This window comes from Neltuma alba, unplaced genomic scaffold (genome assembly GCF_004799145.2).
Source record: "Neltuma alba isolate B1F8T4 unplaced genomic scaffold, ASM479914v2 tig00005195_pilon, whole genome shotgun sequence".
Lineage (NCBI taxonomy): Eukaryota > Viridiplantae > Streptophyta > Magnoliopsida > Fabales > Fabaceae > Neltuma > Neltuma alba.
In genome coordinates this window covers 156-70,131 of record NW_021634014.1, presented here as the reverse complement: position 1 = coordinate 70,131, position 69,976 = coordinate 156, and the positions used below count along the sequence as shown (strand labels likewise).

The following is a 69,976-nucleotide window of genomic DNA, read 5'->3' as shown; positions in this document are numbered from 1 at the left end:
TGCTAGCTAGCTAGCTAGCTAGCGTACGAATGATGCCGACCAGAAGTTTAGACCAGAAGAGCACGAGTGGCACGAAAATTAGAGCTGTTCAAATCAGAATGGAACGTAACATAGGCTAGCAGCTTTATTTCCCTAACATAGTACCATGGGAAATGCCGACACGGCTCCCTGCTTTTTCACAAGTCGCATGAAAGGTCCCCACTTGGGGCACTAATTACTCAAATTTGTTCTGGAGATTGTTGGAAAGCATGCGTGTCTTCCGAAACGGTGTTGTTTCCTAGTCTAATTAACTGCTTGAAAGGCTAAAACCCGGCTTTAACTCTGCAGCTTTATCATATATAAATAAAAACTAATAGTATGGTATGAGGTGGATGCCAAAGAAGTGCGAGTTTGAAATTGAAATAATACGACAAGGAGTAACAGATAAAAGGGGGGGGGGGGAGAGTAGCGCTTGGTACAACTGGACGCCTTTGACAAATTCTACGGCCTAACACCCCTTCACTGAGAATGACCTATGGTCTGACACATTAAAAAGGAGCAAATAAAGGGGACAATGGAAAGGGATAGTCATTTAGAAGCAAAAGTGATTCCATGTTCACAGCGCAGAAATGTTAGGGGGGGAAGGATGAGCTGCATCTCAATAATTAGTGATGGTTTTGTGATGGGTTTTTCCAAAAGCATAAAGCAAGTGATGTTGAGCCACATGCCCACTCAACAAACTATAATATCCTTTTCGATCTTCCTCCCCTCTCTCTCTCTCACCTTTTTCCGATAAAATTTTGATTTATTTTCTTCCTCAACGCCCCCACAATCATACCCCGTGGTCCAGCATCTCCTTACCTTATCACGTTCTAGCTCCTATCTATTTCAGAAACTTGGTCACGTCAACCTTCAATCACAGTTCTTTTCTTCGCTTAAAGTAATATGAAAGGCCCTCTTACATTTCCCCCACTAGATAGATTCCAAGACACAACCCAATTAAGTGATCAACTAACTTCCTAACTGGCCTGCCCTACACTAACACTGGCACGACCCAACTCTATAAGGCTATATGTATCCCTCTGCCCTGTGAGCCGTGAGATGACTACAAGCTCTGTTTTTTTTCTGAGAAGTGAAACCTTAATATACATGATATGCCATAATTATTATGTCATCTGCTCAATCTAGTCCCTGCTACCCCATGGAAAACCCAGTGATAGAATCTCTGCTCCGCCACAGCCATCATAGGTCGGGGGAGAAACGTGGCGGCGGCGGCAAGTTCTCCGCCGGCGGCCTGTTAAAAATGTTCAAGCTCTTCCCTATGCTGACATCGGGCTGCAAAATGGTGGCACTTCTGGGAAGACCCCGTAAGCCTATGATCAAGGACAATGCGACGTCGGGCACAATCTTTGGATACCGCAAAGGGAGGGTGAGCCTGGCAATACAAGAAGATCCTCACTGCATGCCATTCTTCCTCATAGAACTACCGATGCACACGAGTGCTCTGAACAAAGAAATGGCGTCGGACATACTGAGGATTGCGTTGGAGAGCGAGACGAAGACGCCTAAGAAGAAGCTGTTGGAGGAGTTTGTGTGGGCGGTGTATTGCAATGGAAGAAAAGTGGGTTACTCGATAAGAAGGAAGCAGATGAGCGAAGATGAGATGCATGTGATGCAGCATTTAAGAGGGGTGTCAATGGGTGCCGGAGTTATTCCGAGTCCGTCGGAGAAGGAAAGTCCAGATGGGGAGTTAACATATATGAGGGCAAGATTTCAGAGGGTGGTAGGTTCCAAGGACTCTGAAAGTCTGTACATGATCAACCCAGATGGCGGTGCCCAGGGCCCAGAGTTCTGTATTTTCTTTGTTAGAGCTCACTAGGTTATTACTGAAATAATTAGGACTGCAACTCATGTAAACATGTCCCTTCCTTTGTCTTCTCCAAGGTGCTAATGCAGTATAATATTAATTGAAACAATCAATCTCTCCAGTCTTTGACTCGTTTTTCTACCTGATATTGAATGACAAATTTATCATCAAAAGTGGATGGCCTTCTCTTTGTTCCCCGTGTTCTAGTGGGCGTGAGTCAATCCCCAGAATGCAGCTATTAATGATGGTTAAGGGATGCTTTTTATTTCTCAGTACTCTGTAAACTGGATAAAACTAGCTCTCAAGTCTCAACCAAGCTACATGCTCAAGTTCAACAGTTCGATATTAAAATGATATCACAAAATAGCTGATCCTATAGCCATTTGATGTCCTCTTTTAACCCAATTTCAGTTAATTGATTTGGTCGTGGAAATTCACGGTGGAGACAAGCCAAAGAGATTGTACTAACAGATGCTTTTCTTGAAGGAGATCAAAGGAGCGTGTAAGTTTGGTAATTACGTCAACAATAGTCCATAATTATGGATCAGAATTCAGAAGAATTTAACTTATAATAATCTCTATGAAAATATCGTGAGGACAGGGCCCGGGACTTGAATGGACGACGACGACGTGTTCCGTTAAGTGCAAATATCGGCAATAAATTTTATAGGCCAGTAGCCCAGTAGGAAGGGGGCAGATGATGGTGCTAAAAGTGGTTACGTTGCTATAAGCTTTCAAGCTTGGTGATTCGGTGAAACCCTGAGATCAGATAAACTTGACGTGCGCATTCATTTTTTTCTGGTGAGACGACACACTGGCTAATTTGGTACGAAGGAATTGAAAGGAACAAAATGTAAGAAAAAATTTGAACAAGCTCAATTTAAAAAATTATAAAAACAGAAAATTTAAATTGAGCTAATTAAAATTTTTTTCTCTTCTTTTCTTTCCTCCATTTTCCTCGTATGGAATGTAATTGTGTTTCCGCGCAATCTTCTCGGGGGAAGAAGGAAATGGGTCCCAGTCAGGCAGCAATACTAGTATACTACAATAGTATTGCAGCGGGTTTGAATAGTCCGCAAACCCGTTTATTTCAATTGTCGACTCCTCCCAGGTGAGTGGATTACCCGCTTCTCTTTGGGTTGAGTTGGGTTAAGGGGGTTCGGACTTCAGAAGGAAGGCCCGTGAATCCTTGGGCATGACAACCCACTTTGCCTTTTTAAGTTGAGAGGGGGAAATTTAGTAATCAATGAACAAATTAGATAATTTATTTTAAGTCTCTGTAGGAAAAATGAGTGGGTAGAAATTCGAATTCTTTTTGATGTGGATTGATGCTGTAAGAAAATGAATCTTAATTTGACAAGGTTCTTGATGATTCGGAGCTCGCGCTAAACCCACAAGTGTCTTGAGTATTGGAATTATGATCCGTGGAAAGTGAGTTTTTAGCTCATTTCTGCTTCATCGCTTTTCTTAATTGATGAAATTGAACCAGAGTCGCATCGATTGATTGTTCGAATAATGTTTTAGATTCTTGTTTTTTTTAAGTGTAGTTCTGTGTGAATAAACTACATACTTCTTTTTCTTCCCCATTGCGTTATGAGGCTTGATATGTGCTATTAATGAAGCATGCATGATATGTTTTGCTTTAAATTTGAAATCAGCGTTGATCATTAATATTTTTTTAAAAAAAAAGCCTCAATATTTTGGGGGGGGAAAACGAATTTTTGTGGGCTGCGAAAGTCTGTCAGGTACGCGAATATGGCTGAGTCAGAGGATTCCTTAATTTATCAAGGAATTCGATGAGAATTAAGGATTAAAAAATTGGTTGGTCTGGATACATAGATAAGAATATAATATTTCGCTCACGCCTTCGATTTTTCCTCCCACGGGTGATGTCCGCGCTGCCTGAATACAAGTGATCAGACATTTTTGCAAACTCGCGGGATCGTTGGAGTGAGGATCGTTTCATCCCTTCTCGCAAGCCGACTGTCCATTTCCTTGAATGGTGTCCGTCTTTTCTTTGTTTGGGCCTTATCCACCTTTCGGCCTAAACACATGCTATACAAACGCATTTCAAATCTTCTACTCTTTTTTATTCTAAACCGTTAACACAAAAACTACTTGGAAATTGTTCTGGTCAGAGAAACTAGTTGGAATTGAATTTTGAATAAGATTTCAATTCGTTTTATTATTCATACTTATCATTTTTTTTAAATTAATTTATCTAACATATAAATTTATATATAAATAAAATAAAAACCTACTATATTTATCATAATAAAATAATTGATCTAACTCTGCTGATTTAAATTAGTTAGCCAAGTAGCTCCCATTATATTTTATATTGGTATTAATGGTTCTGCTGCACAAACTTTTAGGTTAGTGTCCGTACTCCATGGCAGACCATTTATGCGAGGCAACAAGACATGGTCGTGGAGCTATCAGGGCTGCCCGAGAATTATATGCCATGCATCACTGGGCTCGAGTGGCCTCCCTAAAACAGAGATGGTTTAAACAGCATAAAAAATGACCAGTTTTGTACTTTTAGACGTCTTTGATAATTATAGATCATAGAGGAATGAATGAATTATCGCACATGAATCATGCATTAAATTATGCCGTGCAGGTCATGAAGGCTGTGAAAGTCTGCGTTTTAAAGGTGGGGTTATTGTAGCGGTGGGACTGTAAAAATAACACGGAAGCGGGGCGAATCACTGTGCCGGAGAAAGAGAAAGACAAGGTTGGACATTATCCAAACAAGAAACACTGATGACGGGGAAGATGCAACGGATGAAAAATAGGGAGGAAGAGGAAAGCAGGAGAAGGGGGCACAAAATGAGCCAAACAGCAGCCCAGAGAAGAAACGGAGACCAAATGGTGGGGGACCAGACGCGAGCGGCAAAAGGGTTGGAAGGGGGCAGGGATGGGGCCCGGGGATGGCAAAATTATTCATTCAAATCTCTTGGACGAAATACCGAAGACTGCATACAGCAACAGGGCCAGGCACGGGGGCCCACGCAGGCCGCAAGATACGCCATTATTGTTCGGGGTTGCAAATGAGAAGGGAGGATGAAAAACACGAAAGGGACCCTTTGAATGCAAAGTTGCTCAAGTTCTTTTGTTCAATGTGCTTATTCCTATCTGTAAGATTGGTTTTGGAGATGTTTAAACATTCATTTTTTTATTTTAAATTAATTACGTGCCTCTCATATTTATCCCACAAATTTTCTCAAACATTCACTCTCATAAGTAAAGGTTGTTTTGAAAAATAAATAACATTTTTACATATTATTATTTTAATAATTTTAAATAGTTTTAGATTTGCAAAATTGAATTATCTAAAATTATTAAGAAAAAGACCGATCAAATAGGGGGTAATTAATTAGAGTCATGTAACGTGATGTGGAAGAGGAGAGAAGTGAGTCGGTGGGGTAGGATTTGCAGCCAGGCCAGCTGTTGGATACTGCATCAACTGCCCAACTGCTTGTGCCCACAGCCACAACCCCTCCAATTATCTATATTTTAATTAACCTGCTCGCGGCTTTCTTCTGCCCCCAGTTCCATACCCCGCATTTCAAGCGCGTCCCTCGTTCTCACCCCGCCCCATTTTTTGTCTCTCTCTTTTCTTAATGTAATTATATTCTACCGTACCCAGATCACTGCCCTCCCTTGCATGTGATTCATATGACATAAAATATCTTCAAACAATGTTTTTAAATTATTATGTTTTATCGGCCTGACATTAAAATTCTTCTGAAACACAGAATCAAAAAATAATTACCCAGAGTTCAGTGGAAAGGTGCGAAACAAACTTATGAATAAAATAAGAGAAAAATTTATATGGAACAAGGGATATATAAGTAAAATATTTTCATATATAAAAATGATTCTGGGGGAAAAAAGGAAAATTAATGAAAGAACAAAGTGGGGACTGAGTATATAATTCGGGCTGTGGTAATAAAATCATAAAATGGACAGGGAGGGAGTGGGGAATAAATATAACCCTGGGGTGTGCGGATGGGACATGCATAGGAGAATAAAGATGAGAGGAGAAGTCAAAGGAGGCGAGAGGGATGGAAAGTAGCAAAAGGGGGGGAAATGAATCACGTGAGATTCGCCCAGGCTGGAGGTGGGCCCATCCTACGTGGAGAAGGGTGCTGTTCAAGTCATACCACGCCTGCTGCCTCTCCTTAATTTAACAACAAATTAAATCACTGATCTCCCCCTCTCCCTTTGATTTTGGCCTCCCTCCAGCTATGCGTCCCCTTCCCCCCTTCCTCCCCACTTCCCTCCCTTCCTTATTTTATTATTCTTCCACGCTTCTTTTCTCTCATGCTTTACTCGCCCCTCCCATTCTCATTCATTAATCCCTCCTGTAGTCCTTCTTTTTCGCCCTCAACGATTCCTTCCCCCGATTCCTAACCATCACCGCCCTTTTCACCACACAATTATAACAACTAACACGATATGAAAAAACTTGAAAAATACCTCTTCCGGTTTTTATTATAAAACTTTATTTGATTTTTATTTGGTCCTAAATATAAGACTCCAATCTATTTTGTTTTTCATATTTATATACTCCTCCGGTCCTAATTATAAGACCCAATTGACTTATTTGAGGAGATTAAGGAAGTAAGTTAAGTTGGTTATTTATAATAAATAAGTGTTGTCATTCTTAAAATATCCTTGCTAATTAAGTATATTGGCTAAAACTATCATTATTAGAAGGATTATCTTGGAAAAAAATACATAAATATAATAGAAAATGGATTGGGTCTTATAATTAGGACCAAATAAAAAGTCAAATTGGGTCTTATAATAAGGACCGGAGGAGTATTTTTTTTTTCAAAGAAGTCTTCCTAACAATAATAGCTTTAGCCAATACAATTGATTAGTAAGGATATTTTAAGAAAGACAACAACTATTTATTACAAATAACTACTTAACTTCTTTGTTTAATCTCTTCAAATTAGTCAACTAGCTTTTATTATTAGGATAGAAAGTAGTAGTATAAATCACGAAATTTTACATGGGAACAAAAAACACAAAAGAAAAACTTATATGGTAGTTTACATGTGCCTGTGTATGTCTGTACGTAGTTATACACACACACATACATATTTGCCAATTTTATTCAGGCCCTCCATGTCTTAACGCCCACTCTACACAGTTACTTGATTTTTTGTAAGAGAAAAATTGTCATGATCCCTGGCTGTGTAATTCAATCCTCTGGAACAGGAACGACGTTGCTCATTTTCATAAAATAATATTGAAATGTTTTCACAAAAATAATAAAAAGCAAAATTACTAGTATTACTTTCTATTCCTAATATAACATCCATTTAGGCAGTTTGATTTAATCTTAAATGTAAGATTTAATTTCAATCCGTTTTATCTCTCGTGACTACCATTATTTTTTCACACTAATTAACCTAACTTATATAAACTAATACATATAATCTAATGTTATACTTAAGCATCCTATATAATTAATTTATTTATTTACAAAAGTAAGAAGAAGAAGAAGAAGGCGGATTAGAACAGGAAGAAAATGGTGGACAGTGGGCTAGCTTGGGTGGACATAAAAGAGGGGAAGAAATGTGGAAAAGGACAAAAAAGGGAAAAGCAACAAAAGAAGACAAGGCGGGAGGAGGGTTTGATGGAGCATGCTAGCAGTCCAGCACCAACTATGCATTATCAAAGCGAAAATAGGCGCAGTCAGGCGCAGTATATATGAAGCCACACACCCACCAACTATACACAACCCTCTTTCGTGGAAGTATCCTCCTTCCTCGCACCTTTACCCTCTCCCCAGCCTCGTCCCTTCCACTCGTGCATGCACCACTCTCACTCTCTCTCTCTCTCTCTCTCTCTCTCATATATTCCCAACCCAGACATATTTTTTTTGCCTTACACCCGCAACCTAAGATCCTTCTTTTCATTCCTTCTTGAGGTTCAACACTTCCCTTCCTCCTTCAATCCCTATGGAACCAATCAATAGATGCTCTTCTTCCGCTTCTTCTTCTGATGACTCTTCCACTTCCGGCTCTTCCTTCTCCAGCAACCCCCACAGGAATCACGACAATCCCGACAGAATCAAAGGCCCCTGGAGCGCCGAAGAAGACCGGATTCTGACCCGACTCGTTGAACGATATGGGCCCCGAAACTGGTCCTTGATTAGTCGCTACATTAAGGGAAGGTCCGGCAAGTCCTGCCGCCTGAGATGGTGTAACCAGTTGAGCCCCAGCGTGGAGCACCGTCCATTTTCCCAACAGGAGGACGACACCATCATAGCGGCTCATGCTCAGTACGGTAACAGGTGGGCCACCATCGCCCGGCTGCTCCCGGGTCGGACCGATAATGCCGTGAAGAACCACTGGAACTCCACGCTCAAGAGAAGGGTGAAGGAGCAGCGTGCGGCGGAGGGCGGAGGTGCTGGTGTTGCCAACGACAGGGTTCTTGGTTCTCCCGGATCTGTCCAGCCCTGCATGGGATTAGAAATGGACAATGACCCGCTGACGGCGTTGACTCTGGCGCCGCCTGGAGCTAACGTGGCCGCGGCTGAACGCCAGCCAAGTCCGGGGAACGTGCCGGCGGGGTTCTGGGATGTGATGAGGGGTGTGATAGCGAGAGAAGTCAAAGAGTATGTTTCTTCCACGTTTTCTGAGAACCCAGGCTTCCATTAACATTCGATGAATGAGTAGGGTGCATCCTGGACTTTTGGCTCCGATCTGCGATCGGAATATCGGGTTCCGCAATTAGGCTTTTGATGTGAATATGAATGTTCAGTTTATGGGTAAAATGTTATTTCATTGTAGTTTCTTCGATGCTTCCCTTCACTATACTCCCATATTCAACCGAACATCGCGCTGTTGGTCATATCAACGTTGCCGTGCAAAATACTGTCAAGATGCTCGCTTCGTATTTACGTTACTCATGTTCGGTGCGGTGGCCATTAAGTAAGACCTGTTTCCGCGTGAAGTCATAAATCTGTTAGTGAGCATGAAGCTCGTTGTCTTTCCATTAATTGTTTTATATTTGAATGACAATTTAACAATAGAAACTGGGCACTCTATATAAATAGCCAGCCAGCCAAATGCATACACAAACACACAAACAATAATTGTCTATTTGGTTTTTGGAGCAAAGATAGTGTTTTATATCTATCTGCAGAATCTGGTTACCAAGTTGATCTGTCTGGTCTCTGGTTTCCGCGGCTGGAAAATTGGTCGGTTTGTCTCGTTGAACCCCTCGAGAGACCGTGGATTTAAATAACCAAACAATACATCATATAAATTATAATTTCCTTCACTCTATCAGTACTTGCTCATCTTTATTCTTATTTAAATCAAACATTCAATTTCGCCAGTTGTCCCAAGCTTTTCACTGTTGTTGTGGATTACTTACAGCTGGAACTCGTGAGGTTCGGTTTCGATCAAATCATCATCAATCTCCCCCCCCCATCGCATAAAATATTACCTATTAACCAATAAATAGATAGTTTCTTTTGGTCTAGCAATAATTTTTTCTTCTTCTATCTATCTACACTTTTTATTTAAGTCCTGAGCTGGTAATTTTCTATTTTATACTACCTCCGGTCCTTAATATAATATTTTATTTGATTTTTATTTTGGTCCTAAATATAAGACCCTAATCCATTTTATCTCTCATATTTATACTTTTTTTTTCAAAGTAGCCCTTCTAACAATGATAATTTTAGTCAATACACTTGATTAGTAAGGATATTTTAGGAAAGACAACATTTATGTATGATAAATAACTAACTCAACTTACTTTCTTAATCTTCTCAAATTAGTCAACTGGCTCTTATAATTAAGACCAGAAGTAGTATAATTTCTTCAATCACTTCCTCACACACCCTTCAATTGAAAAAAGACATTATTTTTTACATGTTGCGGATATAAAATATATCCAGTTATCGTAATTTTATCTTCTCTGTGTGATTTCCTCAGGCGATGTCTAGATTGTGAATAATTTCTTTGATACTTGATATAAACTAGAAACATTTCTTTATACATTGCACAAAATTTGAGGTCTGAGAAACCACTCTTAAGTCGCATAACGAGAGTTGTAAATTTTACCGAGTATTAGTAATGATTATATGGCCTTTTTTTTTTTTTTAGTTACTTGTGGATTAAGTCCTTCTCATTAAAGATTGGCGCCTCACAGTTGATTTGAGAATCATCGTCTGAGCAAATTTTACTGTTGGGGGAGAGATGAGTTCAATAAAGGTGTTTTATTGAGAGGAGAAAAATAACCCAAACAAAAAGAGAAGCTGGCAAATAGAAGGACACGCTTTTGTAAACTGGTTTTCAGAATTATTCAATGATAGCTTTGGTAGGATATAGCTGGCAGAATCGCAAACTTTGCAAACAATGCAAAAGTAATGTCAAAGATTCTAATAAATATACTTCTCTTTATAGGTAAGAGTGGCAGTTATGCAGTGGAAATTGACCAGAAATGAATCAGCAATTACGTTCCACTTGGTTCGTGTTTGGGAATAAGTGGTGCTTGTTCGGACATTGATTACAAACATGACCGATTTCGGCTTGATTATGGACCTTAGGTTCATCGTGTACCAAAGGTGGGCTAACCGACATTGGACAGACACAGAGAAAAGGATTTATCATCTTTTTTCTCATTAATTTCGTTAAAAAATATTGCATTATATTACTGCTGTTGGGTATCACAAATACTCTGTGCGAGTGTGCGGATGCATTTGGCCATGTTTGGTTCATATATAATGCAGAAAAATGTGTTTAGTTTATGTCTACCTTAAATAGGTGAAAATTTTAGGTGTGCATAGGATAATGTAGAATCTGGGACTTAATTGTTCGAATCTTGATGGACCCTACGGTTCAACCTAATATAGACAAACTTCGAGAAAGAATTTTGAAAAAAACAGGGTTCTAGAAGTGGAAGCCGTTGGCTGTCCTTAACTTGCTAATGAAGATTCATCTAATTTAATTAGGGGGTGTTTGGATAGAAACCAAACTATAGTGTTGGAAGTGCTTTTACGGATTACGAAAAAAATATGTGAAGGAGGTTATCTCGTTTTGCGAAAAAGTACTTCTGATATAAGAGTTAGTTGATTAATTTGAGTATATTAAGGAAATAAGTTAAGTTAATTATTTGTAATAAATATGTGTTGTTTTTCCTAAAATATTCTTAGTAATCAAGATTCAAGTATATTGACTAAAACTATCATTATTAGAAGAACTACTTTGAAAAAAAAATACATAAACATGAGAGATAAATTGGATTGGAGTCTTATATTTAGAATCAAAATAAAAATCAAACAAAATCTTATATTAAGAATCGAAAGTGGTGCTTCATTAAATGAAGGTGATGGGAAGCCAGCCTGCATATGTATGGTTTTAACTGGATAACGCCGGATTTATATCCTCAGGAATTATTGCTGTTTCAAAAGGTGGTGCATGCTTTATTCGCACTATTTACTTGCCCTAATCTTTGTTTTTGTTTCACTTTCAAACATCTGTTATTATATATATATATATATATATATATTTGCCAGCATATTATTTTACATTTCAAAGGATAATTATTGCTTGTTTCTAATAATATTCTTGCTAAAACAAGAGTATCAAATGGGGGCAGTTAAAATTTTAAATGGGGTAATATTAAAATTGGAGGGGAAAACTTAAAAAAAAAAAATCTTACATGATACCGCCTCTAATATTTAATACAAGAGCTGGATAATTAATTTTAATATATTAGAAAAATTAGTTAAATTATTTATTTGCAACAAATGTATGTTGACTTCTCTAAATTACCTCTTTTCAATTACCTATAATGAAACTATATTCGGGTGAAAATACTTTATAATCAATATATAAATTTGGAAAACAAAGTTGATAAGGATCTCATACTTAGGATCACATAGAGTTGAACATAGTAAAATAAGAAATAGATATGGATAGTGATTCCAAGTAAATAATAACCAAGCAATCATTTTGTTTAAGAGTAAGACACGCAATTGAAATTCATCGACTAAATAATTAACATCACTGTAACTAAAACTGTCACTCTAGAATGTTTTAGATATACCGAAAAAGATGTACGGTCTACCAAATCTTTTGTATGGGCTCGCCGTGCACTTGGATGGCGTTCACTTGACGTTTTGAAATTGCAACCAAGTCTTATGTTTTAGGACGGGGAGGAAGTATATGGTTTTTTTTTTTTTAATAGTCCAGGTGTTTTTTTTTCCCCAATGCAAACCAGTAAATGGGGAGGATGGAAGTAGCATGCAAAAATAAGGTACCTCGTGTATTGTACAGAGTAGTGCGAACCGCCTGAATTAATGATCGGTGAACATAATGTTCTATAATTAATGTGTGAACAGCGGCATGCCGGAACTGATGCAGAAGGGATAATAACTAAAACGCGGCGTTGCGGTCCTTTTCAGAAGCTTGGGACGTGAGAATCAAAGATGCTGTGACCCCGTCAAGAGCCAATGAACAGAAGAACTTTTCTTTTGGGTGGAGGGTTGATTATGAGAAGAACACTAGCGAAAAATTTAAAAAAAAAGAAGTGTAGAAAGGCATTTTTATTTTTAAAATATTTTTCTAAGTGTATTAGATATTATAAATTATAAGTTTTTTTGGTCAACTATGAATTGTAAGCTGATGCAATGTTAGTCATTTAAGTCCAAAAATAGTAACAATGCTGCTCTCCATTATACAGACATTAATTAATTTAAACATTAGTGGGCAGAAAAAATGAGCACTAAATGAAAGAAACATGCATTTGGAGGAATACAGTGCGAATGTGTGGATGGGAGGTGGAGGGAAGCCTTGTTTGTGGGTGGTTGAGGACAAACACATACCCTTCAAAAAGAGTCCCACTTTATAGCGTCACTTTTGGATTTTGCATAGACTGCCAACTTGCCATGCATATTTTCAATGTGCTGTATGTGATAAAGTAACAAAGCAGGATGTGACGTGCTGGAAATAATAATATTAGTATATTAAAAAAGTTAGGTCAAATTCATTTTTATCAAAACCCAACAATATCACTGTACGTGTCCAATACAGTACTCACCTAAAGCACCGTGACTCACCTTTTCCCCCCTCGAGGCTCAAATATCATATGTAAAGAGCACATAAATAGTACCGGCTTCTATTTTGACTATAGTATTCACTTCGTAGTACTATATTACAACGTGGTTTAGAATAACTAATTTACAAATATTTTAAAAAAATTAAGTTGGTTTGTCATTTCTACTGAATGTGTGTTGATTTCATAACTTCTCTAAATTTGTATTAAAAACTACTTTTATGGATGAAAATCTTCTTTAATATATATAATTAATAAAATCATCTAAAAAAATATAAATTTTTGAAATAAATATATTGACATTTTGTATTTAAAATCAAAATAAACTCTAAGGCAATGCATGGCTTTTTACGAGATGCGAGGTATGTACATACGTTCTTCTTTCTTTTGGCTTCTTCATTCTATGAAAATTTCACTTTTTTTCCGCCTGCCAAAAAATTTGTTATTCCTTTTTTTTTAAGGGTTAATATCATATCTGAGTCCTTCAATTTGTTCTTATTTTGATTTTTAGTTTCTTAGGTTTCAAATCATAAATTTTGGTCCCTCAAGAGCCAAAATAATTCAAGTTTTTATTAGATTATAGAAATTAATATTTTAAATAGAAAGGAGTTTAAGGGACCAAAATTTATGATTTGAAACTTGAGGGATCAAAACCAAAATAAAAATAAACTTAAATGATCAAAGTTTGTATTAGTCTTTTTTCTAATAAAAAATTCCGGATTAGAATCTGGTAATGGATTGGGGGGGGGGGGTTTTAACACCATCCCTCCTTTTTTATGTATTATGCCTTACCTATTGCTTTGATCCACCCTTTCCTTTTCGATTTTTTTCCTGATACATTCCCTTTCCGTTTTTTGGTTAGAGACGGTCGTAGCCCGAAAAGAAAAAAGGGGATTACATTAATGGGCATGGCTTTGGAGCCCACTACAAGGCCCATGGAACTCGTCACACTCGTTGCAGCCCAGCCCAGTAAATCCCCAAGCTTTACGCCCTAATCAGCCATAAAACTGAAGTCCCTGTTCGAAAAGATATTTTCATTAAGAGAAATTTTACTTTTCCTAAGCCAGCCCTTTCGTACGAAACAGTGCATCGGCGGGAAAAGTTTGGAGCACTCAGCGACCCCGGTGCTCCTGAACGATCTGCATTCAAAAAAATTCATCAAGCTGGCCCGGTCGATGCTATGGCGGGGTGTAATTTCCCATCTTGCCGGAGCTGTACTGTCGTCTCCGCAAAAAAGTTCTCGCTTCTCTTCGTCTTCGACTCTCAGTCGCTTACGAAACTCATTCGACGACGACGCTCGGGCTGGTAGCGCGGTTTATCAGCATGCTCTTAAATTCCGGCGACCCGCCATTATCGAGTGGCGCAAACAACTCGATAATACTGTCAATTTAATTGGCTCCGTCACTCGCGATCCTCGGGTTATTTATGGAAAGAACCGTGGCTTTGGGGTGCACACTTCGCTTAGAGTCAAAAGCTCTTGCGGCTCATCCTTCCAGTGAGATTTTCCACCCACTAAATCCATAATTTAGATCAAATTTGATGAGTTTGTTAAGCCTGGAACTGTTTTTCTGGTTTAGATTTATAGCATCCTTTTCGTCTGGTTCCCTGAATTGTTCTATGTTGGATCGGATTCAAAATGGGTTGGGGTTTAACCATGTTTTGTAATATGTGCTTCATTTTCGCCTGTCGTTTCTACTTCCTAGCGTTAAGCTGTCCCATTAACTGTGCCGTCGTTAAATTTTACAACTGCATCTTAAAATAATTGTTATGAGCAGAACTGCAGAAGTCATGATTTGATGAATATTTTTTAATATAACATCTGTTTTCCACTTTATGACCAGGGTACTTCTGATGATGTGGGCCGGTATGGCGGAAATTGCATCTAAACATTTACAACAAAACGATTTAATTTTTGCTTCCGGTCATTTAGAGTCTTATGAAAAAGACGATGGGAGAGGAAACATCCGATTGTTTTATAAGGTCCATATTTCTTTTTTGGTATACCGTACCTGCCCAGTTGATCTATAGTATTTTGTCTGACTATTCTCGGCTTGGTCCGTTTCATCTTTTGGACATTAGCATTTGCTATTTGTGCTGGTTTATCTTAGGATGTAAAATTATGCATACAAGTCCCTTGTTTTTTTTTTTCCCCCTCTGAAGGTAATTGTGAAGGAGTTAAATTTTGTTGCTAAAAGGCCATGTTACCACGGGCATGAGGTGTTAGAATCTACTAAAGGTATGTTGCTCTCTCTCTCTCTCTCACACACACACACACACACTCTCAGAGGACAGTTAAATTTCAGCTATCCTTTTTGTTATGAACCTTGAGGCTATACTTTCGACAAACCCAGGGATGAGCAGGTGGAGGTAACCATTGACCTGGCGAAACTAAAATACTTTGAATTGGAAAGGGCTCCCGGGAATACATTTCTTATGTAATTTTTATGCATACACCATTTGCGATAAACATATCTTCCTCCCCCCTTCGCCTCACATGAACATACCCTTGAAGAGAGTCCGTTGAAGTTTAAACCCCAGAACTCGCTTATCTTCCATTCTTGATGAAGTCGGTTTTAAATTGAAATCTTAATGAACCATTGGCTTCAAACAACTATGACTTAGGCCTTTGCCATCGCTTGTGCTTGTCGTGTTGACGCGTTCTTCTCTAACTTGACAGGGAAAAGAAGTCACGCCCAAGATTATGAAAACCGGCTTCACTTGTGGCAAGTGTTTTTTACCAATCCTCATGAGTGGTGGGATAACAGGAAGCACAAGTCAAATCCAAATTCACCTGACTTCAAGCACAAGAATACTGGTGAAGCTCTTTGGCTGAGTAAAGATGATCCTCCATGGGTTAAAAGACAACTTCAAAAACTCGACTCGGAAATGGCCAAACTTGTAGGTCCTTGTTCTAGAGTAACCAATTGGGTTTACCAGGATTATCAAAGCGAAAAAGCAATGAAATAACACGATTACGGTCTTGGTGCCTTGTGCACGCAGCTTTGTGCTCATGGTCCCCATTTGGAAAGACATTAAATCATTATTTTCCCCCAGAATTATTTTATCATTCTATAGCAGGAAATGGTGAAGCTTGTATGACAGGTCAGCAGGATACTGTATAGTACATATAAGCATATGCAAGTCATAGGAGTTGGTGCAAGATATCGTTGTAGAATGCTCAATAGTCAATACCAATTGAAGTCAGATGTTTTTTTTTTCCTCTTTTGGTTTTTTTTCCCAATTAGGTGGATTTGAACTTCCAATTTCTATTCCCATTTCATCTCACTTATCACTTGTAGTTTAATGTTTTACCTTGATTAACTTCTAAATTGCAGCTTCATCATATGCACAAAGTACTCATCATTGACTTATTTTAAAGTATCATCAGAGTGCTGTGGAACAAAATATACAATCCTCAACTCCAAAACCGAGGGTATTGCACGATTGAACTATGCACGTACATTGCCATCGAATTTGAATCCACTTACGCAATTGAAACGAAGATTGAGTGTCAAAATGGCAGCATTTTACGAGGTTGATCTGCATGAAGGCTCGAGCAAAAGCGCAAAAAGTGGCATCTTAAAGAAATCTGGTGGGCATATATTCATTTATCCTTAGAGGAAGACTGTAAAACTCGTCATTCCTAACATCTCCCTTCCTGTTTTGGAAGGGCACCCACCATGGCACTCCCCTATCATTAGCTGTATGTTTCGCCTCCAGTGTGTTGTCAATAAGTGTTCCAACAATTATTGCCACAGCAGGGGATGATGAGAATATGGCGTTCAAAATGTCATTGAACTGGGGTCACACAAAATCAACTACTTCAGATATAACAATGAAGTCCTAAATAATCACTTGGAACAAAGAAGAGCTGGCTTACCCATCCACCTTCTGTCCTAACTGGACCGTGACCATCTGGTGCCGTGTTGGTGACAAAATATTGGGGTATGGAAACCCCCAGAAATAAGGTCAGCCCCAGAACATAGAGATTCCTCATTGAGTTGGTATTAACAAATTGTGTGAATGAGATCCCAACAGCAGCTGCCAAAAGAAGCGAGACAGGGAAAGTTTAATGTCATGCAGATAACTTGCAGTCTGTATTGTGAAAACGTGGATAAATAATAGCAACATCCCCTACCGACAATGCCAAATAAAACACAGTATACAGCAGCAAATATTGGCAAAGGAATTGATGCAAAAAAGGCTCCAAATTTTCCTGAACATGGGGGGATACGGTAGGTCAATTACACAGAAAAAATATGAGTATGACCCAAAAGAAACTAATGCAAGGTACGTTAGCATACCAAAAATAGAGAAGAATATCATGAAACCGCATGAAATCTGCACCACTCTTCTACTCCCTATATGAGTTAGTCCAAGCAGGCCAACATTCTCTCTGCAATATCAGTTAGATCAATCAGTATAGTATAAATAAAAATAGTAAAAGGTTTGATATAATTCTCGGAACATTTGTTTCTTACACAGACGCAGTAGAACCAACAACAGCACCAAAAATTCCCTCGAGCAGCATGCCAATACCCTGTAAATAGGTGGTTGAAAACCGGCAGGTTGAATTATGAATTCGCTACAAGCATATGAGAATAATCATTCACCTGCAGCCCAATACTTCGGCTGAGCACATGTGCAGGAGGGGGTGTCGCACCAGAAATCCTGGCTGCTGCGAAGAAAACTGCCTGTAGACTGCATCAAAGTATTCAGAATTTCATCAACAAAGGAAACTCCTGACCAGATTCATCGTTTTAATTTAAGGAATAGTTGTTATACCTCTGCGGAGGTGACAAGTGCAGCCCCCATCATCCCAAAGACATGGCTTGCTCTGAATATGGGAGTACCCCACTGAAATGGATAAGGAATTCTGATCCTAAAATAATAACAGCATATACATATCACCAGCTACCAAAAAAAAAAAAAAAGAGGGGCATTTAAGATCAGATTAATTGATAAAGTTACTTTTGTGTGCGTGTGAACATACCAAGGAGCAGAAGAAAGGAGGTAGGAGCGATCTGTTCGACAACTTTCTTGGGTACGTACTCTAGCAGTGGAGTAAGCACCAGACACAGTGAGGACAGCAGCAAAAGCCCAGATAATGCCGATGCAGAGAAGTAAAGCAAACCTCTCGAGTACATGATTTGTGGTAACATGAATGCGCTTCAAATACTGAGGTATCGGAATAAAGATGTCGTCACATAAAAAGCAGAGGATTATAAAACTTTATTTATAGTATTTCAAATTCGGACGAGACTTGGAACCTGCTGAGTTATGACCAGTAGAATAAGCATTGGGAGTCCAATCTCTACGCAATTTGCGAGCTGTGTGCAGAACAAGTTATTTAATGAACTTCTTTGCCTTTTTATTTCACTGTTATAACCTGCGAGATGCATTCAATCTTAAAAGTGGATTAGGCTTATTTACCATTGGGAAGCCCCTCATGAACAGACCAAGACCCACCACGCAAACCATTGGTACAATGGTTAACGGACTGAAGTACCTGATCAAAAAAAGAAGGAAATTAAAACTAAAGCTGTGACTATTGATGCGGCTTTAGATGTAGGCCATGGATTATGAGAATTACCTTGTTAAATTACCCCATGCTGTACTATATCCAAGGAAGATGTTGATGAAAGAAGAAACAATGAGGGACCCTTGGATTGTTCTAATTGTGTAGGTGAACCTCTACAAGCAACGATATCATAATGTTTTAGAATTTGCTATCCTCGAGTTTCAACTTAAAAGAAGAGACCTAATTGAAAAGTGGGGTGAGGGCGTGCTTAGTTTAGAGTTAAGAGCTGTTTGAAATACACAAACCTCATGCTCAGTTTCGAATATGCGATCAGTGTAATTATTTATGATAGACATAATGGGGAGTGTGAAAGCGAGAGATCCACGCATCACTGTAGGAAGCCTTGACCCGATCAAGGTCTGAAGCAGTGTGTTCAATCCAGACATAAACAACAAGGTTTGAATCACATGGGCTTTGTCACCCTGCTCGACAACACTCGACACTTGTAAGATTTATGAATCTGAGATGAGTCAGAGCTTAACATGAATTATATCAAAAAGACAACTTACATGATTCCCACCCATCTGAGGTACGAGGATGGTTGCAATCAGAACCGTTGTTCCAAGCATCACGATGTAGTGTTGGAAAGCCAGCAAAACCGCCTCCGCTGCCAATTATTCCGGGGTATTAGTCACGAAGGACAAGGGATAGTGATAAACTGTAAGACTTTGAAATTTGTTTAGATGATTTCTATATGCACAACGCGATCATATCAACAGTTCTATTTCTAATAACATGAAAAATATAACTTTCATTTTTTCATAGAATCATAAGGCAGCAAAAAGTCGTTTGCAACTATTTAAGAGAAAATGAAGAGGAAGAGGGATTAGGGAACTGAGTGCATCTCATTAATTGTGTGATATGTACAGTGTTTATACACAATATACTGGGCATATGACTCAACAACTTGCCTGACTAAATACAGAACAACGTAACTAACTCGTAGTTATAATCTAATATAACTCATCGAACAAGTTCTGTACATGAACAAGGACAAGATCCCTCCTAAGCCACCAGTGAAGATAGGGACATAATGATTATTCATTTACGGACACAAAAAATTTAGAAGATGCCTCTCTTGACACTACATCTCTGACTGTTTTGACGTAACCACGAATTTTTTCAGCTTTTATGAGTAATCAGAAGATATTTATTAAGGAAGTGAATAAGAAAATAAAAGTAGAGAAGGGGAGAGTCCGAGATTGGACGGGAGATACTGACGCCATGAAGGATTTGAGTGAATGCAGTAGTCAAGCTGATGGAGTTGCTCGGCCGGTGCCCAAGTGGGTCCCCTTGAAAGTGCAAGATTAGGCGGTGGTGGTCCGGGCGGAGGTGCTTGTACTGGTGGCGGTGGCTGGTGGTTCTCCGTCTCCCCCATTTTCTGGCTTATTCCTACGCTAGTGGCTTGTTCTTCACTTCTGATCTTGTTTTCACAGCTCGTTGCCTATGGTGGGACTAGAGGTTCCTTCGATTCCTGCTTATTTCCGAGGTGCCAGAGAGAGTAATGAAAAGCAGACTAGGCGGAAACTATTTGAAACGAGAAGCAAGCTTGAACGGCTCTTGTATAAGCGATGGAAATAAATAAATGAACGAATCAAAAGCAAGTGTGGTTACATCTACTATATTAATACATGCATGTCATTGAAGTCGGATGAGAGAGTTACTCCTTTGCGTATAATACAAAAAAATGAGCTAGAGAAATTAAAGAAGGAAGAAATGAGAGGCGAGATTATGATATATGGTTATGGGCGCATAGTTGTGAGGAGGATGGGCTCCGATGTTCGAGGTGGTCAAAGTTACTCACAAAGGCCGTACTTGATTTTAATAACAATAATAATGCCATTTTGCTTATCCGCTTCTTCACCCCCTCCTCACCCATAACATTAATTCAGAGATTTCCATTCCGTCCAAAGAATTCAAATCAGCGATTTGTCTTTCTTGGTTTGTCCATTTTCCTTTTTTGTTATGTCCATGCCTTCTCTAATCTCTTTCGGCTTGGGCCCATTTTCCTCTGACATGCATTTCAGAACAGGAGAAATTCTTCGGTACAGCTTGAACTTACTAACTACAGTTAGCTTTCAGAAGGAAGAGCATTGATGGATGGAGTGGAATCGAGTAATAAATTGGCCAGCGAAAGAAGGAACCACAGTTTAAAATCTCGCGCCACCATGTGAAGATCACGTGATCATCGGATCCCGCAGAATATAGCCGATTATGTTATACTATTTACGTAGTTCTTGTCTTCTTGATTTGTTGGTTATAGTATTTGGTAATTACACGGGTCTAATACCAAGAGGATGCCGTTGCCGTCGGCAGCGCTGTGACGCGCGCCGACCAGAACAGGTGAAGATCAAACTTTGTGCTATTATTTATTAATTTTCCCGATTCAAGTTCAAGCCACCCACAACATCTTTACAGCTTCACTGTCTGGTTTATCTATTAACCATGCGACTATCTACTTGCAAAATCACCTGAGGAATCATGTTAAACCATGAACCATGTACCTCTGAGTAAATCCCTATGCGACTGTCCCTGTTCAAGGAATTTATATACACGACCAAAAAAGGTTTTTTCCCCCATGAATAAATATTCCTACAAATGATTAAATGAGAACCAAGAAAACATTAAAGGAAGAATTTCATTATAGGACCACAAATAGCTACATGATTTCCGATCAAGCCCAGACAGATCTGAAATGATACAGTGGGATTTTTGCCAAAAAAAGAAGAAATTCACACCATCTCCTTCTCACAATGCAATCCGTCATTTCTCCATCTTTGTGCTCAGGATGAGCTGCTGAATCACGTTATCTTTCTCCTTTTATAGACAGTGCAATCACTTAAAGTAATCTCATTTTGAGCAAGTTGTGCGGTTTTACATGTAGTTTGTCATATGTTTATAGTGCATGGACTATTTTACATGAAGGATGGCAGACTCTATCCATCCAAATCCCACTCACCTGCCTTCAATTCTAAATATGCAGTTTCTGAACTTCTATTTCTTCATATTATAAACTTTATCAGTTGCATGGTTTGGCTTTTCCCTGCCACTCCATTTCTTACACTCAATCCGTTATGTGATTTATATAATTGATTATTCCATGACAGTTTAGATACAGTATAACTTTAATTTTAATTGGTCAGTTTGCATCGTTTTCAATTTGCGTCCTATCTTGCATTACTAGTCAGTTTGTTTTATATGTTCAAATAACTGAAATTGTGCATAAAACAGTAATGATTTATCGCAAACTTTTTCTACTTTCCTTATTACATTCTTCTCATACACATCCATTTCAGTATATTCCTCTTCACTGTAAGTACGATGAGAGCTGGTCACTTAGATTACCGGTAGCAACAACATGTAATAATGTTACATAGGATAATAGGAATAGATAACATAATTAACATGTCTGACTGATTCAGCCAGCAAGAGGATGAAGCACCTTTCCAACAAACAGCAGTGTTCCAGTCATATCTTCTCTGACGATAAAGAGGAAAGGGTGGTCTGCTACAAAGTCTATTTTAGATAGCAAAGCCCTCATTTTTATAACACCAGCACTAGCAGCAGCAGCTTCAGTTCCTTCTTCATTGACTTCAATGAATGCCTTATGGAATATGTTGGAAACATGTAGATTTTGACCCGCCGAAGAATCCACCATTTCCGTCAATTCTCCCCCAGAGAATGGCAATGTCACCCCGAATTCCTTAAGCACATTGGATATTTCAACCCCATAAGAAATCTTAAATTTTGGAATCCTAAAGTCACCTACTTCCACTCGGGTTTGAGGAATATGGCGATCCAAGAACCCGGATTGTGAACCCACCATCTCGACCAAAGCTGGCAGCCCATCATTTGCATCTGGAAGAAGGAAATACATGGTAAAACGGCGTTTATCTTCACCTTGCTTATAAGGAAGACCAAGGACTTTGAATCCATCACATGCTCTAATAAACTGTTTTTTCTTGCTGGTCATGAAGGGAGCCTTCACTGAGCTTCCACTTCCAAGGTGAAAGTCATATTCTTTGGTTGTTGATGCATCAAACTTCTCATCCCATGCTCCTTTAAAGTATAATGCATTGGCAAAAACGAGTCTGGCTGAGTTGTCAAGAGATCCCATAGGAAGAACATCTTTAATAAGGCCACTCGTCTCTTTTTCCACCCAAGAATTAATTTCTTGGGTCACTTGAACAGCCTGTATAAATCACAACCATCATCTTATTAGTTAATTATTTTTCAAGTTCTTAAAAACAGTCTGCTCTTCTTGGTTCTCTTACTTTCCTTGCTTATGTTAGACAATTACTAATACTTTACATCAGGAGCAGAGAAACAAATGAAATAGGTTCTTTTGCCATGCAGCAGAAGCATTAATTGCATGCTAAAGGATCAAGTGAGTTGCCCTTTTTTACAATTTGCAAGAAAATTTGAGACTAGTTTATAAGTCCCACAAGTTTTCTATGACAAGGAACAAAGTGCGATCATACGACATCTCATTTACAGCCAATTTGGGTTGATCACAGCTTTAAGAAGAATATAGATAGGCTGAATACACGGCAAATCAATTAAAAAAATTACACTACCCCCGAATTGCATGTCAACTCAAAAATAGAAGCTAAATTAAGAAATTGCTAAAATAATAATCAAAATTACATTCACAAGTCTGCTTACTGATTAATAATATGCAAGAAAGACAGGATTGCACCTTGGTTTGGAAGTCCACTTGAGATAAAGCAGCTTTATAATTAGAGTCGACAATCTCTTTGAAAGGAGGCTTGAGAGAAAGAGATTGATCAAGCCAGAGACCATTCGCGAAACACAAGCGGGGGCCACCACTAATACTACCATCAGCGAAGACAACAGTGATGAGCTGAGAGGCAAAGGAGTTCAGATGATCGGTGGAGTTAGACTTGAGGAATGAGAGAAGTTGATCACGTGTGGAGCCCTTGGAGCCAGCAGCGATGAGGCTGAGCACCACGTGGATAGACAAGGGTGAAAGCACCAAGTTATCATTCTCACCTCCCTTCAACAGTAGATGCTTAGCCAAGCTCAACGAGACATCTGTTTGATTACTGATTGCTTCTCGCAAGTCCATTTTCCTCAAGTTGATTGCTATCCACGAAATGTTCCTGAAATTGCCAATTTGCTCCTCTGTAATTTCAAACTTCCAAGATTCCTTCAGAAGAAAACTTTGCAATTTGTTTAGCTAGAAGTTTCTTCACTTAAAATACAATAAACACAAAAATATAAGTATAGGAAACATGATGACTTTTGAGGACATGTGTTCCTACATGGCAGTTTATGTCTCGGGGAGAGAATTTTGAATTTTTCTTGTTTGTTTTCCTTCCGGCATTCTGTGTAGATTTTGTCTATAGGCTATACCTTCTATTTTCAGGATTAGAATGCTCAGAGTGGGTTTTGAAGAAGTTAAGAGAAAGCATAATATCCATTTTATCTGTTGGGCGTATCTCATTTCTATGCGATACTGGAAACTCATTTTCAAATTTAACGAATGAAATACAATGTATTAAAAACCAAATCAGTAATTGAACTGGCCAAGACATGATTCAAAGTTCGATAGTCAAATTGTGATTGAATTCATCTATTGAAATAAAAAAGACATTCATCAATGATCAGTTAACGTCCATCCAAAAGCATCAATATTCATTCATACTCATGGTAATAACTTACACAGTAAATGAAAGCATTGCATCAGCTGTAAAACATAATGAACACCATCATCATATAGTACTACGATGTCCATGTCCACCCATATAAGCTTTGGAACCACAATGAAGCAAAGAAGAAAACATAACCAATAAAACCATTTCATTTATATCATTACCAGTCTTCATGAATAATTAGTTTTCACTAAAAAAATCACCTAAAATTTTTAAGATATATAAATAAACAGTTACTAATAATTATCATCACAAACTGCGACCAGCAACTGCTTAAACAAGTTATGATCCAAGTTAAGGTAAATTCATGAAAGGGACAAGATACAAAATGTAAGTTTTCTTTGATCCAAGGGAAAAGACATGGTGAGTGGGATCAACCAAATCAAGTTATGATTATTTAGCTGAATCGAAAGGAAGTTAACATCCACAAACTGAAAAGCTTGCAGTCTAATCGTACCGAGTAGCAGTGGGGTGCCTCCCTAAAATACCCGAAAGTGACTCAGTGATGCCCACAGAAGATGCCGGCGATAGGGAGATCTAACGATGGCGACGACAGGAGAGCTTAACAACGAAGGTATTGGAGCAACTGATTTCTGTTCGGGGAGAGTTGGGGAGGGCGAAGACGGATCCGCCTTTGGGTAGGCTGGGCAGGCTGCCCCGTTGCCCATCTCAACATATTTTTAATCCAACGGTGTTTATTAATTTACGTTCTACTAGGCTGCGGGGCCACATCCATGGGATTCTTTTTGATGGGGCTGGAGGCCTTGCCACGATTTTGGGAATTTTATGGATACTTATGCCCCCTTAGAAAGTTTAGGCAAAGATGCCTATGAGATAAAAGTTTGAGAATATTTTTTGTTCTTTTATCCTCAAAAATAACTGCTCAAGTATAAAATAAGGATTAATACTTTGTTTGGATGAGAAGAAAAGTTAAAAGGAAAAAAAATAGAGAGAAGGAAAAACTGGAAGGAATATTATCATCTCTTTTGCTTGGCTAGATGAGAAAAAATAAAGAGAAAAGAAAATTAACAAGTATTTAAATGAGTATAATATTCTTATCAAAATATATCATATTTAAAATTAAATTAAATGAAATATTGTAATAGAAAAATTATACTAATATTAACATCATCAAATAATTTAAAATCAAGTTATTGAGTTTATCTATATTTTCATATTATTATATTTTAAAACCAAATTATTTAATAAAAATATTGTATTAAGATAAAAATAAAAAGTAAATAAATTTTTAAATATAATAAAAGAAAATAAATATAGAGAGGAAGAGAGAGGAGGGACAGTCATGAAAATCTTGTTTTACTTTCCAAATCTCTCCATATATGGAGAGAAAATTTGAAGAAAAAATAAGGCATGAAGTCCACTTTTTCTTTTCCTTATATTTTCTCTCCTATCTAAGTAAGAGAAAATTTGTTTCTTCTCATGTTTTTTCTCTAATTTTCTTTACTCTTTGATTTTCTCTCAGTCCAAGCAAGCAAGGGATAAGACTTATGTATTTGATATTTATTAAAAAAAACTAGAAAATTACAATTTAAATTTCCTTAATTAGGATTACATGATTATTGCTAGAAGACAGTACACAAACTTTCTCCCGTGTATCGTATGGATAAATTTAACAATATACGCTGCACCACACCCTATTCTAATTTTTCAAATAAACATAAATTAGATTTTACTCCGCTACAAATTTTTTAAACCGTTGTAACCAAGTCTTGGATTTTTTTTTTTTTAAAAAAATGAACTTCCTTTACGGTCTTTGTTTCGACTTTCGAGCCATTTCATATCATTTTCTTTAACTCCTGACAGTCACCAATTTTTCGATTCAACTAATCAGTTTAACCCAATTTTTTTATATCTTGATGGAATGATAACTAGCACCAGGTATCCCGTGCGTTGCACGGGGAGCAAAAATTAGGAATATTAAAACAAAACATGGTACAAACACAACTAATTCACAATCACAGCTTGAAAACTTAAACTAATCTATTGAACATCCACCATTAAAAAAAAAAAACACTGCAAAAATTGTACTCAGCTACTAAATAGCTCATGTTCATAACACAGCTACAAAAATTCATGACTTAATTGTAATATGTAATACTCTTCCCGTCATTAATATAATACTTATTTAATTAATTTAATTAGATTAAGAAAGTTAGGTAAGTTAGTTATTTATAAAAAATATGACATGTTTTTTCTAAAGTACCATAATCATCTTCTTAAATATCTCCTCTCTCTCTTCTACTTGTGATGGTTGAGGGAATATTCATAAGGCTAATTTAGAAAAAAATGATAAATATGAAAAATAGGTTTTATATTTATGACTAAAATTAACCCAATAATTAGATCCTATATTAAGGACCGGAGGAGTATTATATATAATATTATAATAAAATTATAATTTATATTTACAATTATAAATATAAATAAATAAATAAATATGAATACAAATAACATATAATTAAATAATTATCAGTCCGACATTATTATCCGGCCAATTCTCATTACTTCATTTAATATTATTAATAATTAATAAGTTAACTGATTCAGTGATAAAGGAGAAATGATGTTAGTGTATTTCCCCACATCAACCAAAACCATCGGCTACTTGTGTTTTGCTTTATTATCCTTTTTGTATTCTTCAAGAGAACCCAGTGACAGGACAAAAGCCACCATATCTGAAAGAACATGATACAAATTAGCGATTGCATAGATGGTGTAATTTAATCATTCAAACATGATTTAAAATCATCAGACATGATGACAGAGCAAATTTACCAATCAGATATTACATATGATTCCTTTTAGAACTCTTAATAACCCTCACAATGACTCTCCACCTATCGGTTCTTTCATCGAGATCTTTCAGAACAGAAACTCTTGACATGATGGGAGTTAGAACAGCAAGTGCAATTGCAATAGACTATAAGAGTTTCTAATGGACAAACAATTAGACTATTTAATACAACCGAGGTAAGTAAATCAGTGGTAGATGGCTATCTATAACTAGAGAAGGATCCTTGCATGGTTGTCCACCTGCAAAGAAATTTTCAACCAAAATGCAATCGTAAAAATTCCCCACTAAAACTCAAAACAAATTCAAATTCACATTCAAATTTAAGTTCAATCTGACTTTCAATCTAAATCTGAGTTTGAGTTTAAGCAAAAAATGTCTTCATTTTCAAGGTTAGAAAATGACGACAGTGTGATTCTCGACAAAGAAATATCTGGTTAGATGAAGAAGGTATTAAAGGTACTGATGCAAACCACATCTACTCATTGGAGGAAGGATACCAAGGCGTCACAACCTTGCATGCATGCAAAAGGAAACCAGAGATTATATGATGCTCGCAATAATGCTTAAACACCATGATATAACATTGACATCATAAAAAATAAACATATGGGACTCTACATGATAAGTCATCTGGCAACATGAATCAACAATCAATCAGTTTATAACGAAAGCAAGAACAGACATGGTAGGTCTAGGTACGGCAGCAAAGCATTGCAATAAGTATATATGGTCTATTGATGATGATATCTTAATGCGTATAAAGATGGACAGAGAAAGTGTATATCATTTATACAAGGTGCTCTGTCCATGGGATATACAGCAGTGTTGCATTGGAAGAAGAATACGTAGACAAAGTATCACCGAATGCATCAAGTATCTGGATCATCACATTCTTGTCTTCACTTGGAATATAATATCGAGAAAACGTCACTGATGCAAGAAACCATCAGACTAATCTCACACTACACATAATTGTCATCATATTATTGAATGCTTTGTATCACTTTGCTTTACTGCTTGTAATTACTGCCATTTCGTTTGTCAGATAAACTGTCAGTAATATGATATTGCTGCTTTGAAGAAACGCTAAGAAAAATATGGGAAAGGAGTGACAGCTGTAAAGAAAATGTTAAAAGTTAATAATTTCCACAAGTACCTAACCTTCTAATGCATATACATTTGATGATCTTTCTTTACTGTCCTTTCTGATTTGTAATAACATTATAGGAATGCGTGAAGTTGCATCTTTGCAGGTAAGTAAATTTAACAAAAATTTGCAAAACTAAAGACAACTGAGAAGAATCTCTCAAAAAATCAGTAAGTGCACTTGCAACTACACAGACCATGGATCCCTATGTATTCATAATATCGTTTCATTCTGGTTGAATATCTCCCATCATACTTATCCAGGTTTTCTATTATCGAGAAATGACAAAGAGGCCAAAGCATTAAGAAATTCGGGGATGTGACTGCATAACTAATAAGATCCAAATCAGATTACTCAAGGAAAAAAAAAAAGAAGATCCAAATCAGATGAACAAAAAGTTTGTTCAGTAAATAAGAAGAGTCCAAAATTGTGCGTTGCCTTCAACTAAGGCAAAGGAACCTTGGCAACTTCGTTCTGTAACAGGAGTCTTAACGTTTCCTCCACTGAAAAAAAAAAAATAATGATTAGATTCCCTTTCCTTTGACTATGTGCATACAGATGAAACAACAGGATGCAAGCAGAGTTTTATAAACAAAATCAAATGCATGCAAATTTTCACCTACTTTATCAGCAGGTCCGATCACTCAGCAAAATCCAGATTATATGACAAGTGAGATAACGTTAGGTAGATATTATATTAACATTAAAATCAACTATAAAGGATCAAAATTAAAACATGCACCTTTTCCATTTCATATGGTATAGAATAACAAATTATATTTATAATTTAAAATTAGAAATAAAAATATTAATCTAGTAATAAAGCATGCAATATATCCTATTTGCATCACTGATAAGATTCCAATCGTTTAAAAATATTATAACTACTGAAAAAAAAGAGTAACAATCTTCTCTTCCATATAAATAGCATACAAATAATAAATAATAAGCAACTGCATTTAATCATGAGAACTCTCTTTGTGGATCGAGAATGTAGTACATGATATTGCTTTCATATATCAACGCAACTTTTTCCAATGGAGGCAGGAAAAGAAGACTACTCAATAAAAGTTTTCAAAGGTTGAAAAAACTTTAAATATAAGACAGAAAATATAATCCATGTTATCTGACATTCTAGCCTTCATGCATATTTTGACCAACTTTTTTAACACAACACTCAATGTATGGCAGCTTATATAAGAATGGAAATAACAGCTTGCTCTATTGTGATAGGACTTTTACATAGCTTCATAAACAACTCATACATTACCTTGTACGGAGACTCAAACCCCCATCCCCATATGTCAGCTCTTAGGTTACGGATCAACTTAGATAATGGAAGAATCAAACAAAAACATTAAATAAATTACACTTTGCAGACTTATATCATGATAGTATCTGACGTTGACAGAGAATACATTGTGGGTGTGGGTTTAGATATAAATAACTGAATACTTAATTTAATAACTCCGTCAACCCAATCCATAATCGAGAAAAAAAAAAACAATGAATGCAATGAGCAACGTAGATGGATTCTTCAACCTCTTAAGGCGTTGGAAAAGTTCCGAAGTCAATTTTCTTCGAATTTCAGTGGCCATCTAAATGTGTTTGTCTCGTTAGACGCATGTTAGATTGTAGTCGGAGTTTACACTACAGAGTTAGACGCATACATGCTGGGTCACATTGGGCAGATCATTATCATTGAAACTAATTATATTGGTCGAATATACTAATATTGATATATATATATATATATATATATATCATGTTGGCAAAATTAATTACCCATTGGTTACCTTGATTTGATATTCATATTATTGTTTCCTTTCTATCATGAATTCAATATCCAATTTATCAATATTACTACCTACTAATCAGCTAAATGATCGATTGTTAATTATTAACATCTATTTTTTAATTTACATCGTAAATTATCCCACATTCCAATACCAGTAACAATTGATTATTAGAATTCAAATGTTCATATATTCCAAAAATAAAAGGTCATTTCAAATTTAAGTTTATTAATTTTATTAACATATATCATAATTCTTTAAACATTAAATATTGAGTATTAGTTAATAAATTGTTATCAGGAACTTGATTATTATGATTCATATATTCCAAAAATAAAAAGTCATTTCAATTTCATGTTTATTAATTTTCTGAAAACATATATCGCAATTATTAAAACACTGAATATTGAATATTAGTTAACAAATAGTTGACTCAACTCTCATACTTATGTTTTTGGAGAAAAACATTAGTGTGAGAAAGATCACAAAATTCATTCTAATTATAAGCACATCAAAACGAATTTCATTCACAATTCGTATTTATAATCTACATGATAAGAGATTATTTACAAAATTTTTTCATATAAAGATTACTCAGAACTAATAAAAAAGCGTTATCATGCTAACTATTTGTAGTGAGCATGTCATCCACTTGTCCTAGCTGAAGCCGGAAAGAGATGCACCATTTTCCTGAAGCCATCAGATTAGCAACTTTCTTCATCCACGGATGGCCAACATTTCGAGGTGATCACCTCCAGGAAATTTAAGAAAATTTTAGTTAGCATCGATAAATATAAACAGCATAGCAACCATAAGTATGTAAGCGTCGTAGGAATCATTCTACCTTCTGGTTGTTCTTTTATGAATGAAAGTTCTGTCGTAGATTAAACTGCATAAAAGTGCAAAAATAAAGCAACAGTCACATGAAATGGACGTTCATAATCTTTGTGGCTAATACAGATTCATTATAACTCTCAATGCTTCCATGGATGGCCGACCGAATGACTTCAGAACACTGCATACATCTGCAGGCAGCAACTGCTGGTTATAGCGTTAATAAACCACGACCAACTAAGACCAAAATCATACAACTTACCCACTAACTAAGCATCAGGGTGGCACAGACATGCAATGTCATCAGCAACTCTGGGAATGGCTCCCAAGACTTGCATATCACTGTCTCCTGTCCAAATAGAAAGCATTCATGCACTCCTTGACCATCACTTCGAACTGTGAAACCAGTCATCAAAAAATAACTCCGCATATCAAGACGCTGCAAAATCCTCTCTCGCATTTCGACATTCTTTAGCCTTGCCATAATCTTCACCCTCTATTCCTGAAGAACACGAAACAATGATATATGGCTGATCTTGAAGCAGCCATTATGAAAAAAACCCATCAATTGCATGAACCAAGGGGGAATACATGAACGATACATATTATACCTTAAATCTGGTGTTAGAGAAAGCACACTCAATACAAGGAGCAGACTATTCCTAAAGAATCCTTATCAGAGAAGACATTTGTTACCTGAACCAAAATAAAGAAAGGAATGTCTCTTCATCCATGGAAACCATCTTCGGTAGCTGAGGATGCTCATTAATGAGTACTCCTTCCGTTCTTTATTATAAGAGACATTTGATGCTTATGGCATGTTCCTATATATAAGAGACACTTACAAGTTGTCTTTATTTTTTTGTGTTGATTTACTATTTTACCCATATTTATTATCTCCAACTCACACTCTCTCTCCCTCCCACTTCTCTTTTTTTTAATAATTTAATTGTTCTCTCTCATGCTCTCTTTCCTTATTAACGAGGGTATTTTTGGAAAAAAATTATACTCTTTACACATTAATTGTTCTTAACTAATTTTAACTGTTTTTTTTATCAACGTATTTCGGTTATTTATCTCTTATAATAAGGAACGGAGGGAATATTACTCACTATGTGCTTCATACCAGGGTGGCAACGAAGGGAAGCAAGTGAGGTCACACAACGTCCAACCCAAACATATTTGGAGGTCAGGAGTTGGCGGGATAATTCAAATATTTCACACAAGGTAAATCAAAAACAATGGCTCAACACACTGACCACGAAGCCCAACATAAGCCAACGTATAATTACCGCTTGCACGAAGCCAAATGCAACTTCTAAATTGGTTACTCAAGCCATGAGTCCATTGTGAACAGTAAATTGATTCAGGAGCCACTTGCGAGCCGGCATGAGGGATCAGCCCAACTGGAAGAGATTGAATAGTTTTATTGATTTACTTTTGTCCCATTTGGGATCATCTCTTTAACACAGCCATACATAGTTATCACAAGTAATGTTAAGCTACTATGGTTGCTAATTCATTAATTAAGGTATGACATGATGAACACGCAATTAAGTAGTGATGAGGTGCAAGATATAGGTCCCCGCAATTGCCCTACTTAGCCACAAATGAGCTGTCGGTTTCTATTAATGAATACTACCTCCGGTTCTAATTATAAGACCCAATTGACTAATTTGAGGAGATTAAAGAAAGAAGTTAAGTTAGTTATTTGTAATAAATAGGTGTTGTCTTTCCTAAAATATTCTTACTAATCAACTATATTGGCTAGAACTATAATTATTAGAAGGACTACCTTGAAAAAAAAATACATAAATATGAGAGACAAAGTGGATTGGGGTCATATATTTAGGACCAAAATAAAAGTTAAACAGGGTCTTATATTAAGGATCGGAGGTAGTATAATATACTACTAATTAGATGTGAGTCTAGAATGTGATCGTAAATGAAGCTTGAAAAATGAGGTGAATTGTTAATTTATTAAATGTAAGGCTTAATATGAATTTTATAGCATCAATTAATGGACATCTAAACCCTTTTCTCCTATATTCCTGTATAAGTCAGAACTCTTCTTTCTATTGGGCCAATATAAGGAATCCAAGTGAAGTTGGCCAAGATAAGGAATCCCAGTGAAGGCCGGCTAAAGACAGTGACAAACGCAAAAGAGCAATATTTTTTTTCAGCAGAGCACCAAGACAGATAGATCCCTTTTAACAAACTTCCCTATATTTTATTGCTGCATATTTTGTCCACTTTTGAACTAGCCAATTTTGCCCACTTCATATCTCATGGCTCCAATTAAACTTTGATGCCTGCTTCCTCAACACTTTGCTCTGTTTAATATCTGTTGGCCCCCACATGCGCTATTATATTAGAGCCTATATCACAAGCCTTAATTTCTTTGGCTGCTTCCTTGCTTGTATTTCGAAATGAACTCTTCTTTAAACTAGTCCCTGATTAACCAACTCAACAAGCAACAAACCTCTTTATTTAACTTTCAACTTGAAGTAAGTATATGTTTTTTAAAAAGCTACTTGTCCAACCCATCTCTGTCTAAATAAGTTCATTTTCTAAATCCCTAAATAGATCCCTTGTCATTGAAGTAAACTTTGATTTTTACGAGTAAATCTCGGCATGCATGTTTCCTTCCTTGTTTGCGTTTCCAATTAAGCATGCATTATACATACATATATATAGTTTTGTTAGTATTATTATTAGGCAATTCTTTATGGTTATCTCGTCAGTGCCATCATATGAAAACTAGTCTGAATTCTCCCTGTACAACAATATATATATACACTATTAATCTTTAATATAAGAGTTAGTTGATTAATTTGAATAAATTAAGCAAGTTTGTTGAATTAGTTATTTGTAATAATTAGGTATTGTTTTTTCTAATCATGTATTAGCTAAAACTACTATTTAATTGAACCTTTTTTTTTTTGCATGGGAGAATATTGGTTCAAAGTGGCGGGGGTGAGATTATTGCACATGTTAAATGTTTGAACATTAACATATCCAATTATTACAGGAATTACTTTGACAAAATAGATAAATATAAGAGACATAATGAATTAAAGTCTTATATTTAGGATCTAATTAAAAATCAAACTAATTTTTATATTAAATTCTAGAGATAGTATAAAGAAAGTCAACTCTGGCAAAAAAAGCTCTCCGCAACTTTATTACCGTTAACTGGTAAATATGCGGATGGGTATTGTGCCAGCTCAAATTGATTCGTCTGTGTAGCACTTGATCAATCCCTGTCCATTGGCTGTTTCGTAAACTTTGATATGGTCATCATCGTGGTCTTCGTCACGTTCTTATTATCTAATAATAAACAAGAGCTTTGAAAACAATTGGTTTAGGTTACTTGCACTTTAAATTATACATGCAATTATTGAGATATGGGCTGGAAATGAAGGCTTTAATGATTAAATCTGCCATGAACTTGTTCCAACCCATGTTTTAACCAGATCTGAGCTTCAAGAACTTATGGCAATGAAATTCAAGGAATCGTTAATCATATCTTTTCATAACCCGGAACAGGGCTTATCTAAGAGGCATCAAAAGCTAAATCATTAAACAAGACGGCAAATTTTTCATGGTTGGCTTTGCGTTACACGATATAAAAGCTTCGGGAGTTATTGGAAGGTCAACGAGAGGAATAATGCAATATGCATGAACATGAATTATATATGGAACCAATTAAAGGATGAGCACCTTGAACTTGTTAGATTTTGATTGTTCACATCTCATTTGAATGGTTCAGATTTGATTTCTTTTTTTTTTTTGTTCAGAATGATTATTTTAATATGTATAGAATCTAAAATAGAGATTATCTCGTTACTATCATTTTTTTCAAAAAATAGTTTTCCCTATTTAAAAATAATTAATTAAATATTTTAAATTTGCACCATTCAAATGAGATATAAATGATCAAGATTTAATAAGTTTAAGGTAGTCATTAAGGTGATGAGCACTGAAACTGGTTCTATTATTATATGGATACCGGACAATTTTATTAAAGAATTCGGATTTGTACCATATAGTCTCCTTTTTTTTTTTTTAATTGTTCTTTTCCTTTTATGAACCACTCTTAGCCTGGAAATAAATGATTAAGGCAATCAATAATGCCTACGTTATGTGCTTGGAAAGAGGAATGGAATTCTAGGAACAAAATGTGGACGATAAGATTATCTTAAAGCCAAGATACCATTTCATTTCTTGGTGGTTTTACACATTATTATTATTATTATTATTATTATTATCAGGCAACTTGGGGCGCATAAATAATATTTAGAGCCATGTTCTCGGTCTCTATATAAACTATATCAGTACCATTACTTGCTACAGAGTAAACAAGCCTCTTTAGTCGCAGAAGACAAGGCACCAACCATGGTGATTAGTTCACCACTAAGTTGTCTTGTCATTTATATTCAGTGGTCTTGTATCAGATTTCCTTAAGCTAACCAATTGGTTGTTTGATGACTTATCTCAGGGAATCTGCAGAGATATGGGAACTCAACCAAGGGTAGAAAGACGGCTAGGAGGAAACAGGGCTGCACTGTTTGTGTATGGTAAATAACAGATTGGAAAATCCTCAATCTGGACAGTTTTTATGATGTTAGGATGCGTTATAAGTTTGTGTAATTGTGAGCGCAGCAATGGAGGGGCTAGAGAACATGGCTTTCATTGCCGTGGCAGTGAGCTTGGTGACTTACTTCTTTGGGTACATGAACTTCAGCTTAACAAAGTCAGCCACCACTCTCACCAACTTAATGGGGACTGCGTTTCTGCTGGCACTCTTCGGGGGTTTCATCTCCGATACTTATCTTTCAAGGTTCAAGACCTGTGTCATCTTCGGCTCCATGGAAATCTTGGTAAGTCACTTTCTTGTTTCTTTTGCCTGGGCTTTTCACTCTCCCTTCAACATCACAGACAAATTGAACTCTCGCTATTACAAAGTAATTGTGATTTTAGACCTCAATTATGGAGGAAATGATGGGAAATGAGTTAAGCATCACATATTCATACTGAGTAGGTTTCAGCAAGCAATATTCTGTTGACAGCCGCGGCTCAAAATCATTTTCAGCAAGAATAGCGTGATTTGCACAGTAGTTTGGGGGCACAAATGCGTCCATTATTTCACTAATGATAAATATTAATATAAAATAATTGTCATTATATTTTATGTTCCACACCTTAAACGCATTGACTATTCATTATTAAGCAACCTACGGTACTGCTAGAGGTCAACGGTTCACCTTGGCTAGTCATATCGGTCCCCAAAAAAAAAAAAAAAAGAAACCACCTAGGCTTGTCATGACTGGTTAGAATCCAGTGAATTTTAATTCCAATCTCTTTAAGATCTTTTTTTTCCCCACAGATAAATTAACTCTGAAGCTATTAATTATTCTAGTCCGTAAAGGCAGTATTACTATTTAGTGACACAAATATCAAATTTCCCTCAGAGAGAGTTCACAAAACAGCAAAAGATTAGCTTCTGATGCATATATAACTCAAATGTCTGAAAATTACACCATATAGGCTTCTCAGTAAAAAGTAACAAGTTGGACATTCTCAATTTGTGTTTGGTTACAGGGATATGGTATCCTAGCAGCACAAGCACACTTCCACCAATTAAGACCAAACCCTTGCAAGGTCGCTGCAACAAGCCAGACAAGTCAATGCGAGGCTGCTAGTGGAGGCCAAGCTGCAGTACTCTATACTGGACTTTACCTTATTGCATTAGGAACCGGCGGTATTAAGGCGGCTTTGCCAGCCTTAGGGGCTGACCAGTTTGATGATAAAGATCCCAAAGAGGCAGCTCAATTATCTAGCTTTTTCAACTGGTTCTTGTTTAGCCTCACCATTGGATCTATACTGGGTGTCACCTTCATCGTTTGGATTAGTACCAACCTAGGCTGGGAATGGAGTTTTACTGTATGCACCATTGCTGTCTTATTCGCAGTTATCTTTATAATCATGGGCAAATCATTATACAGGAACAATGTTCCCAAAGGAAGCCCCCTTGTGCGGATCATACAGGTACATGGCGTTAATATATAGGAATAATGTCCTAAATGTAACACGGATCTGATTCATATATGTTCGTTGAACTGGTAGGTCTTTATGGCAGCCTTCAGAAACAGAAAACTGCAAATTCCAGAAAATGATAAGGAACTACATGAGATTCATGAAACAGAAGGCGGGGACAATCATGAAATCATCAAAAGGACAGATCAATTCAGGTAATATACATTAGAAGAAGCAGACTTGAACCCTTTCATGTGCATGACTAGTCTTAGGTTCAAACTTCTGTCTTGATATATGTGCATGTGTTTTCCCAAGACGATGATCACATAAGACCGCAAGAGCTTTCAAATTCTTAAGAAACAGGTATTGCTCAAGCCCTCTCTCATATTTTCGTTGGGAAACCAATTTCCTAGATTCTTGGACCGGGCAGCAATTATAAGGAGCACTACTGACGCAGCAACATCCATAAGCTCAGGACCATGGAGGCTGTGCACGGTGACCCAAGTAGAAGAAACAAAAATCTTGATCCGCATGCTACCAATTATATGTAGCACCATATTCATGAACACGTGTTTGGCTCAGCTTCAGACCTTCTCTATACAGCAAAGCACCACCATGAACCAAAACATCAATGGATTTAAAGTGCCCGGTCCATCTATCCCAGTCATCCCTCTGCTTTTCATGTTCATCCTAATCCCTTTATACGACCGCATATTCGTCCTTGCTCGAAGAATCACCGGAATTCCCACGGGAATCCGACCCCTTCAACGCATCGGGTTGGATTGGTTCTATCAGCCATTTCCATGGCAGTCGCCGGAGTTGTTGAAACCCACAGGAAGTCGGTGGCCATTCAACACAGGATGGTGGATAGTACAGAGCCTTTGCCTATGAGTCTGTTTTGGCTGGGTTTCCAATATGCTATATTTGGAGCAGCAGATATGTTTACCTTGATTGGGCTTCTGGAGTTTTTCTACGCAGAAAGTTCATCAGGAATGAAATCACTAAGCACGGCCATATCTTGGAGTTCTGTGGCATTCGGTTATTTTACGAGTACCGTGGTGGTTGAAGTGGTCAACAAAGTGAGTGGAGGATGGCTGGCCAGTAATAACTTGAACAGAGACAATCTTAACTACTTCTACTGGCTGTTGTCTGGATTGAGCGTTCTCAATTTTGGGTTTTACTTGGTTTGTGCTTCTTGGTATAGATACAAAAAGGTGGAAGACAGGCAAGGCCATCCCAACGATGCCCTTGGGATGACTAAGGTTTAGTTTAGATCTCTAGTGCTTGCGTACTAGCACCTTGCAGAAACTAAATATAACTTGCATGACGTGTGGAAGTGAATACAAGTGTAATCCACAAGTATAGATTTTCATTAATAAATGTGTTTATTCATATGTAATTGTTCGTTAGCGCTGTGAAGGACAAATTAAGGAACTCACCGTTGACCATGGAAGGACTTTCACCCAAATGCAAATGAACGACAAATTCAGAAACGCATGGACCGGTGTTTATATGGGGTTTACATTCATCACTAAAACCCTCGCCAAAATTAGAAGATTAAGAACCAAAATTAGCAGACCGCGCGTACAAACCTGGCTTTAGTATCCTTCACAACCATTAAGATTTAGGATTTATTTAAAAAGAAAAATTTATGAGTAACAACAGCACCTTATACCAAACCATAACCAGTGCCAAAGAACTAGGTTTAAATTCTCCGAACCAAGACTCGAAATCTACAAGGGCGAGTAAAAGACAAATCAAAATGTGCCCTCCATTTTTCCCTGGGGTATTTACAAGATCCAATATCAGCCTTCCTTTACAGGTGTCAAAACCTATTATATATAACAAGGAACAAGAAAATCTAGAAACGTAGCCCATTTATACGAAACGAAAGCTATGTTACAGTCTACAAAGCATCTCCTACCATTTCACATCCAATGTAAGAGCTTCCGGGGGAACAAGTACAGACCGCAACTTTGTAAAGGACACATTAGACATCAAATTACCCCAGGAAATTGAATCTGATTCAATAAAAGGCTCTAATTTCTTGACCATGAGAGGCTTTAGTCTGTCGGCCTCGACTCTGGCCCATATCTGAAACCAATCTCTTTCTACACCGGGTCTTGTTCTCCACTTGGGCAACGCACCACTGGGAGTGATATTGCTCCCAACTACTCTTTCCAACTCTATGGGAAACCTGACATTAGATGATGCTTTGACATTCACTTTGACCAAACCAGAAACCTGATTTTGAAGAATCCTACGACTCAGAAGACTCCTCAAAACTTTTTCCAACATATTTAATCTCAGATTAAAGGAATTAATGGGGCATGCTCGCTTTCTGTACACAAGACCATGGTAACATTTTTCTGGGAGCAGCTCAATTGTGTCCCCTGAAATATATGTATTTTCTATGTACAAATCAGGATTCCGAGCTCTGTAGGCAACTAATGATGCGGAGCCTAATATGCGTATAGGGATTAGACTCATGCACATTGATTGCATAAAGGGCGAAAAACCACTCGTCCCTTTGTTAAACAAAGTGCTTTCATTTGTTTGCAGATCAAGATCTGATGAGTGAAAAAGAGAGACTTCTTGAGCTCCTTTCACTTCTAATGTGATGCCTTCACCAACAAGAACGTGTTTCAAACCAGTATACGAGATATTCATCTGCATAACAAGGGCAAGAGTTCATAAAACATGAAGACTGCCAGTTATAGAGCAAGAGTTTGCCCTAATAAAGATTGACATGCATATCAGAGAACAGAAACCCGATTCATGGGATGATAAATGTCAATTTTTTGAGAAATCATTTGCAACATAAAAAAGGATATAGATGCTAGCAGCCACCCAATTGAAAACACTTTTTAGGTTATATAATTAATTAATAACACTTAGAGCTCAAAGGAGGTTGTCCATATAAAAACACACAATAAATCAAACAACATCGCCCGGTTCGATCAGTAAGAGGACTACGCTCCCAAGAGCCATCGTTAAGGTCCTATTCTCTGTTTCGCAAGCCATCAATAGCTATATTCCTTAACTCCTCACGGCTTCATTTCCAGTCAACTGTCGGTGACAGTTCTTATACTCTCCATTATCGTGTGCTTCTCAAGTGTTTATCTACCTAAAATTAGCTAACTAACTAAATTTAACAATTGGATTCTCGCAGATCTCTCTAGTTTAATTAGCTAACTAACTAAATTTAACAATTGGACTCTCGCAGATCTCTCCACTTTAGTTTCAGTTCCTGGGAAAGAATATTAGAAGTGGTTATGATAGTAGTAATAAAAAGCCTTAATTAGCTATAATCGACTTTCAGAAACAAAACGCATGTGCATAACTGATTATAAATTCTAAGTAGTAATAAAAAGCTCTAATCGAGTAGATATTCATAACTGATTATGATAGCAATTATAACTTTCAGAAACAAAACGCATATGCACTGCACGGAAGATTTTTTTTTTTTTTTTCAGGCGTCAAACGGAGAAAAGGATTCATCCTGGATCAAGTTCCGATAGCAAGCCCTTACGAGATTATTAACAGCTTAGAAGAGAGATGAGGGCCCAATTAGAGACTTGAACGTTTAGATCTGAGCCAGATGGGACTAAAACAGTTGCATCATGCCATAATCTACACGGAAACGAAAACCAGAAACAGTACATACCGGCAAGGAAAGAGTCAGTTGGTGATGTCTATCGACCCCTAACTCAAATGGACCCTCTAATTTGAAGGTATCAAGGACAGCAAGTGAGCTCACTCGACGAATCAGAGACCCCAGGTCAGATTTGGGCTTTCTAAACTTGTTCCAAGACCCAACTTGGTCCGAAGACCTGAGGAGCAAATGATTCCTGCCCAACCCGATTCGAAACTCATATTTGAGGGAGGAGCTGAATCGAGCCTTGCCAACATCGAACTTAGAAACTCTAACATCGTCGAAGTCCCATTTCTGTTTGGCCGAAATTGCCTTTAAGACGTCCTAATTTCCATAAATCAAGAAAAGGGAAACTGAGAAAATTAATTCAAGACTTTTATTATGATTGATAGAGTATAAATATAAGATTGAGAAGAAGAACATGACGGAAGAAAAATCAGATGTAGGATTTGACGGAAGGAACCTGCAAAATGTAGGAAGCGTTGGGATCAGAAGGAGAGGGTCTAACAGGAGAAGGATGAAACGCAAGGATCTGGAGAAGAAGAATCAAGAAGCCAGAGATGCAACCAATTATCATCGTCGTCCGTGTGCCTGTACCGGCGTGGGGGCGAGGTGGAGCGCAAACGGCTAAACGCTATAACGTTACATCCAGTGGGCTCAGGGGCTTAATGCATTGCAATTTTACCCCCAAAAAAAAAATGATGAAAAAATTAGCATGCGTCCATGGCCTTGCAGTATAATGAATAACATTTTCCCTGGCCAGCAAAAAATGAATAACATGATCTTGAAGTTCTCAATATATAAAAACTCTGAAGGGTGCCACGTGGCGGTTGAATAGGGAACTCTTCCCTTTAGCTTCGGCCTCCTAGTTCTTCCCATTAGTGATAGCCAAAACAACATGATTCATTTGAGAATGTTGAACTGAGTTAGTAGCCAATAGGCGGCACGAAGGTTGTCACGATAAAGAACAGTAACTAGAGCGACTATCATCGGTATACTCTGTTGGAGATAGGCGTAAAAGCAAAACACGATCGCCAGTATGCATGCCTGAGGCGGCACAGAAGACGTTTGATGGCTTGCTAATTAATCACCGCAGGGCACTGGGTTGATAAGGATTGGCACCCTGTCAAAGGACATCAGTAAGTATAAATGAAGTTTATTAAGGAATTGATATATGCCATTAATTAATCATTTTTATTTGCACCTTATATCAGCTTGAGTTGCACAGATTACCAGAAAAAATTACTCATATTTCTTTCTTTTTTTTAATACGAAGGGAACATCTCGTTTTAACTTTTTACTCCGGCAAATGGTGCTTTTTCCGCTGAACGTTCAACGCAAAAAAAAGTGTTTGGATAAACTTAAATCAGATAATAGCTTCTGAAAAAAATGATTTTGAGAATAGATTTTGTGAAAAAAAATAATTTTGATAAAATAAGAGTGCTTAGACAACTGTTATAAAAGAGATACAAATTACCAAAAAATATATGAGTTAATATGATAATTACTTAAAAAATAATTTTCGTTTATATTTTTATTTCAAAAATAAATTTGCTAATAATTTTTTGCCAATATAATAAATAAAATATTAAGAAAATTGATTAATTGTTAGCATATGTATATATATTTATAAAATATGAGATTAAAATGTTTTTGAAAAAAATAATATTTTTTTGCCAACAGATATCATTTTACCTACTTGAACTAACTGAAATGCATGATTTGCTTTACAAATAAATAACACATTAAAACAAAATATTTTATCAGATAGTAGATGAGTAAGGTGTTTGATGGCCATTTTTTGTCCAATCCGTTGAAATGCATAATAATTACTAAAATCACTTTTTTAAAGAACAAAAATTTTTGCTTCTCTAGAACCATGGTTCAAGAGACTGAAACCATGGTTGAAGTCCAACCATATTTTTACTAAAAATTAAGGTGTTTGGATGTTTTTGAATTTAACTATAGTTTGAAGTCTAAAAATGCTTTTTAAATAATTACCAAACATCACAAAGTCTTGTTTGGAATCATTTAAATATTTTATAAATAGTTTTTATTAAATTGAGATAAAAATTATTTCCACATGTTTATTTTGTATTCTATCAAAATATGTTCCTTTCAAATGCAATTTCTATTAAAGACCAAATAGCTTTTGTTCATATTTGGATAGCTACAATTTTTCTTTCCTCGTAATGGCTAGCGGCATTGGTAACAAAAACGGGCTACGTCGTCTAAACTATGGATTTGAAATACGAAAAACAAGGAACAACAATTAATTCAGAAATTTATTCAGGAATTGAACATTAATTTGTAAGTGTTTACAACAAGACACATGAGCATAATCAAGCCCTTGCAAACTCATTGTTGACTTGTAAAGCCCCACAAAGTTTTGACGGGCATCAGCTTCATCCCCATGAACGCTTTTCCACGGATCCGGATTCGGATCCAGGGGACTTAAAACACCCACTACGACCCAAATCGACCACATTGCTTCTTTCGTTTTTTTTTATTTTTCAGACCCGAGCTTCACCGTGGAGCAAAACTTGTCAGTAAAGAATGCGTGGTGTTCGCTCTAAGGTCATGTACAAAATTTACACCAATTACAAACAATGAATAAGATATTCGACCAACACAGAATTCACGACCGTCGGTCTCATCTTGGAAGATTGTTGAATGTCAACAACAGCCGATGGATCAAATAATTGTCATCTAAAAATCTTCATCACCTCTTGGCAGCAGAGCACGTGTCAAGAACAGCCAGAGAATTGTTTGCACTTGGTGATTTATAAAGGGTGTCAGATACTTTAGAAGGAGGCCAGTACCGAAGCATGGATCTACCAACGATGTTCTTTATAGGAAGCGGACCCCTGAAACAAAAGATTACAGCAAATAGGTTATATACTTCATGAATTTGATCTCTCATTTGTGTGTAAACTGGTGACACCAGTTATTACGCGTCATGACAAACTCCAGAGTCCAGACACAGATTAATCTCGGATAGAACGTTTACATATAACATGTTTCGAGAAGACCTTCATCTATGAATGGGCCAAATGAATCTCCCGCCTAAACCACTTATCATCAAAGAGCAACGAAAAATCAGTACTAACAAGAAGACTGAGGAATTACCAATCATGTGAATCATAGCTATTATTACGATTGTCTCCCAACACAAAGACATAACCTTCTGGCACAACCTGCAACCAAAAATAGAACAAGCGTAAAATGCTGCAAAAGCCCAGGATCAATTATTAAAGTGGCGTTACAGATAAGAAAAATTCAACCCTGCGGCAAATGATAAAAACATTACTGGATCCATCTCATAAAAAGGGGCTCTAAAACGAATTCTTCTTCTTGAGCAACACCATTCACCAGCAGTTTTCCATCACGAACCTACGAGAAACTCAAAAGGTAAAGGTGCCATATGGTAGAGAGGAGAAACAAGTATTGGCAGAAGACAAGTGCAACAACCAGTGAGACCCCTTTATTACTCAAAATAGAACTCACCTCTACACAGTCACCAGCCTTTGCCACAATTCTCTTAATAAATACATCGGCCGAATTAAACCTTTTTCCTATTTCACGCCAAGATATCAAGGATGACGTATCATTAGCATCTTTCTAGCAGAGAAAACAACCAGAAGCGACTGTAATAAACTGAAACTGTATAGATACCTGTAAAACTTGGAGGTGCTTTAAAAATGACTATATCTGAAACATCAGGCTTACGGAAAAGGAATGAAACCTGTTACATCATTATCAAAACAAATGCATTTAGTTTACCACAAAAAAAAAAAGAAGCAATGTATGACAACCTCTGCTCTAAATTTGATTTACTGAATTCAGACGCCACCATATTCACCCCCTAGATATCAGTTAATAAGTGAATATAACGACCTATTTCCGGATCAAATCAGGGGCTAACTCTTTAGTCATGCCTAGATAAAGAAAGCATCTTTTACATACGCGGACGGAACACAGCTACTTATAGGTGCACAAACAGCAGACCTCAATCTCTTCTTTCCAAGATTTCAATCCCTAGAATTCGGAGATGGTTAGTGCTTAAGGTTCAAATCTCGAATGCACCAAGAGAGAAAAGAGTTGACATTGATACATTGATGCCCTTAAATGGTCGCAGGACCTGAAGAATTAAGTCAGCATCTTTCTCTTATACTTAACATGCTTAGCTGAGCTTACCAAAATTCTCGACATAACGATTGATCATACAAATTTTCTTTATCCATTACAATTAGGACTAGAAGAGTCGTAAAGATTAAAAAAAAAAAAAAAACCTTGATTTCCCAACAAGAACTAACCTTCTCCGCTAAAATACGGTCACCCTCTTCCAGAGTTGGGTACATAGAAGACGAGGGGATCGATCTCGGTTCAGCCAAGAATGATTTAAAGAGCACACTAACAGTCACAGCAGTAAACACAGCCTTCGCATCCTCTGAACAGCCGTTCAACAAGCGCGATAGCCAACTTGACTTCTCAAGACCTTTGGAACTGTACCCTGAATTCGCATCGTCACTGTCCCTATAACACAGTGTCCCTCCTTTATCCACCTCAAAAGTTGCAGGAATGGGAGTTGACTCGTTACTAGGAAGGTTCTTCGATCCCTTTAAAAAGGGAATAACCGCAGAGGCATTAATGGGGGAAACACCAGATACAGCCATAGTAGCCGCAGATGATGCTGATACCGAACCCGTTGACTTCAATAGCGAAATCAAACCCAATATGATCGGATTATCAGAACTGTCCCCAGAAACTCTTTGGAGATAATAGAATACAAAGAGGCTGAATTCTTAGCCCAGCAATTCGGATTATGCCGCCCGTAATCGGAACGGTAATTACGCACGCCCCGCCGAGGGATCAAGATCAGGCTTCTGGCTAGGGCCGAATAAGCGAGATCGGATCCAGCATTCGTGGAGGTAACGCGAATTACCAGCACGACAACCGGCGGAAGCCAGGCCCTGGCAAAGTAGCCGGAGTAGGATAAAGTAACCCTGATAGCCATAACTACAATTGAATAAGCTTGAAGAAGTAGAGGTACAGAGTGACGTCAGAGAGCGAACAGTGAGATCTAGGAAGCCCTAGCAGATGATCGGAGCCATTTTCACCGAAAAACCAGTGAATCGGAGGCGGAAGGGTTGAATTGACGCGGGGAGAAACTAGCAGCGGGGGCCGGAACCACCGGTGATCCCAAAAGGAGAAGAGAAGTTAGAGGGATCGGACAAGAACAAAGGAATATCGAGGAGAGGACAAGCTGGAACAGAGTTCCGAAGCTTTTCCTCGGCGAGCCAAACACTCAGAGACTTAACGGAGATTGCAGCAGGGGTCAAAACAGAGGCTTCGGTTGGGTGGGGTGTATTTATTATAGGCGGCTGCTAGTTTTTTTTTTTTTTGGCCAGAGCTGCTAGCTTATTTACATTACGAGACTTCGGTTCGTACAATATTTACGACATTACCGAATCCAGCTTCCCCAGTACCCGCCCCGTGGGGCTCGGATTTTGAGTTTACAAAAAATGGCAACCAGAAAATTTAATCCTGTTTATTTATCATTTGTTGGAGAAAATTGTGTTGCTTTTTATATGTTATTTGTATTTTTTTAATGCTTTATTTTTACTGTGTCACTATTGATATAAACTATGAAGGCGAAGAGAGGAAGAATGAATAAGAGAAAATATATTACTATTTAATAAAGACAAAAGTGAAATATCTCATCTACTTAATGTTCTTCTTGTATTTAAGAATTCTTATACTCTTTTACTTTTATTTATATGATATAGAAAAAAATATTTTTTTATCCTATTTATAGAGAAGAAAGAAATTTTTTGTATAAACGTATAATTTTATATTTTATTTATTATTATAATGTTTTATTTACGTGAAATATACTCTATCTTTAATAGGAATAAAATTAAAAAATTTTAAAATTTAACATTTTTTTTAACCTGTCTAAAAATATCGAAGTCACTTATAATATTACTAAAAAACTAAGTGGCAAATAATAAGGATAAAAGTGATATCAGTATATTGTAGTCGCGGAACCCTACATAGAAGTGAATTTGAGATGCCTGTGAAAATTGGAACAGAAAAAAAAACAGAGAGAGGAGTATAAATAAATAAAATGTTTTATGTAATTTGTGGTCAAAAATAAAAAAATTATAATAGTTAAATATTAAAATAATAATTTTTAAACAGGAACCACCAGGCAGCTTCCCTTTGTTAATCGACGATATTAGCCCTACAGATTCGCACCGCATCCGAAGCTGGAGGCACAAAGCCTATGACGTAAGGGCGCACGTCACCGACGTAAGGGCGCACGTCACCGATGATTGCCGGCTTATATTATAATGAGAAATCAACCCGTTGGCCATTGCAGCGCAACTTCTTCAAAATTCTGAATTTGACTATATTTATCTATTGATGCCAAAACTTTGACCAAATTCGGATGCTTAATGGGGAAGTCACTCTCCCCCGTTGCCCCCAAAAAAATGGGGAGGGGGTTGGAAAAACAACATCCTGCGCTTTTATTTTGTCATTTATTTTTTAAGAAAATTAACTGTACACATATTAGAAAATATTATTGCCACGCCAATTTTTTTAAGCATTTTGATGTGTTCCAGAATTGTTTTCGTGATTAGTATTATATTTTTTACCGGAATTATTAATTAATATTATATATTACATGAAAAATTAATCTTTTGATTCTTATAATTTTCAATCATTTGTAATTCAATCCTTATACTTTAATTTGATGCAACTCAATCCCTATAATTTTGATTCGGTTACAATTCAGTTTCTGAAATTTAACTCGCTACAACTTAGTTTTTATACATTTAACCATTTTATAATTTAGTTCCTCTTTTTATTGGGTATATAATTTTATTTTTCAAAAATGTGTGCAACGACTAAATTATAAAATCAATAAAACTATAAGGACCGAGTTGCAATGAGTCAAACTTTAATGATTGAGTTACAACCCTATCAAAACTATAAAGACCGTCAGGCACTGTGATTTATTCAATGTAAATAAAAATACAAATTTTATTCGATGATGATACATACAAATAAGTGGAAGGAGTGTTAGATGCTATGATTTAATTTTAAAATATTTATAATATGTGGCAATTTATTCAATTGAAGTTAATATCAAATTAAAAGTTGTGAACTTATGCCTACGCTCCCATGAATTAAAAATGTATGTTATCTTAAATAGCAATATTATTATTATTATTACTATCAGTATTTTTATCATGAAGAAGAAGAAGATATGAAGTTTTATGCCTCATAGTATTTTTTATATTATTCCCATTCTTCATAAAATAAATGTAAATGATCTTTTTATGTGGAAAAAAAATTGAGAGAGTTTCCTCGCGTTGGATGCGATAGAGATCTGGGTTTGAACTAGTCAAAAATGGAGAGATTTTATAAGAAGTGCATGCTCACCAAAAAATACTTGTAAACGGTCTTGAGCTCATCTACTAATTCTTTATGTTTTATTTATTCATTTTCTTTTTTATTGTTATTACTTACTTTTATATCGAACCAGGAAATTTGCAAAATGTTTGCTGCGACAAAACCTTCGCTCAAAAAAAAAGAAGAAGGGAATTTCACATACCACGCGGGTTCTTCTTATTAACTGCTTTCTTGGCCAGGACATGATAAATACTCCCTCCGTTCCTTATTATAAGAGACGAATAACCGAATTACGTTGATCAAAAAAATAGTTAAAATTAGTTAAGAACAATCAATGTGTAAAAAGTATAATTTTTTTTTCAAAAATGCCCTCATTAATAAGGAGAGAGAGCATGAGAGAGAACAATGGTAAATTATTAAAAGAAAGAGAAGTGGGAAGGAAAGAGTGTGTGAGTTGGAAACAATAAATATGGGTAAAATAGAAAATCAACACAAAAAAGTAGAGACAACTTTTAAGTGTCTCTTATATATAGGAACATGCCATAAGCATCAAATGTCTCTTATAATAAGGAACGGAGGGAGTACTAAATAGACAGATAATCTTGCAACTAGTTATACAGTGAACTCCACTGACCACAGATCACGACCAAGTCAGCAGGTGCATGCACCAAACCTTCATTTCACCAAAAAGATTTTATATTCTGGTTGACTTTTTGAGGATCCGCCTCAACCCCCACCATAACATTTCATTCTGCATTTTAGCAATGTTTTCCGGATCCAACTAAAAAATTGATCCCCTCAAGGCGGGGATGCGAGGCTGAATGATCATGCCTTTTTTATTTTGGAACCGTAATTGGGTTAAATTAAACTATTTATACAATTTTAAAAGTGCGTATTGAGGATAAAGATGTCTTAAATACTCATATTTATCAAATCTTTGTTAATTCTCACGTGCTAGACTTTACTGGATAAGAATTCACAACAATTTTACTCTCGAGTTCAAGTACTTACTGAAACAATATTTTTGCTTCTTAATATAAAAGAGAATTTGACATTTAATTTGATCATAAATATAAAATTTCAATTCATATTATCTATCATATTTATTCATTTTTTTAAGATAGTTTTTATAATAATTACACATGTTAAATATTTTATCAAGTGATACGTCTAATTAATACATAAGAAAATTTGATGACGACTACTTCTAGTAAATTTCTGTGCCGTTCCCCCCCGGGCAAAGATTTATTAATGCCCTTTTATTATGTGGCTCACACTCTTTTATTTTATCCGCGGTCATCCTCTTGATGCTTCTTGGAGCGGCAAAGTCTACCCCATAATATAATGCTAATAGCAGGTATTAGCGGTGAGTTAAGTCGCTAAAATTTTCCAGGGAGAATAACATCCACGGTTCCAGCGAGAAATATAACACTTTAATTCATAGTTAAATACAAAATTCACCAATACAGTACATCACAGTCGTCAATTTTAAGCGGTCGTATATTTGAAAAAATAAAGCGACGATAAATTTTTCACGAGGGCCTCAATTGTTTTGTCTTTTCCAATTATTTACGTGGAAAACGATATTAACTTTAACTGAGCCAAAAATTCCCATGTATTATCACCTTCGACGCACCGAGATATGGCTTCTCCATTCGCAGCCAGTCACAAACAAATCTGGTGAGGTCCAATATTGGGCTCAGTTTAGTTCAGACCCATCTAGGCTGTCTCGTGGGTTTAGCTAGCCCATTATTGACGGCAGTTTAAGTGGGTTACAAAACTCGAATTCAGCATCGCCTAACAAAACTCATTTGCGGAGGACTTCTTTTTAAAACTTTTTTTTTTTTTTTAATGATACTTCTTTCTCCAGCTTCGCTTCGAAGCAATGAAGAATTTGCATGCCTGACCGCTCAAATGATTGAATGAACCCTCTCTGGGCCTATATAGATTTTATAACAAAATTTTACCCAAAACGAAACTAGTTTGATGAAGAGAAAAGATAAATAAAAACATGTTTCGATCGGATTACCATGATTTCATCGACACGCCATGCATGTATATTTATATCGAAGAACTAAGATTCTGTAATCCGTAACTACATTGAACGCCGGTAAATACAGTATAAAAGCTAAAATTTAAAATGGTGGTGTAAAAATGTTAATCTCGGCATAAAAATGCGCACACATTGGAGTACAGTATACACAAATTTCCGGGAAGAAGAAAAGAGCTGGGGGGAGGAGGGAGGCAGCAGAGGCGAGGCGCAGTACCATGGATCTTGTGATTTTTTATTATTGATTTTATTTGGTGGAGGCACGTGCCTGTGTCTGCGAAGTCTGACACTTACTCCGCCATCTTGCTTTTCCCACCCTCCCTATTTCCAATGTCGTGTTCCGCACAACTTCCCCCTCCTTGCCCTTGCGCCTCTCCTGCCTTCGTCCTCTCTTCCCCTCCTGAGTTCGGATCCCTTAAATCCAGATAAGTTTTGATATTGAAAAGTAGTTAAAATAAAATGGGGAGAGAAAATGAACGGCAGCATACGAATGGAAAAGCCACCATTGCTACGCGCCATGGAGAAGGAGGGCGTGTGGTTCGCAAGTTGTAATGAAACCTGAATGTCCAGAACAAGTCCCATTCGTCGGACCCACCACAAAAATAACCCCATCGCTCCTAGTCTGATTCACATTTGACCTTTTGACCAGCCCAGTCACGTTACGCCACTTCATTCCCACGTCTCTCTCTTCATCCCTCAAATCAAAGCTCACCAAGTTTCATTGTGAGTGCTCTGACGCCCCATATTTCCCTGTCCCTATCCCCCCCCCCCTCACGCTGTCAGACCGAGAAAGCTATAGTTGAGACGATCTAAGTGAGAAGTCGCACAAGTAAAGTGCAATGGACGAGAGGCCGGAGACAGAGTTGATATCTATTCCGGCTACGCCGGAGACGCAGACGCCGTCGGGGCAAAGGTCTCCGAGGCCGACGTTGAAGGAGGCAAAATCGTCGAACACCTGGACTCCGACGTCGCTGATATCGCCGAGGTTCTTGAGCCCCATAGGGACGCCGATGAAGAGGGTGCTGATAAACATGAAGGGTTACTTGGAGGAGGTTGGCCACCTCACGAAGCTGAACCCTCAAGACGCGTGGCTTCCCATCACGGAGTCGCGCAACGGAAATGCTCACTACGCTGCGTTTCACAACCTCAACGCTGGGGTTGGCTTCCAAGCCCTGGTTTTGCCCGTTGCTTTCGCTTATCTCGGCTGGTACGTCAAGATTCCTTCGCTTTCTTCAGTTCACCGCTGACATGCTTCGTCTTTATTTGCCTCTAATCGTCTGCAATATTTTACTGTTGTCACCAGAGACGGTAACTAAACTTCCAATAATGAAGAGTTCTTTTTAATCGCATTCCTTCAATTCATCTCTCTCCGGTTACATAACAGTGTATTTGAGTCCTTCCGAGTTTTCTGCTTCTTTGACTGTTCTCTCCAGGTCTGCATGCTGCTCTCGCCTGCAGGTTGCTTTTCTGGAAAACATGCATTTGCGAGTTTCCTGCGACAAACAAGTTCTAATCTCTAACCAAAGTCTCCCTTACAAGAATATCTCTTATATTAAATTCAACTAAAGAAAGTAATTTTCATCTTCCACTGTTTTAGCTCCATAATCATGTGGCTAGTATTTGCATTTCTCTTGTTAATCATCATGCGTCATTACCTTCGTTGATCCTTGCTACGCTTTGTTCCGTCGTCGATGTTCTACTAAATTTCTCCTCACACTCTCGCAAGAACGCCGTAGTTGCTAAAAGTTGTGCTTAGGTGCTTTTCTCCTCGTGTCCAGAAACTGTTCTTTTAATAATGACATTGTGGATGTGGCCCAAAACTTTCGTTTCATTTTCAACAAGTTTTGTCGTCTCACCGCCTTACAAGACATCATAGTATTAGAATTACGAAAGAAAGCTTAGAGAAAAGCTAAGATTCGGGTCCAAGGGAGGTAGGCTTTTTTCCCAATATCGAGGTTCATCATGGATTTGATGGGTATGAATTGAGGCCAGTGACTCTTTCTTCCGCACCTTTATCTTTTGCTCTTTCCAAAGTACAATAATTTCGATGTAAAGGCCAGCTTGCCCTGGGCTTCCCTCGTGATGCGTATACCATCCATGTTCTTCCCATTGCAAATGGACAAATGCTCCCCGATACTGGTTTTTGCCCTAGCTCTATCTCTTTTCCCTGTACTTTGACCACTATTCATTATATAAAGCAACAAATCAGAAGTTAAATAAAACACTCCGAAAGTTAACACCATGCTGTAGCAAATTTTTAACGATCCTTATCGAGATAACTCTTTTGTTTTCAAATACTAGATGCAAGTCAAACAACCCACGACGGTTAGCATCAGTGTGGTTAATAATCTTCCCTTATGGAAGCATATGAGGCTCACATGGAACTAATGTGCTCCAACTTTATTTCAGGAGCTGGGGAATTCTTTCCTTAACTATTGCATATTGTTGGCAGCTCTACACGTTGTGGATTCTGATACAGCTCCACGAAGCGGTTCCAGGAAAAAGGTACAACAGATATTTGGAGCTTGCCCAAGCGGCATTTGGTGCGTTACTCTCCCTGCAATTACTCATATACTGCAGCCGGCTCTGCAAAATTGGCATGAAATGCTATTTTATTCTTTTTATAAATTTCAATTGTTCACTTCACATAATTAAAAGAGTTAGTTGAAATTAACTATTTCTTGTAATATCTCAATTATTTTCATGAATCTTATTACTTAGAGGAGTTACATTGATTAGGTAGGGAATTTTATAGTTATAGACGCTAAGTGAAAAAAAATTAGTGTTTTAAATAAAACGTATTATATCATAAATCATGCAGTATATAATAAGGACAATAGGGAATATATGAGAAGCATATATGACTTTTTGGTTGTGAAGACCTCCTTGCTCTACTAGGGCAAGTTGGTTAGTCAAACTGAAACGAAAACGATCAAGCAGTAACACGATAAAAAGAAAGTGTGTGCCGGTGAATGAATACTATACGAGTTTCCTAATAGACGCACTGTTCTGATTGGATGTTTGGCAGGGGAAAAGTTAGGAGTATGGCTTGCACTCTTCCCTACTGTTTATCTGTCTGCTGGAACAGCAACTGCTTTGATTCTGATAGGTGGTGAGACCATGAAACTGTTCTTCCAGATAGTTTGTGGTCCCGCTTGTTCCTCTAATCCTTTGACTGCTGTGGAGTGGTACCTCGTTTTCACTTCTCTGTCCATTGTTCTGTCTCAGCTTCCAAACCTCAATTCAATCGCAGGCCTCTCCCTCGTAGGGGCTGTCACTGCCATCACTTACTCCTCCATGGTCTGGCTTCTCTCCGTGAGCCAGCCAAGGCCACCCTCCATCTCTTATCAACCCCTTTCTTTATCATCTCCTTCTGCTTCTGCTTTTTCTGTCTTGAATGCTCTTGGAATTGTAGCCTTCGCTTTCAGAGGCCACAATCTAGTCCTAGAAATTCAGGTGTACTGAAACGAGCTTCTTTCATCTCATTTCTCTATTTTTCTATCACCTTTTAAAGCTGACTTCATCTCTGGCTTCTTAACTCCAGGCAACAATGCCATCAACCTTTAAGCACCCAGCTCACGTGCCAATGTGGAAAGGAGCCAAGGTTGCGTATTTCTTCATCGCAATGTGCCTCTTCCCTGTTGCTATAGGTGGCTTCTGGGCATATGGTAATCTTGTAAGTCAACTGAGAATTAACTATATCAGGTTATGCTTAGTTGCTTACTATATTAAAAGTATAACCAGTTTTGATGTTTCTCGTGTTTGGTGACAGATGCCTTCAGGGGGGATGCTGAGTGCTTTATATGCATTTCACAGTCACGACATTCCAAGAGCGCTACTTGCATTGACATTCCTACTGGTGGTGTTTAACTGCTTGAGCAGTTTTCAAATATACTCGATGCCGGTGTTTGACAGTTTCGAAGCAGGGTACACCAGCAGAACAAATCGTCCCTGCTCCATATGGGTGAGGTCAGGATTCAGAGTATTCTATGGATTTGTGAACTTCTTCATAGGAGTGGCTCTTCCCTTCCTCTCAAGCCTTGCTGGTTTGCTAGGAGGACTCACTCTTCCGGTCACCTTTGCATATCCTTGCTTCATGTGGATCCTCATAAAACAACCCACTAAATACAGCTTCAATTGGTATTTCAACTGGATTCTGGGTTGGATGGGGATTGCTTTTAGTTTAGCCTTTTCCATTGGGGGTGTTTGGAGCATGGTCAACAGTGGACTCAAGTTCAAATTTTTCAAGCCCAATTGAATTTCTTCAGCTCCTTTCTAAACGGTCCCCTTTTCGGACGCTGGAATGATATGCTGAAAGAGGTCACCTTTGTTAATGTAGCGGTGGTTAGTCCATGGTATTTCCAGAATATATGAACGGGGAGGGCGTAAGTCCACGTCTGTAGACGAGCAGATATTTAATTCTTCTGTTGGAAGGGAAAAAGCCCATTTGCCTCGACCTATCCGAATTAGTTCTATAACTTTTGAGGAGAAATTAGTTATCCAGTAGTATAAACTCTTGAAAGGTAGACCATCAAGCCAGATGCAAATAAATACATGCACAATTTGACAATCATTAAATCAGACCAAGGTTTAGCCTCGACGGCCATATCCGAATTCTCCCTCTTGAGAAACGAAGAGGAGCGACAGCGAGCAATGATTCAAATCAGTATAACAATATTAATAAATTACGCTAGTTACTAATATTGAAATGTGACTCATTCTTTGTAATCGTTTTACTTTGTTAGTTGTCTCTTGATTAAAAAAAAAAATGCGACTCATTCTAGACTTTACATAATGCAGGAAGAAATGTGCCTATATATACAGATGTACCTAGGTTTTTCAATATCACTTGTCTTTTGAAAATGCAAAAACTCATCTGATCGCGCTGGGGAAAAAAAAAGCTCATTTGATGGGCTCAGATATAGGATTTAACAAAGATGAAGAAGCTTATATCTGCTAAGTGTGGATTGAGAAATGAAGAATTTTTGGTGGATACTAATTCATGGGAAAGGGACTAATTTTTTAGTTTTTGGACAGAAAGGGACTAAATTGAAACCTGCTGTATGGATACCCCGTGGGAGGATTTGTGTCGCCCAAATGAGATGGCAAGGCCCAAAAAGGGTAAGAGGAGGCCCACTACCACTCCGTCTTATCGGATGTGATGACGTGTCATGATTCCTGCTCTTCATGTCATCCATCCAAAATCCGAGTCCGCTTATCCAAATTCTCCCATTCTGTGAACGCCAAACTGCCATTTCATCTTCTTCATTTGATTGGCGAGGCAGCTCTTAACTCTTCAAGTCTGGTTCTTGTGAGTGGGAGAGCCATAAGGATCAAATAAAAAATGGCCATGGCATCAGCTACCCTCTCGCTTCCCAGCATCACGGCATGCTCCGCCACCAAGACCCAGAGGAGAATGAAGACGGAGGTATCCGTCGGAGGCTTCAATTCATTTGGCGGTCTAAAGGCACACAACGGCGTCGTCTCGTTAGGGCTTCCTCTGAGCACTGATCAGTGTTTCGCGAAGATGGTGAACTCAATGAGAGCCACCGCATCGAGTGCAAAAGGAGCAGGGAAGCGAGGTGGCGCTCTCTCATCCACCTGCAATGCCGCCGGTGAGATATTCCGGATTGCTGCTATCATGAACGGTCTTGTTCTCGTCGGAGTTGCCGTTGGCTTTGTTCTTCTACGAATTGAAGCTTGGGTGGAGGAGTCCGAGGCTTAGCGGAATCATCCATGGTTAGCAACCTGTATTTTACTGTATAATTGAATTGCTTTACTCTTCTTTTGCGCATTATGACTCATAATTATAATTGTATTTGTATTTGTGATGTTAAATTTGGTTCTTAAAATTCTGTGATGGAGCACCTACTGCTCGAGCTGCCTGCCCCGAAACTCAATTTTGTTTAATTATATCTCAACTGTCTGATTCAGTGGATTTGAACGTTGCGTTCTAACAATACATGCACTGTTCGAATCCTTCACCAGTGAAGATAGTTATGTCCATAATCCATCTAATCTAATTCGAGTTTAACATTAAACCAATAGCCTCTGTCGACTAAATCAAATTCTCAAGAATTCGCAAGTGATGCATAAAAGAAAGAGCATGGCAGTTTTATCACTTGGAGCAGACGCCCCGGCAATAATTGTTACAGGGTCTACGTTAATGGTTGATTTCGAGTTCTTTGCAGGTTGGAGCACATCTATGACCTCCTTTAAATGTGTTTCTGGATTTACAAATGTATTTTTAATAAAATATTCACTGAATGGCTGAGTTCTCCGTTGATACAAGTTTAAGTGAGGACGAAGTATGTAATCTTGGATATAAATGCCTAGCTGGCCTCCTTATTGGATTGTTCATATTATGGCTAGAAATTTTGCCTTAGCCTCAAGACCCAGAAGAAGGTAATGCAACAAACAGAGTCAGCAAATGCCCAGAGTCTGCCACATGAAAACGTTTATAAAGATCAGCAATGGAATAGCATAAGAAACACCAGAGATATCGAGCTGGCAATGACAATGTCACTTCCCCAGAAATCCATCCATATAAACAACTCAATCTTGCATATACTTTCTGTGATAATTGAAGTCTAGCATTTGGAAAGGCCTTACAACTTCACATCTCATGTATATGTAGTGGATGGGTGCATGTTTAGCGTACGTATCTCAATGCCTATGTACCTGATATGGATAAAAAATGTAACTCTCAGATTTGGGAGACGAGATAGTTGCGAATTCATGCTGCCCAGGAGAAAAGAAGAGCTGCGAACTTCTTCCATCGTGCAAATAGTTGCTGCTTTAAGATAGTCAACAACGATTTTGAATTTGATAGGGCTACCAATGTTCGACTTCTTATATGAATGTTGCGAACTTCTTCAAGGGTTTATGTGCTTTCTTTATCCATTTTTTGTTCTAACGTCGTTGTATTTTTTTTTGGTTAAATTTAAAGGAATGTCTAAAGAAAATATATGAAATGTCCCTGGGTGATGAGTCCCATTTAAATACGCAAAATTCACTTGAAATTGAGAGAGAATGGAGATCGTCAGTCCCTGAGCTCTTGGCAGGCCCTGGAGGATACAACTTGATAAATTGGAGGTATGGGCTTTAAAACCCACGGTACAGTGGGAATATATGGGCTGGGGTTGGCTGATGCTTTGACCCCCAGCTCCGAGCCTTTCGATCTGTGTGCGTGTGGGCACAGTCGACCTCTGCTTTTATTTGGAAGGAAGAGGAGGCCGGGTAGGGATTTTGCTTTCATCCCGTTACATGGTTAGAAATAGGGGTGAAAACAGGCCAGGCGGTCTGTCAGGGGCCTACAGCTTGGCCTGTATTTGGCCTGGCCTGGCCTGGCCTGTTTTCTAAAAGAGACAGGCTCAGGCCTGTTTGAAGGCCTGTTTAAGTTAATAGGCCAGGCTTAGGCTCTCTAAAAGGCCTGTTAAGCCTGTTAGGCCGGCCTGAGCCTGTTAGAAACTTATAATTATAATATATAAAAAAACTAGTTAATGGTATTGTTAATGTGTACTTTTAATTTATTTTTTAATTTTAATATATAGTTAATAGCTTAGTTCTTCCTTAAATTTTGAAGTTTAGTTGACAAGTAAAAATAAAAATATAATTTAAAATAAAAATATCAATAAATAATATGATCTTTAAATCTTAAAAATATAAATAAAATAGGAAAGAAAATTTTTGTTCCAAGAATGATAGATTAATTAACTTATGTATTATATTAATTAAATTATGATACTCTCTTTATTCATTGTAAAATTAATAGTTTTTTTATTTATTTGTCTTAATTTTTTTGGTACTTAAACATAGTTTTGTCCCAAATTTTAACATATAATTCGAATTAGTTTTCAATAATATCCTTATAAATTGTAATTAAGATTTAAAACAGTACCTATGATACTAAAATTTAAATAAAAGACAAAACTAAAAAAATTAATTATTATATATACTTTTTTATTTTAGCTTTTTTCTAAAAAAAATATTGTAATTTGAATTTTTTAAAAAAACAGGCTTTTAACAGGCTTCAGGCCAGACTCAGGCTGAAAAATAAGCCTGTAACAGGCCACAGGCCAGGCTCAGGCCTATAGGCTACAAAACAGGCCTGGCCTGTTAAGAGTAAAGCCTGGCCTGGCCTGGCCTGTTTCCACCCTTAGTTAGAAAAAAATAAAGAGAATTTTATTTTTTCATCCTTTGTTAGCCTCATGTTTTATTTTCTTCCTTCTCCTGCCTAACCCTGCCTTATATTTTATTTTATTTGAAAGGAAGAGGAGGGAGGGTAGGGAATTTAGAGGGACTATGAAAATCCTTTCCCTTCTCTCGCCATCATAAAACGCCTTCCCCTCATGTCTCGCTCGATTAACATCCCATCCCTCTCCTCTTCTTTATTGAACCAAAATGTAAGGCAGGACATTGCCACGGTTATTAGCTTTTTATGTTAAAAAAAATCAAATAACAAGGTAGAACCGATAACACAAAAAATTACTATATTGCATGTCTGTCATTTTTAATATATGTGCTTCAATTCACAAGATTTTTTGAATTACCCTCCACGATAGGGAAATTATTCAAGGGAACAAAGATTAATAATGACCATTCTTCCTCTTGCCTCTTGGCCTTTTTTCCGACCTTGGTGGCTAGCTAACTTAATTTTGAAGCAATACTGGGGACAAAAACTCTAATAATTATATGAAATGGCTGGCATTGAAAGAGACAACAATTTATTTAGGAACATGTTGACTAATTAAAAACTCAGTTAAGCAACGGCCTCAGTGGCCTGACAAATGACAATAAAACGAGGATAGGAGGGCCGCTAATCTAACATAAGTCTAAAAGAGAAATGTTATATTTTTGGCCAACTAGGAATTATAAAAAGAAATGTTTGAAATACTCTATTGTCGTCTTAAATGAATACGAAATCACTTTTGGTGCATCATGCACATTATTAAACCTTTTCTTCCTAATTTAAGCTACGTACATCCATCTGGTTAATTCAAAACCAGAATAGTATTTGGAGTCACACATGCATGTGAAGAAAGGGAGAAATATTCTGGGCAAAAAGCAGAAAAGGAGGGTTTTAAAAGGAGAGTGTGAATACATATATATATGGATGAGATATGGAGGCACGTGAATAATAAAAGTAATGAAGCTGATTTTGGAGCCACATTTGTCTATCATTTAGAGAGTAAAAGCTTGGGGGAGTATTGGTGGGGAAGAATAGCAGCAGAGGAGGGGTCTGAGAAGAAGCAGTTATGCTGAGTGGACACTCTGAAATGTCCAACAAAAACTGATTCCACCCACATGCGCTTCTGCTCCTCTGTGGGGACTCTCTCTTTCACTTGTTTGTTCTCTTCTCTATAGTCCACACTATACCCTTCAACTTTTACTTTCACTATTATATATTAGGCCTAAGTAATTCACTAATAATTCTGATATGTTTGAGCACGGCCTGCTCGTACCATGGTTTTGCTGGACTAATGATTATTATTATTATTATAACAAAGCACATATATTGTACAGTCAAGTTAGGATATTCATTCGCGGAGAGGTGCACTGTAAGGGATGGATAGAGATGTCTAATAATAATGATTCTGATGCTGAAAGGTGCCGAGTCAGCGAAAAAACAAATAATGTCCCAAGAAAGTTTCCAGATTTCAACATGCTGAGATATACATATATCTTTACTAATTACAAGAAATTTATTTAAAAGATGGTTTTTGTGTTAGGTTTACGGATGGTCATCGAATAACATTATATTCTCAAGATCTCTCTTGAACCGTGACGCCTCTTTAACGCTTTGAAAGCCGTGCAAGCAGCTCTCGCTGTCTGTGTATTTTGTTTTTAAAAAATCCATAACATCTCTATCGACTGTAACAGATGCGAAAGAGAAGAGCCTATAGTGAGTGAGGGATGAGTATGTTTTGAAAAGGAAGGGAGTTTTGACCTTAGTGTTCACTCATTAGTGCATTATTATCTCATGATTAATGCTGAATAAGGATTGGCAGCATCGGTCTTCCCCTAAAAGCTGCGTCCCTCTTTACAAAAAGGCAAAAGCCTATATATATTCTAAACACATTATCATTATTATTTGATTAGTTTTGGCTGAAGAGCAGCGACACGATTCCTGGATGCATGCACTATTATATCTATTATAATAACATAAAGCGCATCAGCCTAAACGGCGTTGATTTCGGCGATTCCTTTCTTTTCCTCTTTGTCGTTTACTTGGTGCTCAAACTAGACCAGCAAGGGAGAAGGTGAAACTCTATTTTCAAAGCAACACATGCTTGTGTATGGCTGTATTCCGATCTCAGCAGCGCTCATATTATTCTTCCACCACTATTACTTGTATATAATATCATTGTTTCTTTAGTCATTTTGCTATTTAGCAAAAGCATCAAACCCTGAAGCTGCATATCACAATCAAAAGCTCAAATCTCGAGCTGCCTCTGCTACTACTATTGTTTGGCTAAACCGATCGAGCAGATTCCTCCCACCATGTATATTTAAAAGACATCTACTCTTCATTACACATTTTCACTGCTTCATGAATTGACCGCTTTGATAGAAACACTGATTTCATATATGTCAAACTTACGTTGCTGTCTTGGACAAATGGCCCGCGCGCAGTTAGAGTTCGATCACATTATTAATTATGTTACTAGTTACCTAATCCCCTAAAGGTGAATTAGAGTAGTTCAATAACTAATCTGGATTTCTTGAACTGGGCTAGCTATAGCTAGTGGCGCACCACTGTACACGTCTTGCTCGCTAGCTGGATGTGAACGTTAGAGGAATATAAAGTAGTACCCACATGTTACGCCGAGGATTTGTTAGGTTGTTTAAGAATGAGTCGATTTACGTTAATATAAAAGGTCTCATATCAGATAAAATTAGGTTTTAATAAGCAATTTGTTATAAAATGAAAGAGCTCACAAACTTGAATCTTAAAGTTTTGAGATAAGATGTGGTGAACTTCTACCGCCCTCTAAATATTCTTACGCTACTCTTTAATCTGTCTAATTTGTTCCCTTTTCACACCCCATGAGTGAGATTGGCCATAAATGGTAAAACAAAAGCATCACGAAGAGTCGGTGATCGATCCAAAAATATAGTTCCACTAGAGCTGCAATATGTCTGTTCTTGCTTGAGGTTCACTGAAGTGGTTGATTACTCCGGGTATACACACACCCCTCGTTGAATTAGAAAAAATAATATGATAATATGGGAGAATTAATGCAAAAGCAATAATTAATGGGACAATACATACGGTCTGGAGCAAGCGACTAAATTCCATATATATTCTGTAGGGTCTTGGTTGAATAAAATATTATTATATGCTAATGAAATGGGTTTGAGTAGAAGGAAGACAAGCACATGGAATAAGGAATATATAGGGAAAGCATTTTGACAACATGGCAAATGAGGCAAAGAACGACATGTTGACCGGATATTATATGATCACAACCTTATTGTTCGATAGTCCAAAACAAGGATTGAGAACATATATAAATGGCCCTCTAAACAAATGTATAATAGAAGCAAAATTTCGTTTCCCGGAGAATCTAGAGCGCATCAGGCGCTGACCCTTAGCTTCCAAAACTAATATTAAACCGCAGATTATATTATTTAACTTATTCTTGCCGAGCTTCATCTCACATAATATTAACAAAACCAACCAAAACCAGGGAATAAACAAAGAGGGACTAATAAGCATAGGGGCGCGAGCATAATTAAGACACACCGCGATACTCTGTGATAATACAAATATGGTTCATATCAAATGTGAGTACTTGCTGCGATCTTAATGCATGTTGTGTGTATAAAATAATGGAGGGTGCCAACAAATACATATGGGAGAAAGTAAAAAAACTAAAAGGGTTATTAGGCAGGGATGACCGCCGATGAGTCACGTGACGGAAGCCAGGTTGACGCCGAGGAATATGGCGTCCACGCGCGCATAGGATTCGACAAGGCGTTTGGACATGGTTTATACGGACACGGTGAGGGAATATTTGAGTTTGTGGTGTCCATATCATAATAATATATCCTCCGACTTCTTCTTGTTTGACGTTGGAAATGTTACACCCTCCATTAATAACAACATCATCGCTCACACTATCTAAATCCCGATTTTATCCTTCAAGTTAATTCAAGAGATATTTTACAAAAACTTAGAGAGTAGATATTATTTAACGAATTCTTATGAGGCATATATTTAAATTTTTCTTTTCACATTAATTTTAAGGAAAAAGAAATAGGAACGGGAAGGTAACAACGTAAGGAAATGCATGTGAGGGTGTGGGGTGGTGTCGCCGGACATCATAGCCACTCTGACACAACTCTTATTGTTATTATTATGGGTTAAGGTGCGTCCAACACCCTGAACTATTTTCCCAGGTGCACCCAATGTCTAAAGTAATTTTCAGTACACCTATTGTCCCAAACTAATTAAAACAGTGCATCCATATTCCGGACTAACAGAAAAGTTAAATTTGACCGTTACCTTGCTAACTCGGCTGAAGGTTGACCCAAAAATCCTACGTGGCGGACACGTAAGCGTCTAATGTGTATTATTTTTACGAGTCTAGGTGTGCTCAGTATCTCGAACTATTTTTCCAGTTGCACCCAGTGTCATAAAGTAATTTTTGGTGCATCCAATATCCCAAACTAATTAAAATGATGTGTCCACATTCCAGGCTAACAGAAAAGTCTCATTTGACTATTACTTTGCTGATTCAGCTGAAGGTTGATTGAAAAATCCTACATGACGGACACGTAGGCGTCTGATGTGTATTATTTTAACTAAAAATTCAATTTTTTCCTCCTCTTCTAACATTTATCTTTTGCTAGTTTTTAAACTTTAAAAAAAGAAAGACCACGGATCCATCCTCTTAAATTTTGGTGCATGTACCACCCAATCAATTCCATCATCGTCTTTAACATTTGATCCCATTTCTTCCACCACTTTGATCTGAAACCACAATCGCCGTCACAGCACACTTCCATCTCTGTCTCTGTTAACTCCTCATTCGACTCACATTTGTTTTCCTTCATGTAAAACACAGTAAACTTCCCCTTGGTCACTCTGTTGACATCGCCGTCGCCTTTCAAGAAAACACCCGCTGCCACCGGGCTTGTCTCGAGAGTTTTAGTCAAAATAATACACATCAGACACCTGCGTGTCTGCCATGTAGGATTTTTCAGTCAGTCTTTAGTTGAATCAGTAAGGCAACGGTCAAATGAGACTTTTCTGTTAGCCTGGGATATGGACGCACTGTTTTAATTAGTTTGGAATACTGGATACACTAAAAATTATTTTAGGACACTGGGCACACCTGGAAAAATAGTTTGGGGTGCTGGGCGTATCTTAACTCGTCAACATAATACACATCAGATGCTTACGTGTTCGCCACATAGGATTTTTCAGTCAATCTTCGGCTGAGTAAGCAAGGTAACGGTTAAATTTAGCTTTTCTGTTAGCCTGAGATATGGATGCACCGTTTTAATTAGTTTGGGATACTGGATGCACTGAAAATTACTTTAGGACACTAGACGCACTTGGAAAAATAGTTCGGGATGCTGGGCGCATCTTAACCCTATTATTATTAGGCCAAATCATACACTTTGTCCTTTAATTTTATGTAAGGCTTCACTTTAGTTTTTTAACTTTAAAAAATATACTCTTAGTCCTTTAATTCCAAAATTGTTAGTCTTAAATGATTATTTTTTATAACAATCATGGTTGTTTTAAATATTAAACTTAATATGTTAGCATTTAATAATATTTTATTAGCATTTAAGAGCTCAATATCACCATTTTTTGTTAACAGTTTTAGGGTTGAAGGATTAAAAGTTTACTTTTTATTAAAGGACTAAAATGAAACCTTGTATAAAGTTAAAAGACTAAAAGTATACTTCAATCCTATTATTATTATTAGTCTTTTTTTTCCCCTCAATTCTTATTTCTCACGTCTCCAATTTTAGTCGAATATTTGTATATAAATATATATATAGAGACATATATATTTATTTTTGCTTGGGGCCTTCGCACGTGGCCAGCTCGACGTTTTACGGGCCATGCGTGCTCCCCCAAGATCAGAATTCTTCAAGGTTGTTGCGCATATATTAATTAATTAACATGCATATATGATACTACTTCTAGTCCTTAGTATAAGAGCTAATTGATTAATTGATTAATTTGAGTAGATTATAAAAACTAATTAAATTAGTTATTTATAATAAGTAGATGTTGTCTTCTTTAAAATACCCTTACTAATCAACTGTTATTTGATGAAACATTTAACATATATAACTATTATATTAATTATTTTGAAAAAAAATGGATAAATAAGAGAGACAAAATGGATTGGGATCTTATATTTAGAAACAAATTAAAAATCAAACTAACTCTTATATATATATATTAAGGATAGGAAGTAGTACCTTTTAATTAATTATCACCACCAAAGACTTCTTGAGGTTTTACAAATTTTACATGATTTCTTTTTTTTTCTTCTGGGGTTATAGTAAATTAGTAGTGAATTGAAAAACGAGAAATTAGAAAGGATGAGCATGAGGCATAATGCGACGTCTGAAATTATGTGCATGGAACTGCAGAGCATTAATCAGGAAGGCACACAGGTGCAGTACTGTAGAGCAGGGATATTTAATCTTTTTGGGGAGCCAACAACAATCCTCGTTCATAATAAAATGGGAATATTCGGATTCAAGAAAATGGTGTTGAAACAGATACAGAAACAGCAGCTTGCTCTATTTGATTTCAATTGGGTCTCCATCCATCAACGTTCTAAGGAACATATAGGCTCAGTTCTCCCATTGAATAGTGTCCCCTTTGTTTTTTGTTTTCTTTTTTCCCCCCCTTCTCGAATTCCAATTAATCCTTGCAGAAACCTCTCTCTTCTCTGATTTCCTGTATAAGTACTAATAAGAGAAAACCAACCAAACACTACTCCATCCTCCCCCCTCTTTCTCTCTCAGCTCCCCTACATAAATACTTCCCCTTTTCACTTGCTTTTCGTTCAAACTACCATCCCTAGAAAGTCTGATAACTTTTCTCTTTGTGTTTCTCTTATCTGACTAGTGACTCCTATTCTCTGCAATTAATTACTTCATCACTGCTTTAGACTTCTACTTTCAGCTCTAGCGAATCCTACGTAGAAAAGCCTAGCTATCAGCTCCGTCATCGTCTCTCGAAACTAAAGCAAATCATAAGGCACTCATGATATAATCACAACTTTAGCTCCTCCTTCATCCCATTCTCCTCTTCCTTCTTCCACCTCTTTCATTTCTTACTATTTCTGCCCCGCTACTACATCCTTTTCACATCATTTATTGAACTCTGATCCTATATTCTTTGCCACCTCCTTTTCTATTTAACTACCACATGCGTCCCGTTGTGTGTCACTGAGCCCAGATCTATAGGTTCCCCATGTTCACTGCCTCTCAGTCACACCCAGTAATGCGAAGCTTCACACCTTTCCCGGACCTTTCTTTGAATATCAGCCCTCCAGATTGTAAAGCGAAACAAGTCGAGAGTCACACTAAGGGATTCGCAACCAAAAGGCCTCACAGTGATATGTGCTCCACCTCCGATTCTGGAAGCAGCGAGAGTGATTTAAGCCATGAAAATGCCTTTTCGCACCTTGGCTATCGTGAGCCTACTTTGAGCTTAGGCATCAAAATGGCAGATTTGAATCCCCTTCCACTCCCAAGAAACGTGAATCACTTTCACAACCCGCAACCTCACATCTATGGTCGCGACTTTAAACGAAACACCAGAGTCGTCTGCGGTGTGAAAAGGAGCATCAGAGCTCCTAGAATGCGATGGACTACAACCTTACATGCCCATTTTGTTCATGCTGTTCAACTTCTTGGCGGCCATGAAAGTAATCATATGCCACCATTAGTTTCATCATTTGGTTTAATATTCATATAATTAAAAGTCGATGCTTTCTCTTGATTTCAAAGTATGTATATACGTCTAATTTTGGGTTTTAATATTACTGGCAGGGGCAACTCCAAAGTCAGTGTTAGAGTTGATGAATGTAAAAGATTTAACCCTAGCACACGTTAAGAGCCACCTACAGGTGGGTGGGGCATAAATATGCATCACTCAATTTATTTTTCCCCTTTTTAGTTTTTAACGCCTGGAAGAAGTTTACGAAAATAACTAGCTAGCTGTTTCCGAGTTGCCTCCACTAGTGCCATAGTGGGGAACGGGAGAATCAGAGAGTCATCCTGGCTTTGTTGGACTTTTGTTTCTCATTTTCTTATCTGATAAGATTGTTCAATGTCCATGCAGATGTATAGAACAGTGAAAAGCACTGCCAAATGCACAGGTAATAGGAGTTTCCCTCTCAACTATAATGATGCCATTTTTTCTTCTGGTAGTATTATTACTATTCTTCGTGTTGAGGTGTTAGTGGTGATTCTAGCGAGGCAGAAACTCTATGATTAGGTCTAGCACTGTTACCCACTAATAAAAACAAAAGTTGGGGTTGGATTGTAGTACTGGCTACTGACTTCAAGTCTTGATGTGAATTATTAACCTTGGTGTCTGATAAAGATAGAGCAATGCCTCCCCGGGCGACCAATGTTGCAGGTCATGGCCACACTGATATGGGATTAGCCGTTGTCGCTGAGCATGGAGCAGCCTCAGCTTGTGAGAGAACCCATCTACCTCTGCCACTTCAAAGATCTCACAAGTAATTGATCCTCTCTCCGACTCTTGACCCTTATTTTTTTAGCGTTTATGGCATCATATTTATCTATTAATAAACTACTAAAATAAAAAAAAATTTAAAGAAAAAAAACTCAATCATATAATAAAATTATTGATCATACTTTTATGCAAAAAAATTTAATAACAAAAATCTTAAATCAAATTTTGGTCAGCCCTTATTACGCTTAGATGGAGGATATTGTCTGCTTTAGCAGTATGAACTTAATATGGCAATTGACTGATTTCCTTAGAGGGTCTTCTCATTGTTTGTTAGCTATATGCTAGCGTCGCTGCACGAATATTCAGAAATGCCCTCGTGTATCTATATATCTGTCTCTGGCTCTCTGCCTGTCTTTTTTATTGCCCGGTACATAGATTTTGAAAAACAAAACCTAGGGTTTCATTAGGTATGTTGGTGGTCATTGTGATGTGTACCCCTATTAATCACCGGATATTAATTCTTCGCCCGTTAGGTCGTCGACCGATGCACTTGTTGATCATCCCACTATGCAGTACAAAGTCATACATTTGGTGCAAATCTCAATGTCTTGTATTCTACAGACTAAAAAGTTGCTCTGAGTGATACCCAATGTCGATCGAATGGACAATATGTACGATATTTCCTCTAGATCGTCTTCCCCTAGATGATCATCCCTAATCTTTATTAACATAAGGCGAAGTTAACCAGGTTATCAAGTTTAGATTGCCAAAATTCGTATTCCAGACCCTCACTCCCAGTTCAATAGGCATTATACTGTAGTTGATTTGTGCAGATACGATGTATATTTGGGTGTTGAAATGGTTTAAGCATTTTTCAGAGAGAGAGGAAAAAAAGAGTTTTGCGGATTATGTAATGTTTTACTTCTGGAACTAATTCCTTAAGATAATGTTGCTTGATACCCACAGCAACAAGGAATCATGGCAATCATCAACGGAGACAAGGACAAACGATAGTAGACAAAAACCAGGAACGAGTTTGACGTATTCTCAAGTGAAGGCAAACGAAAGCATGGTAAGCTAAAGCTGGCATATATAAAGAGTCAGAGCAGAAACAAACCCGGCATATTTTGTAGTCTTTGGTGCGTGTAATCATATTTTTGTAAAGTATTTACAATATTATTGTGGGGTTTGATGAAACAGGTGGTTGGAAGGTCATTGTCAGATTCTTCAGATGAGACGCTTAACCTAGAATTCACCCTTGGAAGACCCAGTTGGAACACAGACCAGACTCAATCATCAACAGACTTAACTTTTCTCAACTGTTAAACTTGCACTATATGTGCCCTTTCCCTGTCACCAACACTTTTGATACCGAAAGCTGAACTGTTTTATTGTGGATGTGAATGATTTTGTTCCCATGACATGTCTTTTTGAGTTTGTCTGGAAAAAAGAGAAAGAAACTAAATGGGATAAGTCCTTCCTATGAGACATATGCTTCAGTCCAAGAATTCATGATCCTTGTCTTTCATGTCCTCGTCAAATGAAGGTAAGATTGAGAGAAAGTAATGTGGTTTTTAATTTGCGCTTGGTTAGGACACCACCCATTCGGCAATATATTGACATTGGATGTGTGTGTGTGGGGGGGGGGGGTCAGTTTATGTCTTGATACCATAACATATCATTCTCATCAATAATCTCATTTTGCAAGTTGGGTCTTTCTTCTCTTTTCTTTTTTTTAATCAGTTAAAGGATGCTCAGAGTAGTCCATAATTATGTATCACCGATACCATATAAAAGGAGAAGTGGTAAATTTAGGCCGAATATGGTTTTTGAATAGCAGTCTTATTTTTGTTCATTGAAAATGATTTATTGATCATAATTAATTGTACTAAACAATCAAACATGATATAAATTAAAAATTGAATTTTTTTAATTACTAAATAAGTTGATATTTTAAAACTAACTATTTATTAATTAAAACATCATTCTATATGTAATATATATAATTATTAAGGTATGCATTATAATTTATAATAACCCCATACTTCCCACTCAAACTTCACAACAATAAAAAGAAAGAAAGTAAAGGAAAGGAATATCATAGAAGAAGAACCTAAAAGTCCCATCCACATTATCGTACCTAAAAAAAAACACAAAAGTACTTGCGTGGTAAAGCAAGCAGGTTGAATTATTATGATGCATTAATGGACAGATGGAAGCAAAAGCCAAAATAATATGCAAATAATTCAACTTTCTAAGAAGAGGGAGGGAGGAAAATGAATGATCCGAGCTCAAACAGCGCGCACGTTCAGGCAAATGGAAGAAGAATAAAAAGAAAACGAGAAAAGCTAAGTAAGAGAGAAGGGGCCAAAAAAAGTGATGAGGAGGAGGAGAAATATTAGGAAAACATGGAAATGCCATAATGGATAAGTTGAAATTTAAATCACACATAAAATAAAGACGAAGCAGGGGAACGCGAAAAAAGCCTCTCAACGTTATGGCAGGTATCATTATTATTATGAAGCGCTTTCCAGTCACCATGGTTTGTATGGGACAAGCAAGCAAATAACCAAGATCAGAGCCTGTTATTTACATATTGTTGCAGGCAAAGTAGAGAGACCAATTAAGTAATACATGGATGAAACATGGGTAGTTACTGTATATGAAGATGTCTTCGTCGGCCCGTAAGACTACAGGCTCACTTGTTGTACTGCAATAATGTCCTTCATTGCTGATGAACAGTGACTGGTTCCTCACCCAGCAACACACATACACACATATATATCCATAATTAGATGGCGTTGGGACTTTCAAGTTGGAAGGTTGCTCTTGCGCTTCATCATTGCTCTCTGCTAGCTGCTTCGCCTTGTCCTTTTCTCAGGATTTATGCTCATTTGCCCCTCCACGACATTGCTTCCATATCTTTCCCACACATCTCTCTTCTTTAACATAAATTTACCCATTCACTACTCTTAATCCCATCCTTTCAGATCATCATTACTACTTCGTATAGATCTAGTTTATATGACATATATACAATACTTCAAAACCTGGCGAGGTACAGTTAAAAAACTGGATTTAACTATTCGACAGCAACTGTGTTTTCACCATTATATTATATACAAAATCCTCTTGTATCAGAGTATCCACATCCCTGACATTTCAGAAATTGATGTACCGTTGGTTCGTTCATAATTTCTGGGGCCACACATTCTGCTGTGTGGGTTCAGTCTTATTGTATTAATTCATGTGGAAGGAGGAGCTCCACCATGCACTTATTGGTCTCTTCTGATCAGATCTCTGATGCCTTTCATCTCTTTCATTAATCACAT

At 37.3% G+C, this 69,976-nt stretch overlaps 9 protein-coding genes and 3 pseudogenes across 10 annotated transcripts; 7 read left to right on the top strand and 5 right to left on the bottom strand.

The window, feature by feature from the left end:
• Positions 1–3,622, bottom strand: part of LOC114747072 (uncharacterized) — an 11,505-nt pseudogene extending 7,883 nt beyond the window's left edge.
• LOC114747073 (protein MIZU-KUSSEI 1-like) lies at positions 978–1,987 on the top strand. Its single transcript, XM_028935357.1, has one exon. The coding sequence runs from the start codon at positions 1,148–1,150 to the stop codon at positions 1,856–1,858; it is 711 nt and encodes a 236-aa protein (XP_028791190.1). The 5' UTR covers positions 978–1,147; the 3' UTR covers positions 1,859–1,987.
• A 4,091-nt stretch (positions 3,623–7,713) lies between the features above and the next one.
• On the top strand, positions 7,714–8,780 carry LOC114747078 (transcription factor MYB73-like). The gene has a single exon (XM_028935360.1). The coding sequence runs from the start codon at positions 7,828–7,830 to the stop codon at positions 8,527–8,529; it is 702 nt and encodes a 233-aa protein (XP_028791193.1). The 5' UTR covers positions 7,714–7,827; the 3' UTR covers positions 8,530–8,780.
• A 5,257-nt stretch (positions 8,781–14,037) lies between these two features.
• On the top strand, positions 14,038–16,225 carry LOC114747071 (protein OSB1, mitochondrial). The gene is made up of 4 exons (XM_028935356.1): positions 14,038–14,435; positions 14,782–14,920; positions 15,101–15,176; positions 15,618–16,225. The coding sequence occupies exons 1-4, from the start codon at positions 14,116–14,118 to the stop codon at positions 15,905–15,907; spliced, it is 825 nt and encodes a 274-aa protein (XP_028791189.1). The 5' UTR covers positions 14,038–14,115; the 3' UTR covers positions 15,908–16,225.
• A 251-nt stretch (positions 16,226–16,476) lies between these two features.
• LOC114747077 (nucleobase-ascorbate transporter 3-like) lies at positions 16,477–19,899 on the bottom strand. The gene is made up of 14 exons (XM_028935359.1): positions 19,743–19,899; positions 19,031–19,128; positions 18,767–18,943; positions 18,534–18,634; positions 18,374–18,449; positions 18,211–18,270; positions 17,934–18,118; positions 17,726–17,822; positions 17,554–17,634; positions 17,422–17,480; positions 17,245–17,336; positions 17,079–17,156; positions 16,821–16,981; positions 16,477–16,738 (listed from the first exon to the last, which is right to left on the bottom strand). Exons 1-14 carry the CDS (start codon positions 19,897–19,899, stop codon positions 16,520–16,522), a joined length of 1,641 nt encoding a protein of 546 aa, XP_028791192.1. The 3' UTR covers positions 16,477–16,519.
• A 1,859-nt stretch (positions 19,900–21,758) lies between these two features.
• On the bottom strand, positions 21,759–24,832 carry LOC114747065 (serpin-ZX-like). Of its 2 annotated transcripts, none has more exons than XM_028935350.1 (4): positions 24,654–24,832; positions 23,221–23,666; positions 21,926–22,713; positions 21,759–21,888 (listed from the first exon to the last, which is right to left on the bottom strand). In XM_028935350.1, exons 2-3 carry the CDS (start codon positions 23,608–23,610, stop codon positions 21,940–21,942), a joined length of 1,164 nt encoding a protein of 387 aa, XP_028791183.1. In that variant the 5' UTR covers positions 23,611–23,666; positions 24,654–24,832; the 3' UTR covers positions 21,759–21,888; positions 21,926–21,939. The 2 variants fall into 2 exon arrangements, with proteins under 2 accessions (XP_028791183.1, XP_028791184.1); XM_028935351.1 differs by having other exon boundaries at positions 23,221–23,644.
• A 10,463-nt stretch (positions 24,833–35,295) lies between these two features.
• LOC114747066 (protein NRT1/ PTR FAMILY 4.5-like) lies at positions 35,296–38,095 on the top strand (annotated as a pseudogene).
• A 432-nt stretch (positions 38,096–38,527) lies between these two features.
• On the bottom strand, positions 38,528–41,190 carry LOC114747068 (uncharacterized). Its single transcript, XM_028935354.1, has 3 exons — positions 40,946–41,190; positions 40,495–40,806; positions 38,528–39,497 (listed from the first exon to the last, which is right to left on the bottom strand). Exons 1-3 carry the CDS (start codon positions 41,057–41,059, stop codon positions 38,748–38,750), a joined length of 1,176 nt encoding a protein of 391 aa, XP_028791187.1. The 5' UTR covers positions 41,060–41,190; the 3' UTR covers positions 38,528–38,747.
• A 1,631-nt stretch (positions 41,191–42,821) lies between these two features.
• LOC114747070 (thylakoidal processing peptidase 1, chloroplastic-like) lies at positions 42,822–45,499 on the bottom strand (annotated as a pseudogene).
• A 5,150-nt stretch (positions 45,500–50,649) lies between these two features.
• Positions 50,650–54,413, top strand: LOC114747067 (lysine histidine transporter-like 8). The gene is made up of 5 exons (XM_028935353.1): positions 50,650–51,161; positions 52,364–52,497; positions 52,983–53,410; positions 53,499–53,630; positions 53,727–54,413. The coding sequence occupies exons 1-5, from the start codon at positions 50,794–50,796 to the stop codon at positions 54,210–54,212; spliced, it is 1,548 nt and encodes a 515-aa protein (XP_028791186.1). The 5' UTR covers positions 50,650–50,793; the 3' UTR covers positions 54,213–54,413.
• A 786-nt stretch (positions 54,414–55,199) lies between these two features.
• LOC114747069 (uncharacterized) lies at positions 55,200–55,892 on the top strand. The gene has a single exon (XM_028935355.1). It carries the CDS (start codon positions 55,299–55,301, stop codon positions 55,677–55,679), a length of 381 nt encoding a protein of 126 aa, XP_028791188.1. The 5' UTR covers positions 55,200–55,298; the 3' UTR covers positions 55,680–55,892.
• Positions 55,893–64,924: 9,032 nt separating this feature from the next.
• Positions 64,925–68,335, top strand: LOC114747079 (probable transcription factor KAN4). The gene is made up of 6 exons (XM_028935361.1): positions 64,925–65,868; positions 65,993–66,069; positions 66,285–66,321; positions 66,585–66,687; positions 67,611–67,716; positions 67,845–68,335. The coding sequence occupies exons 1-6, from the start codon at positions 65,412–65,414 to the stop codon at positions 67,968–67,970; spliced, it is 906 nt and encodes a 301-aa protein (XP_028791194.1). The 5' UTR covers positions 64,925–65,411; the 3' UTR covers positions 67,971–68,335.
• Positions 68,336–69,976: the final 1,641 nt, after the last annotated feature.

What these genes read in the sequence shown, in the direction of transcription:
- LOC114747073 (XM_028935357.1), top strand. Translation starts at nt 1,148, where the DNA reads ATGTCATCTGCTCAATCTAGTCCCTGCTACCCCATGGAAAACCCAGTG.
- LOC114747078 (XM_028935360.1), top strand. Translation starts at nt 7,828, where the DNA reads ATGGAACCAATCAATAGATGCTCTTCTTCCGCTTCTTCTTCTGATGAC.
- LOC114747071 (XM_028935356.1), top strand. Translation starts at nt 14,116, where the DNA reads ATGCTATGGCGGGGTGTAATTTCCCATCTTGCCGGAGCTGTACTGTCG. An exon ending in TCTTGCGGCTCATCCTTCCA is followed by an intron (nt 14,436 to 14,781) that starts GTGAGATTTTCC and finishes CTTTATGACCAG; the next exon opens with GGTACTTCTGATGATGTGGG. An exon ending in GGTGTTAGAATCTACTAAAG is followed by an intron (nt 15,177 to 15,617) that starts GTATGTTGCTCT and finishes CTAACTTGACAG; the next exon opens with GGAAAAGAAGTCACGCCCAA.
- LOC114747077 (XM_028935359.1), bottom strand. Translation starts at nt 19,899, where the DNA reads ATGGGGGAGACGGAGAACCACCAGCCACCGCCACCAGTACAAGCACCT. An exon ending in TGTTTTATTTGGCATTGTCG is followed by an intron (nt 16,982 to 17,078) that starts GTAGGGGATGTT and finishes TTCTTTTGGCAG; the next exon opens with CTGCTGTTGGGATCTCATTC. An exon ending in TTAGGACAGAAGGTGGATGG is followed by an intron (nt 16,739 to 16,820) that starts GTAAGCCAGCTC and finishes GTGTGACCCCAG; the next exon opens with TTCAATGACATTTTGAACGC.
- LOC114747065 (XM_028935350.1), bottom strand. Translation starts at nt 23,610, where the DNA reads ATGGACTTGCGAGAAGCAATCAGTAATCAAACAGATGTCTCGTTGAGC. An exon ending in AAGTGGACTTCCAAACCAAG is followed by an intron (nt 22,714 to 23,220) that starts GTGCAATCCTGT and finishes TGATTTATACAG; the next exon opens with GCTGTTCAAGTGACCCAAGA.
- LOC114747068 (XM_028935354.1), bottom strand. Translation starts at nt 41,059, where the DNA reads ATGATAATTGGTTGCATCTCTGGCTTCTTGATTCTTCTTCTCCAGATC. An exon ending in ACGCTTCCTACATTTTGCAG is followed by an intron (nt 40,807 to 40,945) that starts GTTCCTTCCGTC and finishes TATGGAAATTAG; the next exon opens with GACGTCTTAAAGGCAATTTC. An exon ending in AACTGACTCTTTCCTTGCCG is followed by an intron (nt 39,498 to 40,494) that starts GTATGTACTGTT and finishes CTTGTTATGCAG; the next exon opens with ATGAATATCTCGTATACTGG.
- LOC114747067 (XM_028935353.1), top strand. Translation starts at nt 50,794, where the DNA reads ATGGACGAGAGGCCGGAGACAGAGTTGATATCTATTCCGGCTACGCCG. An exon ending in GCTTTCGCTTATCTCGGCTG is followed by an intron (nt 51,162 to 52,363) that starts GTACGTCAAGAT and finishes ACTTTATTTCAG; the next exon opens with GAGCTGGGGAATTCTTTCCT. An exon ending in TCTGGGCATATGGTAATCTT is followed by an intron (nt 53,631 to 53,726) that starts GTAAGTCAACTG and finishes GTTTGGTGACAG; the next exon opens with ATGCCTTCAGGGGGGATGCT.
- LOC114747069 (XM_028935355.1), top strand. Translation starts at nt 55,299, where the DNA reads ATGGCCATGGCATCAGCTACCCTCTCGCTTCCCAGCATCACGGCATGC.
- LOC114747079 (XM_028935361.1), top strand. Translation starts at nt 65,412, where the DNA reads ATGTTCACTGCCTCTCAGTCACACCCAGTAATGCGAAGCTTCACACCT. An exon ending in ACTTCTTGGCGGCCATGAAA is followed by an intron (nt 65,869 to 65,992) that starts GTAATCATATGC and finishes TATTACTGGCAG; the next exon opens with GGGCAACTCCAAAGTCAGTG. An exon ending in AAGCACTGCCAAATGCACAG is followed by an intron (nt 66,322 to 66,584) that starts GTAATAGGAGTT and finishes CCAATGTTGCAG; the next exon opens with GTCATGGCCACACTGATATG.